This window comes from Lonchura striata, chromosome Z (assembly GCF_050655825.1).
Source record: "Lonchura striata isolate lonStrDom1 chromosome Z, ASM5065582v1, whole genome shotgun sequence".
Classification (NCBI taxonomy): Eukaryota; Metazoa; Chordata; class Aves; order Passeriformes; family Estrildidae; genus Lonchura; species Lonchura striata.
Window position 1 is genome coordinate 23,206,142 of NC_140740.1, and position 71,516 is coordinate 23,277,657.

Consider the following 71,516-nt stretch of genomic DNA (forward strand, 5'->3'; position numbering starts at 1 on the left):
ACTTGCTTACACCTTAGGAAAACTGCATCTTGAATTTTAGCAGTGGTCAGTGATGTTTAAGCTGCTGTTTTGCAGCTGAAAATCTGACTGATGAGATCAAACCCAAAGGTATCTTCTCCCATACCAGCACCTGTGACAGTGATGACAGCATGCAGGGCATGTTTTTTAGCAAGGAAAATGGCTCCTTTCCCCACATGCACCAGGGAAATTAAAGTTGGGGTTAAATGTCTCTAAAATCCTTGGCTTCAACAGAGGTTTCATCCCCAAAAGCAACAGAGAATAATAGGGTTATTAAGTAAGAGTTTTGCTCTCAGCAGCAGGATTTAAGGCCAAAACCTCTCTAGCATTTTCTGCTTGGTGTAACAACCCTTAAATCTCCAACCTCTCTGTCCCAATTCTCCTCCTGTCTCTCATTTTGCACTGCCCATGCTTCAGGAGCTGATGAATGGAGAGTAAACTGCTGAGTGTTTCAAACCCAGCTTCCTAGGATCAGTCCTAATTTGTCCAATTTATAACTACCATGCTTTCACGAGGACTTCTCTTCCCACCAGCTAAGTGTCTCAGAGCAAAACAAAACAAACCATCATTATTCCTGCAGAATTCAGAGTGGCCTCTGGAAGAAAATGATTTTTTTTCTGACATGTTTTCTTTCTGAAGGATATCCATGATAGGGCACGTGATTGCTGAGCTCCAGACTAGTGGTGAGCTGCCACAAACAGATCTGCTGACTTCCAAATCCTCAGTAGCTGGGTCTTGCTGTGGAAACAAAATCTCACATATTTTGTGTGCAACAGTGGCCGTACAGTTGCTCTTTATTTTATTCTTCCTTATTTGTATATTTGCTTAATGGTGGCATTTTGTATTTATCTCCATGTATAGAAAACTTCCATAAGCTTCTAATTCTTCTTACTTGTGAACCTGGGGCAATCTCCAGGACATTAGCAGGCAAATTAACAAAGGATTTAGAAAATGCAAGGAATAGGAGCAGGCAAAAAGGAGCGTGGTATGGCTGTGTCCTCTCTATGGCCAGCTGTGTGCTTATTCTTCCTAAAGAGACTCTCTCCAGGAGCAGGTCAACATCCACAAATTAGTGAAACAGAAAATCAGGAGCCTAATTAATGCACTCCCTGCGGCTGAGGAAAACAATCAAGATGAAGCAAGGCTGAGGAAAAGATGAACCAAAGGCCTGGTGTGTGTGTTCTGAGGAGCTGTGATTGCAGTTTTGGTGGCTAAAAGGCTTAAAGCTTCAGCCCAGTCTTCTTGTTCCCTTTTCATCTGGATGAAAGGGTTTAAAAGCAGGAACTGGATTTCGAGTGTGTGTAGGAGAATCCGAATTCAGGCATAATCTGCCAGTTTGTGAAAAGGAAGAAACTGATAGCTTTAAAGCACTCAGTTGGTTTCCTAGTTAATTTCCATGCCGCAATAATCAGTTCCATGACCGAACAGCAGAATGTTGTTAACTAGCTGAAGTCAGGGCTTTGTGGACATTTAAAAACAGGTGCAGCCAGAAACTCCTTCTCAGAAATTATGGACAAGCTGAATGTAATAATGGAGACAGTTTCACTAGGCCACAGCAAGTGCACCGCTGATCTGGAGAAAGAATCCTTGTCTGGAGGATCGTGTGGCAGACTGCCCAGTATGAAAAACAAAGCATCCTTGCAGAAAGCAATATTTGAATTTACAGGAAGCTTCATGCAGCACAAATGGAATACTAGTCGCTAAACCTACAACTTGTAGAATTCAAATGGAATTTCAGTAAGATGAAAAGAAGAAGCTGAGAAAGCCCAGAGCCTGCAAGAGCAATAAAATATGCTTCAGCAAGAAATCATCACACTGTGAGAGGTTTGAGTGTAGGAGAATTAAACAATGCATTACATTGGAAGCATCAGGCATGATTGCTTTGGAATGAACAGGAGCAACAACTACAGGAATAAGACAAAAAACTAGACTTGCACTCCAGTGAAGAAGAAGATAAAAGCTAAGTCTTATATGAAACTTTAAAAGAAGACACAGAGAGTATGGCCATGGACTGGACTTAACAACTTCTCTTTACAAAAGGAAAGAGAAGACAACTGTGAGAAAGTCTGCATTTTGTAACTCAATCTTTATTTCAGATATCCAAATTTAAACTTAATTTTTCTGTGACACTGATTTCTCCGTGGAGTTAATTTGTTGTCTTACTGTCTACTTTATTTTATTTGTTTTACAAGCACAATCTTGTGCACTAAAATCTCTTGGAAATAATAATGAAGAAATGAAGCAACACACAACACACCCTCCATCCCCCCTTATTTTGTTTGGCTCAATATATTTAATAACTACATGATACAGAATTAACAAAACCGCAGCTGAAAGCCATTTACAGAGATCAGGTCACAAAGGAGAAATGAAAATTTGAGACTTATCCCAGAGAGTGTGGAATGTTGTGGAGTTTTTTTCTCTGGCAATTAAAACCTCCAGTCTTGAATGATATATCCCAGGTATCCTGATGGATGTGTGCTTCAAGACAAAACCTGAAAGAAGCTCAGGAGACCGTGGTGGTGCCAGCAAAGAGTTAAATCATCTGCATGCTAAGTGAGAGAGAGAATTTAACAATAACTTTAACAACGGAGCCACAGAAAGCACAGCAGCGCTTGAGAAGGAGAGAGCTTTCCCAGGGTACTGTAGGTGGGTTTTATTCAGTTGTTGTTTGACACAAATGCTTACACTTGGGGCTCGAAATCCCTCGGCTTGAGAGGTTTCACGAGAACCTTTTCCTAGCCCTAACTCCCTCCTCGTGGACGCAGATGCGCTGCTGTGGTCCCTGCTTTGAATTCTGCCCACAGACATCCAAAACTTTCTGGCTGTTTGTTCCTCTCCGCAGCCTGGGCGCTGCCCTGAGGACACGCGCGTCTCAGCCTGGCTCTGCTGTCAGTCGGTCTTTAATTTCCTGCAGTTGTATTTTGCCGTCGGGAGCCCTTGAGCCTTTCGAGATGTCTCGGAAGCCGGAGAGAGCGGCGGAGCCCCGGCGGAGCGCCGCGCTCGGTTCGGGAGCTGTGACATCGCCGCGCGCATCCCTGGCAGCCGCGGAATTCCCGGCTGGGCTCCCGGCCGCTCCCAGCGCTGCAGCTCCTGCGGCGGTGCCACCTCGTCATGCTGGAGGACGAGCATCGTCGGGACAGCTCCAGAAATCCGCTGCAGACTTCCCGGTGAGTTTTTGCAGCTTCACTGCGGATTTATACTCGCTCCGGGCTTTGCCTGGTTTAAGTTAGTGCCCCTTAAGATCACGGTTAGATTTATTCTTGAGTGGTCTCTATCACCTTCAAATGTCTTGGGACCCTCAAATGACGTCTTGTTCCACCTCTTGCCATGGGCGGGGACACCTTCCACTGTCCCAGGTTGCTGCTCCAAACCCTGTCCAGCCTAATCTTGGACACTCCCAGGGACGGAGCAACCACAGCTTCTCTGGGCATCCTGTGCCAGGGTCTCACCATCCTCACTGTGGTGAATTTCTTCCTCATATCTAAATCAGTGGCCTGTTCTGAAGTGTTCGGCATGTATTCAGAAGTTTGCAAGAAGAAACTGACACAAGCTTTTAATGGCACATCAAACATAATTCCCCAAGCAAAAACTTCCTCTTCTGTTTCGTTTACTTCTGGAGCTCCCACAAGCTGCTCCATGGCACTGGATTTTTTTTCCCCCTAAGTGAAATACCATGCTTTTTGAATTTATCCCTTTTGTGCTAGTAAGCTATTGATAGGTATTTTAACAGAGGAATAGTGCATATTTAAAATCTTTAGCATTCCCAGGTGACACTCTTCAGAATTAGTTTTTTCTTTTCCGCTATGCGACTTGAGAGTAATTTAAAGAAGTTTTAAAACTTCAGAATGATGTGGATGTGACAGAAAACATTTTGATGTTTAGATTGTGTTTGATTGATTTGTTTCTTGATTGTTTTGATCTTAACTCTTGATAAGCATTATGAAACTACAATTTTTTAAGCATTATGAGATTTAGGTGTAAGTTGCAATAATAAAAATAATGATGTTATGAAAAACTAATTTCTTAGTTCTCGGGGCTACATCTTAATGCAAAAATTCTGTGCAATTTGTGAAAGACCTAGCAGTCTTTAACATAGCAAGTGTTTTGTTAGGCAGGTAACCTTGGATATTTGATCTACTTCAAAAATTATAGTGCCTTTGTATATCTCCATTAGAATTGTTTGGAAGAGAAGCAGAGTTTGTAATCTTCTTAGGAGATTGTAACTCCATCTACGCAAACATAACATTTTTTAATTGGTGTTCTGAAAACTGACAGTGGATATTCTGCTATATATATATTTATTTATTTCTCTACAATATTCAGGCTTAGAGGACTAGCAGTACAATTCTGTTTTCTAAAGCTGGTGTCAGATTGCAATTGTGGTAATTGTTCACGTGACATGATAGTATGAGTGGTTAAAAAAAATCAGTATTTTAGTGGGTTTACAAATAAAGTAAAGCATGTCTCTGCTAGTGGTCTTGATGGTTTTATGATCTAGAAGAGGCTAATCTTTGAAGCTTATCTAGTGCAAGGATGTATGGCTAACTATGTTCTTAATTCTCCACAGTTTATAGACTTAAAAAACTGCAGTTTGGACACCATGCGTTCACCACCTGCAGACAACATCACTTCCAGGGAAACTGATCAGTGAGGTCCAGTTCTGGATTTTTAAGTGTAGCAGTTTAATTCCTGCTTTTGTGGCTCATTTATTTTCCAGATGCCTGAAATGAAGCAGTTAGGGCTGAGGAGGAAGCAGATATGGTGTGATACATGCAATCTGCCATAGAGTCATCAGGAGGTAGAGGTGGTTTCTGCCAAGCGTGCAGGAACACTGCCCAGGAGGCACAGGAGGGTTTTCCACATTAATTGAAGTGGTAGAGATTGGCTGTAAGTCTTGCCACAACCCCTGTGTTTTATAACTTGATAAGAGTTTGCTCTTCGGTGCACAAACTATTTCTCTCTCAATCTGTACAAAACTGCCAGTTATATGGGAACCGCAGAATTCCACAAATACAGACTTTGGTGAGAATATCAGACTGCAGTCTGCTCCCTGAACTGCAGAAGTTTAGCAAAATTACACTGCTAGGTAGTAAGTAAAAGAACATTTCTCTCAATTGCAAAATTACTCTGCATTTTTTGCCAGCTGTGGAATTGAAGCTAGTGAAAATCTGCTTTTCTGCAATGGTCAGTGCTGACTGTAACCAACAGACTTGTGAAGACTGAAAATTTAGGTTTTGAGCTGCAAAATACCTTCTTGCAATGTAAAACTCAAGAGCTATTTCACCTGCTCACATGCTTTATTGAAGACTCTTAAATTCCTGCTAAAAATGGTGTCTTAATAAAAATGGTGTCTTATTAAAAGCTGTAGTTGGTGAAACACATATTTTAGCTCAAAACCAAGGGTTGATGAACTACTAAGATATGAAAATGGATGTAAAAACCATTTTCTTAATTTTGTTAGACTGCAAATTGTGCATACTTTGAAACATTCCAGGGAGTTTGTGTGGTTTTGTCTTTGAATCTTCTGAGAGTCTTATGGTTGTAGCACTTCTAGCTGATATATGAAGGTGGAAGGAAAAATCTCCTAGAAGTGGTAGTAGGAAGTTTTCATAAAGTCCTGCATTTGCTGGCCATGCTGTGACAGTTAAATAAAGTATCACAGAAGCAAAATTTCTTCAGGCTAGTTTCTGTGCTATTTGAAAATGTGTAAATAGACAAACAAAATGAAGGGGGTGACATAAGTAATCATTCAACATTTCTGACACAGGTTGGCTGGGGTTTTTTTCATTAATTTGTTTGTCTCTGTTGGTTTGGGGTTTTTTTTAGTTCTATACTAAGAAAAAAAAATAGGGCTTTCTGATATATATTTTTAAGTTTCCATCAATTGCATTGTGACTCCAGAAGCTGTGCATATGCCACTTCAAAAGGTGTCTAATGCTTTTTTTTGCCAGTACTTAGTATTATGTTCACTGTTTTAACACTCTAATACACATTTTTCATTTCCATAGCATCCTTAATTTGCTAATTGTGGTGTCATATAATTTGTGCATGGTATGGTTTTGGTTTTTTTTATTCTTCCCCACAGCCCCCCACAGATTCAGTTAAGCAGAATAGTTAATTGCATAGTTAATTTATCGTATGAGTAAGTTTTAATGTGTCTTTCCATTATGATTTTTTGTTGGTGGGTATTTCATAGGACAGCTGAAAGAAACAGATTTCTTTAATTCTGACTGCCATGAAAACCAATGTAATTTAAATAAAGCCTTAAAGGTTTTTTACAAAAAGTGGTTATTCTCTTGCTTTCATTCTGTGTGGTCTCCATGAAAGTAATGCTGAATCTCACCAAGTTTAAAGAAGGCAAATGACTTCCCCGCTGCCTACAGACCAAATAAATGGTCCCTTTCCATAACCCTTGTTTCTTGGGCCAAGTCTTCCCCAGTTTTCACTTTGGGTTTCATTTTTCCCCCTTGGTGCTGTCTGGCTTTTATCTATTTTCAGCTGAGATTGATACTTCATTTATCATCTCCAAATAAAATTACTTGCCCTTATTTCTTCTGTGTTTTCCCCAGAAAGAGAGAAAAAAGGGTCACTCAACACTATTACATGATGTCCACAAACAATATTTTATTCAGCTTACAGATACTCTGGCTGCTTAGGTTCTTCTTCTTGCAGTAGCTGAATTGCATTTAAAAAAGTGATTTTAATTGTTTCTCGTCTCTTGCTCTTTGAGTCATGTTGCTTGCTCTGAGTATGGCTCTGGTAGTAAGTACTGAAAACCAATAATGAGCTTGTGATTTTCTTGCCATGCATACAGGTTTCAAAGATTATTATCTCCTACATTTATTAAATACATAAAATATGTTAGGAACACGGCACCTTGTGGAACAATTTCTGATCACATATAGCTGTTCTGATCTGACAGCTGAAGTCTGTCTCCTTTTTAAATGGGAATACACTTAGTATTTATTCAATTATAAAATATTTATGGTCTGCAGCTTAAAAATTGAAACTTCATTCCTTAATAGTAGTAATGTCTTCAAAGACAAGATTTAATCTAAGTTACCGATCACCGATCTCCTTGGTGATGATATTTGTGTCTCTTTGGCCAATCAAAAAAAAAAAAAAAAAAAAAAAAAAATCATTGGGTAAATTTTTGGTCATGAAAAATGCTAATTGTACCTATACACAAATCTAGGGTAAAGTGGTCACTTTTTATTTAAAAAGAGCTATTAATTAAATGTCATTAAAGTGTTATTTCTGTAAAAAATACTCCATATAGACAAAGTTATAGTATTTTAGTATTTCTATTTCTGTATTATAGGATACCAGGTTAGTGCTTAATTTGGTCGTTTTTCTTTTATCAGTGTATTTCACATTTATTGCCCATAAGCTCTTGCACTTTTATCTAGAGAAAATAATTATTGCAGTCTTGCATACCTAAAATAATGTGAAAAGAAACATAACAAATAATGTGAACACTGATTTTCAAGAACTGAAATAACTTAAAAGTTTTCCAGTTTGAAATTATAATAATTGCACTTAAAATTACTTAACTGGTTAATACATACTTTTAAAAATATACCTATTTGTATGTATATGTATATATACATATTTATGTGTGAGTGTATCTATATAAATTTATATATTCTTTGTATAAATTTTTCACTTTATATATATAAAATTGATTTTTACTCTTTTGTTATTGTTTGTGGTGCTTGAGGGCTGATTCAGCTAATTACCAAGTAGATTTTAACTGCAACAGGAGTGGAAATTATGGAGGACTAAACCTTCAATTTGTGTTGTGTTTGTGATCAGTTGCATGTCTATGGTTTCAATGTATGTATCTCTGAAGACAAAGTGTGTAAAAGAGAGGCTTTTTCCCCCACATCTGTGCTTTTGTTTCATGACAGACATGGTTTTGAGACAGTAACTAATAATAAAAAGGAGATTTATTGTGGAGAAAAAAAGCTTGCCAGTTGTTTTAACTTGCATATTTGGAATTATGTTTTTAATCCTTCTGGAAGTTAATTATCAAAACTGATGGAAGTTCATTATCGGAAACAAAGATACTGAACAATAATAATGAATGTGTTATGCTTAAATCAATTTTGTTAATCATCAAAACTGATGGAAGTTCATTATCGGAAACAAAGATACTGAACAATAATAATGAATGTGTTATGCTTAAATCAACTTTGTTAATCCAAAGTGAATCTCTCTTTTAAGTTCCTGCTGCCACATCTCTCATATCTTGCAAAATAAGCAATTCTATATAATCCTTTCTGTAAAGAGCAATATTAAAGTGAAAACTGCACAAAATAATTTTACTTATGTGAAGGCTTAAAACTCTGGACCCATGACTGGGTAATTGAAGTAAAGAAGCATTACAACTTCAAATGAATGCTCAAGCTTTTTTCAAAACACATTTTTCAGCTCAGATAGTAATATAGAAGAGTTCCCGTTGCCTCAGGATAGAAATCAAATAGAAATGGACACTGTTGAAGATCTGAGAAGAAAACTCCATAGGCTGGAGAAAAGAAAATTGGAATTACACAATCAACACAATCAAGAGGTAAGGATTTGTTTGTTTGTTTGCTTGCTTTATTTTACCGTTGGAATAAATATAATTTTTTCTTTAAGTGCAATTTGTTTCTTTAAAATAATGCTCTCATCAAGTGACTCAAAATCACATTCAGTAGTTGAAAATACCAAAATAGCACTGTACAGACATCTCATGCCTACCCACAGGAGCTGATATCACTTTTAGTGTCATTGCTAATAGTTGAAGGTGTGTGTCAGAAACTGGAGCAGTACACAACAGCAAAGTCATGCAGAAGAACATTTTGTGCCCCCAGTTTTGGAATTCTCAATGCAAGATGTGTTTTTAGTCCCAGTAATTCCAGGGATCCATTTTACAGAATAACCCCACCACTGATGGAGCAGTGGAAGCACGACAAGAGCAAGTCACTGTCTAATCTCTAAATAAAAGGATAGGGAACAACAAACTGGTTTATTGGCTGTATTTAGTAGAAAACAGATGAATAAGCACCCACATCAGTTGCCCCTAACAAACTCCTAAGAGCAGAATTGTTACTTAGAGCAGTAATAAAATTCAAACTAAAGAAAATTTTAATGAAGTATTTTTTTCCGTGCCACTTCATTTAGGTACTAGTTTGCCACAAGAACATCAGGGAAAACCTTTGCAATGGGGTTCAGTTATTTCCCATGAATGGAGCTCCTTTTAATAAGGACGCTGCTGCTTTGTAGAGATTCTGAAGTGCATTTTTTACTTTCCACCTTCTTGCATTCAAATGGCTTGAACGTGGTTTCCTGGGTCCAGTTTTTGGCAGCAGTGACTGAACTATCTTTCTGACACCAGATAAGAGCCATTTTGAAGCCTTTTCTTTGTTCTCTTTGTTGTGTTTAATAGCATTCTGCTATCAACTGCTATTATGACTGCTGAACATCATTGAACTGAAGTTGTGTGTACATAGTGAGTTACTGGGTGTCTGATAATCTAGTATCCCAACACAATTGCTTCTCTAGGCATTAAATGCAGTTACCAGAAAATTGTCTGTGGAGTATAATCGTAGTGTTTATTTTCTTAAGGCTGAGTATGTTTGGAAAAACAGGGAGGTATGTTTAAGGTGCATTAAAGTGATCTAGGAACAGGTCCAGTTTGCATAAAAAAAAATAAATGTATCTACAATGTGCAGTTTCAAGACTGTATTTCAAATTCAGATGGAATAAGATGTGAATGCAATTTCTGAAATATTTATTTTCTAGTTGTCTCACTATGAAAAAGAAATAATGAAATTAAGGTTGGAACTTGAGAGAGGAGAAGCTCTTCATCAGCATCTGGAGAGTGAAATGTTATTTGCTAGACAAGAGGCTTATATACAGATGTCTTTTGCAGAGGATGAGCTGTGGGATGTAAAAAACAAAGTTTTGAAACTTCAAGGTAATTAAAAAAAAAAAAAAAAAAGTAGACCAGAGGCTACATCAGTCCCAAGTCATGAAAACAAGCAGTGATTTCACAAGTTTTTACAGTTACAGCCTTTTTAAAAAATCGCTTATTTTCCCATGTCTTACACATTGGCTTCTGTAAGCTCATAAGAGTTTACAAAGCACTTTGCTGTCTCATATGAATTAAATATAACCTGCTAAACCTATCAATCCCTTCTTTTTCCTCTTGCTCCTTACCTTCTGTTATTCCTTTCCTCCGTATGTGCAGAATTGTAATTAAGGTGTCCCTCTCCACTTCCTGCTTACCACTATGCCAGCAGTTCTTCCTTCTATATTTCAGGGGGAAAAAAAATCTAATCCTTTTTGTATGTTTACACTCTTTCCACAAACTTTTTCCTTCCCCCCCAGGAGTTCTCATTCTGCTGCTTTTCTCTTTCACCTTTTCAGATATTTCTAGCTTTTCATTGCTCATATCTGGCCTCTTCATGTCATCTTTGGTTTTGTTTTTATACAAGTAATGTGTTATGACAGTAGTATGTGGAAAGGAGGGGTTTTACGTACATATTTTTCCCCCTATTAGTTTTGCATTCAGAAACTCAAATTTTCTTGTTCTTTCTCAAACAGAGAGATATTTCTCACACTTAAAACTGGGGAGATGCATTTGTTTGTTACCTAAGTAAGTATAGTACTCCTTAAATTTAGTACAGTATTTGTGAACCTTTGGTGTTCACTGAAAAGACTGGAGTACTCCTGGAGTTTGTAACTTCGCAAGGATGGAAGGAGACTCTGAAACTTGCAAGTGCACTTATACTGCCCAAGTTTTTAAAGATAATAAGAAATCTGTGTTTTCATTCATCTGGAGAACACACAAATTAAAAAATCTTGGTTAGTTTAAATTTCTCAAACGTTTTTTTGTTTGGTTGGAGTTTTTGTTTTGTTCTTTGTTGGGTTTTTTCCTCTGGTTTTTTTTTTTTTTTTTATCATGACAAATGTCAAGGAAGCCAAATAGTGGTGTTGCTTCTCATTTATTTTTCAGTTTTTAAGTTATGCTTCTTCTTCCTTGTCTCTTGGAGCCTTGCTCACCTCGTGTGTTGTTTTTCATATAGTCTTAACTTAAATTCTTGGACAGAGCACCTGACTTGTGCCCTGTCTTTAGTATTTTCTCCAAACTGTTTTTCTGCTCTTCTTCTTGAGGCTTGACTTCCTGACATCTGACAGGTGTTCCCCATCATTGTGTCCACTAATTCTCTGTGTTTTCCCACCATGTGTCTTCTGCTTGTTTCACCCTTCTCCAGCTAGGAAGAAATTTCAGGAGAATGGGATGAATTTGAAATAAAAATCTATTAGAAAGTGGTGATCACATAAATGCCAACATAGCTAGTTGTACTCAGTGACATAAAAAGCTAATACAAAATATTTTGACTGAGATTGTGAAATGAAGCAAAGTTCCTAGTAAAACTGCTTTTAGGAAAAGAACTTTTCCTTGGCATTGAAGCTTTCACAGAGAAGTAGATCCAGTATTTTCCTGTCTTGGGGCAGTTGCTACGCTGAGGATTTAAATCTCTTGAGTAGCAGTAAATTTCCCCAGAAAAGCCAAGCCTTTGCTCATTAGCCCAACCTGCCTTAGCTTTTCCTAGAGACTTTTTCGTGTGGCAGCTATCTGTCTTTACTGTTACTTAAACTGAGCTTGAAATTAATTGGTACAGACTAAAGTTTCACATAGATTTTTGGAAATAAGCTAGCCAAGTGTTGCAGAAAAAATGCAATTAAGTTCCCCATGCTATAGAGGCCTCTCTTGAAAGGGTAGAATTTTTATTCCTTTCCAAAGGGAGAAAAGCTTTAATTTGTAGAAATCTCCAAAGGATTTCCATGTCCTTATGTGAAAGATGCTACAGGAACACAAAATGTGGTTGTTGCTCTGTAGTGAAACTGAAAGTGTTAATGTTCCAGTGTGTCACAGGATATCACAATACACAGACAAACTTAGCTCCATTATACCTTTTTTTTCTGAACATGCTTGTCTGCAGTGCTATTTTTCGTTTTCTCTTTCTTTCTTTCTTTTTTTTTTTTTTTTTTGTAAACATCAGTACTCAATGACAAATACCAACAGAAAGCAGCAGAGGCTGAGAAAATGGTTCAAAGTGCTCAGAGGCAGTGGGAAGAGGAGCAACAAAGATTGGCAGTGGAGAGAGATAACATCCACAGAGTACACCTTGCTGAACTGGAATTCCTTTTCAAAGAAAAAACTGAAGCAGAAAAGGCTTGTCAGGTGCGATATATTAATAGATGGAAAGTTCCATGAGATGCTGGCTGAAAATGTTTTGGTGCAAAGTGTGTGGTGGGTTGGAGTTTTTCCGGTTTAAGGGGGAAAAAAAATCCCAGAATAGTTCTGAAGGTTACAGCCTTATGAAGCTACACTTAGTGTGTAACGCTGGTCTGGGCTTTGATGGAATGTGTTGTGGCTGTTGGTCATGGTAAACCAACCCAAGTTATCAGTGCACAGCGCTAGCGAGAAACAGAGGAGCTTGTGGACAGGACCGAAGCTCCTTCTCAAAACAAGCAGAATCACAGGTCAGCTTTTATTCAAAGCTGATTCCTATAAAGGTAGGGCAGGGTACAAGCTGTGAAGAATCCTACTTTTAGATGGAGTTTTCTTTTTTAAGTTGCCAGGTGCAGCAGGGTAAGCTCTGAGTTCTGGCTAGCAGTAGGTGGCTGAGTTGGTTTGAGGAGGCTCTGGAAGGGTATTGCCTTCTGTTGTGTACAGTGCTTTTTAGAAGCTGCCTTCAGAGAGTTGAGTGCTGCAGCAAAAGATCAATGTTGAAAAAGTATGCTCTGCTCTGTCAAATGATGTTTGTCCTTGAAAAAGGACAAAATGAGCAGTGTATGCTCAGGGCACTTTGTTCTCCATCAGCTCCCTGGCAGTCTTCTCTGCCAGTGGTTGTGAGAGGAAGGGGCTTTCTTGGTAGATGTAGTTAAGCTACGAAATTGTAGGAAATGTAATTAACATGAGTAGACTAAGATTGCCACAAATATATCTAGCTCGTTAAACAGGTCAGCGTGAGCTGTAGACATTCAGAGTCTTGACGTCTCTGAACTCAGAAGACTTTCAGGACTTTCAAAACTCTCTGAAAAGAAAATGTGATTCACTAATAGGAGCCAGACCCTAACCTGCCTTCAGCAGTAAAAATGTTCAGTTTTTCCCCTTTGCTTTTGTAGCTGTTCCTCTGCCCATCACCCTACAGTTATGTCATGTATAGTTATAAAATTCTGGGAAATAAAAAAAATCTTACATCTGGACTTGACTGCATTGAAAGCTTAATTCATTTAAACTTGTCAGATAAACATCAGAAATATGTGGGTTTATAAATTATGACTTTGAATGAGTTGCAGTCTTTTGTGTTGTGTATGTACAGGCCCGGTTGAAATCTCCTTTAGTTATTCTGAGCTATAAAAGGAAAGCTAAGGAGATTTAATTGTGGTCTTCATACATGCAGAGAAGTGGGATTCTGAGCATGTCAGCAAACCCTGGCTGGAAAAACTGCACTTCACAACTGGTAGGCGTGGGAGTGGAGTCACAGAGTATTGAAATGTGTCTCTGGGACACGCAGGAAAAGTTACTCTCTGCTTTGTGACAGATCCACGATGAGCTCTGTTGGGAGTATCCTGGCCTGGAATAGGAGGGGCTGGAGCTCCATGGGAAGGGCAATAGCATCAGCTCCTGGTTAGACAGGAGACCTCATCCCTTCATGTTTTTTTCCTCAAAATACTTGGGAGATTGCGTGGTTTACACACGGTTAAAAAAACCAAACAAACAAAAAACCCAAAACAAAACAAATAAAAACCAATACAAAACAAGAAAAAAACAAACAAAAATCCAAAACAACCAGCCTGTTTTGAACTCTCTGTATCAATACATTTTTACGTGTTCAATGCTTTCTAATTCCAAATAGAATTAATAGACTATATTCACCTGTGAAAAGCAGAACAGAACAGTGAACAGCACTAAAGACCATGCTAGTCTTTCCTAACTTCTTTTAATTGCTTTCCTATCACTTGGTAGTTGAGAATTCAAGAACTTGAAGATGCTTTAAGTGAAGAGCATCAAGGCATGAGAGTTTTTTCAAGGATAGCAAAGAAAGATTTCAGAGAGTCAGAAAACGCACATGAGAGAGGAAAAAAAGTGTAAGTTCCCTTTTAAAGGTGTTGCATAATGGCAGCAGACAACTTGAGTATAACTCGTAGTTTACATGCCCTGCAATTTTCAGTCAGCAGAAAATCCAGCACAATGTGCCAAACCAAATGAAAGGTTCAGAACCTGGCAGTCCATTAATAACAGGCCCATATCAATAACCAAATGTATAGTAAATGGGTAGAGATAATAACTGGCCTGTTACAGACTATTTGCCAAACCAAAACTTCTGAAAATCGTAGTTATGGTAGGCTCTAGCCTCCAGTTGTGCTTGGGGTGAGTGTAGGAAAACATAGCCAGCAGGTCTAGAAAAGATAGCTTTTCTATCTACATTCTAACTACATTCTAGATATATTCTTATTGAAGACATTATTCTCCACTTTGGTGACTCTCTTGAATCTCCAAGATTCCTGTCAAGAAGTTGTGTATCATTTATAGTGGATAATCTTTGTTTTCAACTTTTGAAAGCCTGTAGAAAGCTTTAAATGGTTAAAAAATACTGAAATGTGTGAGAGCAGAGGAAATCTCTTGGGATGTTTCCTGTCCAGCACAGTCTGCTGTGTCTGTGGTAACAGAGCTTGGGTGACCCGTCTGTCCGCCTAGAACTGTATGGGTCTGTATACACAGGTGTTTGTGTTGACTTACTCACGCAAGGAGTAGTGGAGAATGAAAGAAAGTGGTTTCCTACAAAAAAGCAAGTTTCCTGCGCAATTCATTCAAGATTCATGGCTATGGATACGTTTTTTAGTAAGATACTTAAAACTTGAGCTGGAAAAGCCTTTGCAAACATAAATTTTAAGCAAGCTTTTTGGCTTTTCTGACACCGTGCCTAAATACTCAGGCAATCTTTTTAAATTCTTCCTTAGATTCCTGTCCCTGATTCTGTCTTCTCTGCACTGTTTTTTGACCTTGTAGTTTCCTCATCAGCTGCCTGTTTGGTCATGCCAGGGTCTTGTTTTCCTGACTGATACAGTAAAAGAACAGATTAACATTCTGGGTAGTCTGCTTTAAAAGTCACGCCAGAGTAGAGTCGGGCATGAGGAAATCTTAGGAGCGAGAACTGTACATTCAATCAGGGTTGATGATGCAAGATGTGATGTAGTCTCTCTGAGAGAGAGACCATGAGAGCTGTTGTGTCAATTTAAATATGAAGAATTCTGTTTGTTATGTGTAATTTTGAGGCCATATCCAAATGTGAATCTATTGAATTGTGTGATACAAGGCTTGGTAACTGAAAACATAACCACTTGAAAAGTCTTTCTTAGAAGGAATATAAATTTCTTCCTTCAATTAAGAAAGGCAAGCAGCTTCAGAAGCCATGTGATGTGCTAATGTGGTATCTGCCATAAAGAACATACTGCATTTGACAAAAGCAATTTTGGTTAAAGTATCTTATTGCGGAAACTTTCCAGTTCACAGAGACAGCATTCATCCTTAAATGTGCAATGGAGAGACAAGGCTGAGGAAAGGAAGGAAACTGAAGAATCCTTTGGGACATTAGTGGATGCTACAGCCAGCTTCACCCAGGACGAAGGCTCAATAGTAAGGAAAAAACCTGTGGCACACATTGTTTAGGTTTTTAAACATACTGTCAAAATATTTACTGTGCTGAGGATTTGCTGCATTTGTGCTGAGCTGTGGAAGAACTCTGCCATTCTCTTACCCTGTTTGTTATTATGCTACCTTTTTAGGAATTTAATACATGAATAAATATAACCAGGGCCTTTGAGAAGATAATTTGTTAAGTCTGGGTATGATGTACTGGAGTTCCTAATTAAGAAGGCATTTTGTAGATATGTTTACGATTTCATGTGAAGAATGTTCTGCCTTTCTACCCAAATTTTTTGTCACGTTTTATTAGCTACCATTGTAGAAATGTTTTCTTCTACTTCATACACCATTTTAGTTTTAGTGCAAGTATTTGACTGTAAAAATTGCTTAAAAATTGTTTCAAACTTTCAGGTGGAAAAGCAGAGGGGATTTTTGTTGTTGCTTTGTTTTTTGTTTGTTTTGCTGTGGATTTGGCACATTGGATGTATATTACTGGATTATTTTCTGAAAACTTTCTCCTTTTATATGACCACTTTGGGCCTTTCTACTCTCTTTATCCAGCTACACCTTGAATAACAATTGTGCCATCTTTTCACACAGCAGCAGGGATGAAGGAAAGTTCTCAGCATGTCTAGAAAATCTCTCCTTTCATTGTGTGGTAACATTTGCTCTGTTTCTACTCTTAGCAATATTAACTTTTGGTGGTGGTGGCTTGGAAACTTCTCCTCTTCCTCTCTCAGAACTTGGAGCATGAAAGGTACATGAGGTCTGTTCCCTGTTGACAGGAGCAGAGACCTGTATAAGAGAGTCTTCAGATTTGTGGGTGTCTTTTGTTCAGTGGATGGAGTTGTTCTACACATTGTCTTAGTGTTGTCCACTGTGCAGGCAGATCTGTAATTCATAAACTGAAGAAAAATAAAACCAGAACCTTCTTTTTCCTTTCTCTCTGGAAGAACAGCTTCTTCCATGCAAGTATTAATGTATTAAATGACATTTGCTGGACTAGTTAGCCTGAAAAAGTAATTTCATCAAGCACAAAAGGAATGCATAGAGAGAAAAGCAACTGTCTGGCCTAACTACAGGCATTGATGATTGCTATTTATAACTATGAAACACAACTAGAAACTGAAAATGTTCTACTAGAAACCTTAAGTGCTCGCTAGCTGTTGCTGTATTAAGGGTTTTCCTTTTTATCTGTATTCCTCAGTAAAATATATGTTATACATGACCAGAATTCAGTACAAGATTTCATTAATGATCAAGATTTCTGGTAATGGAAACAGTGTATTATGGTGTACTCAAAATTAATGTTATGTTACTGAAAGGTTAAAAAGAAAAGGATTGTCTCACTGTCATATTTATAGAGCCGGTTATTTTAATTGTTTTATTCAAAAGATTTCAAACCACAGGACTGTCCTGAGCAGATGATAAAAATACACATTTTTGGAAGAGTTGTATTAGTGGTTCCCTTATGGGATTAAATATTTATTGCCTTGGTTGGCTTTGTATTTTTCCCAAAGCTGTTTGGATTTGTTTGGGAAGCAGAAGTGACTGTATGTGATCCTATTTACTTCATTAAGACAGCTTTGATTTTGTTTCCCAAAATGAAAAAGTGGAAGTCTGTAGCAGAAACTAAGTATGGATAACATTTAATATATTGCTGTTTGTCTTCGCTATACCCATGCCAAAACTGTGTGACAATGTCAGTGTGTTCTCTTCCCTTCATTTTCCCTTCCTGCTTTCCTGACCTATACAGTATTTTTTCATATTTTATACTGCTTTTTTGCTCCCTGAATATGTTCTTTCCACTCTAGTCTGAGAATCTTTTCTTGAGCTCTGACTGTACTGATACAGTGGTTTACATACTTTGTGTCATGGCATTTGAGAAACAGCTTTCTATTAGCCTAATCAAAGTTTCTAAGTCACTTGCATGTATTACAAGTATGAAGAATTGAATTTCTACTGCATGCTGTTGTTGCTAAAATTTATTTATAACCTGAATCAATTTATTATACCACTGATTCAAATCACTGTAAAAAATGAGGCATGCTTTTGGAGTTTGACTGATGGAGCCGTAAGCCTATTTTGGCCATTGATTTAATTTTATATAACCCATGCAAAACAAATTTTTAAATGAATTTAGAGTGTGTTGTGCTGCCAAGCCAACTGGACTGTTTTCCATGTGCTGTGCAGTTGTGTGGGGGCACAGTTTGAATGCACCTCAAAGTATTAACATGGGAGAATGAATTGCAGCCACTAAGAGCACGGAAATTTTTATCTGTGCCAGGTCACTATTGTGGCCCCAACAGGAATGGAATTTATACACATACTTTATAGACATACTGTGGGTAATTAGATAAATTTTGTGAAATTTGTTTCCTTACTCTGCTGTAAGATTATGCACTATTATGGCTGCAATTATAAGAAATTAACTGAGGAATTTTGTAAAGCTGTGAGAATCAACTTTGAGGGCTTGTTTTCAGCTGCATGCAGCACTGCTACTGCACATATGATGCCTCTCTTTTGATTTTAACATTGCCCAGCTACAGCAATTAAGTTTTCTTCGTGTTCCAGAGGGAGCTGTCCATCCTGCAAAACTTATACCAGAGCATGGCAAACGCCCATGTGCTTTCCAAATATTCAGACATCCCCCTGGAAGAGTTACCGTGGACAGAGCTTTGTGCACTCTTGTGTGAGAATGTTGAAGCCCTGATCTTGAACTTCCACAAGGCTAAGGAGAGGGTGAGTGTCCCCAGGCATCAGCTGCCTCTGCTGAGCTCCATGACATTTGTGCACGCTGCAGTCTCGTTAAAAAGGAGTGATAGTCATCCCCCCAAGAGGATTTGGACATTAACAAATGAACACCTTTAATTATGGCTGGTCCACTGCTCAGTTTGATGCTGCTGCTGTGAGCGTTTAGATGTGACCAGAGTGTGCATCAAGTCTCTCAGCTCCACCTTCTGTGCAGGACACTCTGAAAGGACTATCTGATAGTAGCCACAGGGACCTAATTAAAAGATAATAAATTCATCTTATTGATGAAGAAATTCACAGAATGTAGTCATTTACAGTCTTAAAGCAAGTCTTTATTTCACCATAATACATAGGCAAAATACACTTTCTCCAGGAACAGCATCTTTAAATTATGTGTTTATGATTTAGATGTACTATCTGAAAGAATTCCAGTGTAGGGTTTTTTGTTTAATTGTAACTTTTGAATTATGACATTTTTATTCAGAAACACAATAGAAATACCTTTTCTAAAACATGTCAGTATTTGTGTGAAGGATGAGCTGTACTTTTCTGAGTGATATTAATGCAAGTGAGTTTATGTGGCCTTTCTTCCCAGAAAATCTTGTGTTTTTAGGAAAAAAAAAAAATTTTTAATAGGTCAGCTGGCTCCAGAGACTAAGCTAAGAGTGGCTAAGCCACTCTTCAGGGTTTCACTTTGTTTTCTGGTTTATTTCTCTTTTGAAGTCGAAGAAGAAAGGGAGAAGGAAAGAGATGGGAAGAGAAGGGGGTGAATATTGTTGGCAGTGTTTGTTGGGCTTGTGTCTTATTGTGCATGCTTTTTAATTAAGCCTTGTTACTGAGACTGGTTGTGAGGCCTCTAGGACTCTTCTCATGGTCTTAGCAGCTTTTCTGGGATTTTACACTGTGTTGTACAAAGCTTTTTTTCCTACAACTCAGTGTGATCTGTCTGGAAGTGTCTTGCTGATATTCCCTAGTAAAAAAGTTAAGGTGTATGCATTTGGGGATCATTGTTGGCTTGGTTCATTCCTCCATTTAATTTGCATGGGAGGTGCAGTGTTAAACCACAAGGGTGAATTATATTTTCCCTGAAATTGTTTAAAAACTTAATAATAACCCGGAATGTCTTGGCTTTTTAACAACAACAACAACAACAAAAAAAAAAAAAAAAAACTAAAACAAAACAAAACAAAAACCAAAACAAAAACACCAAAAAAAAACCAAACCCAAAAACCAAAAAATCCCAAACCCAAAAAAAAAAAAAAATCAAACAAAAAGAAGAACATAACAAAAAACCAGACAAACAAAAAATTAAATGCTGTTTTTAATAATTGTTTGCAATCATCACAAATTTCTAAAGTATGTACTTGGATTACTAATTTATTAATATACTAAAATTTAATACAATTGTTTAAAAAAAAAAGTTTGAAATGTCTGGCTCAGGTTTCCTACAATGAAGGAGACAAATATCTGCAAGATGGTAAAAGGATGGCAGAACCAAAACCAAATAAAATACTTTGTTTCAAAATATATTTCAGTTTTGTTTTGAGAACCAAGTAATTAATCTGCTATGAAAGTATTTTACTTAGTTTTAATGAAAATTTTGAAGAAATTACAGTTTAGATTTTATGCTGGAATAGTTTGTGTTTGACTCAAAGTGAAAAGGTAAATAATAATTTCTTCTTAAATGCTTGTCACACAGATATCTCACCTAGAATATATTTGCAAGCACAAGACTGATAATATGAATGACCTTCAGCAGAAGCAGGAGGATGCTTTTGAGAAAATGTCTGAACAGTTAAAAGCACAGGAACATTGCTGGCAGAAAGAAAAGCAATATCTTGAAGAGCAGTACTCAAATATGCTTGCAGAGGTTCATGCAAGAGCACAGGTATGCTGCTGGGAACTGCTAATATTTTTTCTTGTAGCATTTAATGGATTCTTTCAATAGTTTAAGGCCCTAAGCAGTTTAAGGTAGTTTGGGGAATGTTCGTTTATTTTTAAAGTTAAAAAATCCAAACAACAAACCAACTCATCATTGTAATAATATTGACATCACTTAAGAAATAAATTTTCTGAAGCATTTGTTGAAGAGAATTTGGTCTTCAGCCTCAGCTGAAAAGCCTGATTTCATCTCTAGTGGATAGTATTTTTTTTTCTGAGAGTGCTAAAGCTGTAAGATCTAAGATCTAATTTCCTTTTTTTAAGAATTCCTGAAGGTAGCAGCTACGTTTTCAGCATAATCATTTGCAGAGATGGTATAGAGTAACAATAATGTGGTGTTACCTGTGAGTAAATTTAATTACATGTGCACTGACCCTAAGAACAGTGGTAGATTTCAAGTGTTAAGTGACTCCGCTTTACTAATACTCCAGTGAGAAGTGGTTTTAAAGTGTTTAACTGCCACTGCTTGTTAGATGAGTTATTTGCAATCCAAAATGTTACCCACTATTCCACAACCACCATTTACATTCCTTCACACCTCTTTGAATTAAAAGCATTGTGAATAAGGAAGTAGATGTCCCTTCTTATTTGTGAGTTGCTGCAACTTAACTTCAAAGAACAATGCTGTAATTGATGCAGATTTCAGGACTGGAAGTCTTTGCACGGTGAAAAATTTAATCGGTCTCATTTCATGTTCCAGCCTTCCTTACCTTTTCCCTCTCACTTACACTGGCTTTCTGTTTGGTAGAGCAGTTCTCTCTCTGAAATTGGAGGATGTTATTGCTATTGTTAAGTCAACTCACAGAACTGTATTGTGGGCAGACAAGTGGTGTTGGACCTTCTGTGAGCTGTCACCATATTGGTGGATTGTTGTTAGAAATCAGGAGTTAAATTTGCAGTTGATGATCATGTAAATTTCCCTTCTACCATTGCTTTGGTTTCATATCTCTGATTCTGGAATTGTTTACTAGAAGAGATACTTTCATCACCATCATTACTAAGAATTTTTGACTCCTTTCGTGCATAATTTGAATGGCAGAGATATGAATTTCCTTTTTGCTCTTGTCTAGGTAAAAACCATCTAGTTAATATTTCTTCCGTTTTTGTTTGGTTTGCTTCTGTCACAGGAAGGTGAAGAAACAGTGCAGAAAACCAGGCAAAAACTGTATGGCCTTGAACAAATCCACGAGAAGGTGGCCCACAGGAACAATTCCATGACAAATACATTATCAAATGGTCACAAGGCACGCCCATCCCTGCTGGCAGCCTGTGCACTGCTGTCAGGGGCCCTGTGTCCTCTCTACGGCAGACTGGGCGCTGTGTCTTGCCAAAGAGACATTCTCCAGGAACAGCTGAAGCACCACGAAGTATTGAGCCAGAAGATCATCAGCCTCCTCTGTGCTCTCCCTGCTAACGTGGGAAGCAGCCAAGGCAAAGGCAGGCTGGGGCAGAGAAGAGCCAAGCGCCTGGTTTACGTCTTCCGAAGAGCCGTGATTGCAGTTCTGGCCGCTCACAGGCTGAGGGCTCTGGCCCGATGCTCTTGCACCTTTTTCGTCTGGACAGATGGCTCCAGAGGATGCACTGGAATTCAAGTTTGTGTGGGAGAATCCAGAGGCAGGCACGTGTCACGTAAGTGAAATGTTCTTGTGTCAAATCACATAGTCAGGGAATAAAAAAGAGCAAGATTATTATTATTGCGGGGGCATAGAGACATATTTAATGACATTTGGACAAATATTATCTATCTTTTTTATGTTGTTTGACAAATGTATTTCACTCTAGGAGGAAATGCCTAGTCTTATATTAAGCATTGCAGGTAAAATTGTGATTATGCACATGAACTGAACACTATCTGATATTTTTGATATTTGTGTTATGGATTTCAGAACCAGGTGCTACAGCATCCTCTCTATGGTAAATATCTTGCAATGTTCCTAAATTATTAACTGTCACCATTTTTTAAATTTTTCTTTTTACAAAAGGTATTTCCTCTTCAATTTTTAATAATTTTTAATATTTATTTCCTAATAAAACCCACAAAATACCACAAAAATTGCTTTCTGATTCAGGTAAAATATTAGCATAGGATTTTGAAATTTTCTTTAGAGATTATGTCTACTTGCCCCTTTCTGTTGCCAGACCAGTTTATACTTCCCTCTGCAAGGATAAATGGTATAAAAAATGTTTTCCAATTTAGAAGATTCATCTGCTTTTTTTTTTGGTTTTTAGTAATTCTGGCAGCATGCTTAAAATGGTCTAAATTGTCCTGGCTATTTTGTTGTTTATATGCTTATTTTTGGTTAATTTCTGAAAGAGCTGGACGTAGCAGTGTGCCATATCTTAGTGGTTCACTTATCCTGCTAGCTGGAATTCTGTTTGCCAGGTTTTGAAGAGGAAGGAGTTGACTGCATTGAAGCACTTGACTGGTTGACTAGCTCTAACCTCTATACTGCAATAGTCAGTTCCATCTCTGAACTGGAGGTTGTTCTCTGCAAACAAGGTAATTTTACCAGTATATTGTTGAAGCAGAAATATATTACAAAAAAATAAGTCAGGGTGGTCATATAATTTCTATTTTTGTGATTTTATCTAAACTATTCTGGATCATAACTCTGAAGAGATATTTCTGAATATTATGATAGACACCTTTGATGTGAGGTTATATCCTGAGCTAGTCAATTCAAATTTTAGTGGGGCTGTTTCCCTGAAGAAGCAATTTTATTGCAGGGTAAAATGATAACCCTCTTCTACATTCTCCGAATGATCACATCTCTGTACTGTTGGAACAGGTTAATTTTCTTTAACAGCTGATAGGATATTTTATCCTTTCAGTGTGTATAGCCACAGAAGCAGAAGGCTGGAGAGTGTTTCTAGAGTTATTTACAGTGAGAACTGAAAAAGCCTCCCTTGGTTCATCTGCATTGCTGCAATCCCTTGTTCTTTATTAATCTCTACTTTCAGAATCCCCACAATTTTGTCACAAAAAAAGGATATTAGAAGAGGGATAATTTATGTGAATAAAGGGAAATAGCAGGAGAAAGACAAGGTGATGTATTTTCCAGAAGGCTAAACGCTAAATTGGAATAAAAGTTGTCATTGAATCAAATGTGCTTATATTCAGTTTCAGGCACTTTCTTCTTTGATCATGCTGTTTTCAATAATTTTAATTCATATCCTTTAAAAGCAAAGTTTGAATAGTGTTTCAGATTTAGTATTCTGTGTTTCAGAATATTTACGGGTTCCATCCTGTATAAATGAAAAAGAACAGGCTATTACAAGAAATGGAAAGTAATAACCTGCTTGATGTTTCCTTTTTGTTGTTGTTTCTTAAAGATGTGCACTCCTGGCTTTCTGAACACTCACTTATCAGTGCAGCCAGGAACTGCTTTGCAAAACTGATGGACAACCTGAGCATACTGATGGAGACAGTTCAGGGGAAACCTTGTGGGTGCAGAGCTTACCTGGAGAGGGACTCCCTGGTACAGAGGCTGGCTCGTGGGCTCCACAGAGTAAATGCCCAGGCCCTGGAAGCTGGATTGTATGACAGACTGCCCAGCACAGTAAGCAGAATTACAGTCCTCCTTCATGGAAACAGAAGGTTTACAGCAACAGTGAAGCTCCCTTGATAGCACCATTTATTTGGTTGGAGGCTGGTGATGAGTCCAGGACAATGAGATACCACTATATGGACACTCAGAAGTTGATTTGTCACACATTAGGGTGTGATTAGATCTTTTATTTTAGTGACAAAGAATTTTTGGAGGAGGTTTAGTGTATCCAAGAAAAAATTTTTTTTTTCAACTTCTATCAGATCTGTAACAGATTATAAGAACAAATTTGCTTTTGTCTTGATGTAAATGTTAAGGATGCTTTTTATTATGGTTTTCTACTTTCTCATGTTTATCATCCTTTCTTTCAGTAAAGATAACCTTCTTCCCTTTAATCAAAATGAAAGGATAAACTTTCTCCAATAATCTTTTATTGTAGACTTTAGGTGTAAATAGTACTTCTTTGTAAACAGAATTTGCAGCAGCCCTTGCTAGGGTTGGTAGGTGACAGGTTCAAACTTTTGCCCTTGAGTATGTCTTTTAGAAGTGGAGGAAAAAATTATAGTTTTGTCTTGATTTTCTTGGGTCTTAAATATGATTTCTTTTATTTCTAAAATAGCAGTTTTTATAGCCCATCAACTTGTTTTTGTTTGCTGACAGAGAAACATAGCAATCTTGCAGCAAGAAATATTTGAACTTTCACAAAGGCTTCATGCAGCAGAGATAGAGTCCCGCTCCCTGCACCTGCAGCTGGCAGAATGCAGATGGGCTTTCAATGAGATGCGAAAAGATGCTGAAAAAGCCCACAGACTGCAAGAGCAATTAAATGAACTTCAGCATGTAAGTGCATTTGATTTGGAGGCTCTCTTGCTTCAAAGAGATTCTCCTTTCTACACATTTTTGATTTGTGTCCTTTTAGAAAACAAACATAAAAATTATTTACTCCCAACAGAATTTTCCAGAAATCTTGCCTTGTAAATATCACTAAACTAGAAGACAGATATATTCAGAAAGCCCCATTTTCCACTGGAGTTTCCTTTTGATTTGTAGAAGAGGTATCCTGTATAAATTGCAGCTTGGTCTTCAGCAGTTCAGGTTCTCCCATTTGTTGGAAATGTTGATGTGATGATTTATGTATCCTAAAAGAAGATTTTACTTCAACAGAGTAAAGCAGCTGGAATGAGGGTATTCAGTAAGAATGTTTATGAGAAATTAATGAAATATAAAGATAGTAGTTTAAACTCTGTATAGATGTTGATGAATGTTATAATAAATACAATACAAATTTTAGTGGGTCTGTTTCCCTGAAGAAGTAACTTTATGGCAGAAGGAAAAAAGGCTTTTCCTACATTCTCAGTAGCACAAATGCAGAAAATTCCCCTGAGTTTTTACTGTTGATGATTGACTTACTGAAACACTGTGGGTCCCCTAACCTGAAGCCTAGTTGGTAGCACCTGGTAGTTTGTCCCAATCCAAACACTTCCAAGCAGAGAATATCTGCTAGATGTCTCACCCATTGTCCTTCCTGTTCCTAGCTAGTAAAATGGATTTTTATTTTTTTACTCAAAAATATCTAATCATCTTCAGTACTGTTCTCGACAGGTTTTATTCCCTTAATATTTTGGGACAGTTAGATAAAAATTATCACATTTGAGATTGTAGTTGAAATGCAGATAACAACTTTCCTTGAAAAATTATTTCTTCTTTCTGTAACAGTTTTTGGAGGAGAAGAACAGTCCACAAAGGTGTTTGCAAGGGTTAATAAGTTATCACTAAAATTTTGAACATTGATCTGCATATTTTTCCTTCTAAATATTGAGGTTTTTCATCCTAGGGTACTAATTTGAATAGAATAATGAGTGCCAAGACTTTACATGAACGCTCTTTCATAAAAAACACAGTGATTAACTGGCCTGCTGTCTTACTGTTCAGTGATCTGACTTCATGTTGAAAAAACTTCAACACTAATCCTAAGCATGTATTTGTTTTAGAATTTGATATATTTGCAAGTGGAACTCACTCAGTGGTAGGGAAACCACTGAATATAATTACAGAATCAGGCACAACTTGTTTCTCTTTCCAGAAAATCAGCCAAGATAATATACATGAGGAGTTAGAAAATGCTTTGCAGCGTGAGCAGGAGGTAAGATTGCTTTTGCAAGAATACCAGCGACGGCTTCAGGAGCTGAGTAATAAACTGGAATCGTGCTCACTTATTGACACAGATAGAAGCCAAGTCTCCAATGTATCTCTGGTGGTAAGATTATTCTTCTGGAACAGTCAACAGAATTTTACCTTTTGTTAAATAAGCCAAATAGTGCAGTCCTTGTGTAAATAAAGTAACAGAAATAAATACACACACATACTGCTCACTCTGGAATTTTAGGCTACTGAGAAAACACTTCAAAGACATAGTTTTTAAAAATTTTAAAGCTATTTATATTTCAATTTTAACAATTTAAGAAAAAGTCTTAAATGGGGTTTGTTCTGGGTTTTTTTTCCTACAATAATTTTGTTTTCTAAAACACATTTATACATAGCAAATATACTAAAAACTAGGAGGGTTCTGAGTCAGTAATGCTTTTGCTAGGAAATTCATAAAACCTTAGCATGCAGTGGTCCAAATCTACTTTGCAATCAATTTGTCTTCCACGTTGGTCTGTAGCCAATGGCATAAAGTGAAGTTGATTTGGGCTAAAGAGTAACTCTGCTCTCTGTCTGCTGGCAGAGCTTCTCTAACTCAACGGAGGAGCTGAGGAGCAGAGACCAAGTTCTGGATCACCAGAAGAGATTCCTGAAAGACACAGAGCAGGACCAGCAGCGGCTGCGGGAGACTCTCGAGCAGGCAGAACCTGCCCTCAAACTGGGAGTAAAGTGAGCCCTTGGGGCCTGGGGCATGTCACTTAAAATGAGTAAAAATTTCAATTCCTACTTCCACGGGCAGTGTAAGGTTAGAAGAGAAAAGTACCTCTGTCTCTTTTATTTTTAAATTCAGGGATAGTCTTCTGAAAACAAAAGTGCTAGTTCAAAATACTTGGTCATACATTTTATGCAGTTATCCCATAATAGTGCTCCAAATTCTGGGTGCTGAAATAACTGGCAAACAAAATACCTGTGCTATCTTACTGCTCTGACAACATCTCTTTGGCAGATCCTTAAAGTTTTGTTTATTTAAGAAATGGCTGCTTGTTCTCTGTGTTTCCACACCATCTTTTTGTAGACAGATACAATTTATTTATAGTAAATACAGAAGCATCGGGACAGGTCTTTGCCACCAAAGGGACTGAAACCCATTTTGGACCTCACTTTCCCTGTGGTACAAGATAGATCTTCGTGCTGATTTCAGGGAGTTTTGGATTTAGCCCTAATCCCCACACCACAACACAACAACCTAGAGTGAAAGGAAAGGCTCAGGCACTGGTCCTGAAAAGATTGGTAGTCAAAAGGAGCCCCCTTGATTTGAAGCAGGTTATTACTAAGCTATTTTTGTGCCATATGAAAAGATAAATCTTTGCAGATTTTGTTTTCTAATACTTATAAAGCATTAAATATGTATTATGAATATTGTTTCATGGCTAGGTTCTAAAAAAATTTTAGTTCATTGAAATTTCTCATTATACCTGGGATCATTCAACCTCTGAAGAACAACGTCTGAGAAGCTTTAAGGGTTTTATGCACCAGGGAAATAATGGAATTCGTAGAGTCCTCAATAAGGTGTTTAACAAGCTAATTAGAATTATCAAATCATACCAAATGATTTGGTGTCACCTGCAGAAGGATTTGTTCTAAAAAGCTTTCTGTTTTCATCCTGCTGCAATCTCTTTTGGGCATTTCAGTAAAGAGCATTCCTTGTGGCCATACATATATCCAGTAAAGGTTATTTTAATGTGAAGTGACTTTAAAACTGGAATTGTTTCCCTGTATAGGGCAGCTGAAGATCAATAAAGAAAGCTACCCTTTCCTTTATTATCATAGCAACTCTCCACAACAAATAGGGTTTTTTTCTCCTTTTGGAACGTATAATCAAAGCAGATGAAATAAACAGAATCTGTCTGTGTTTTCCAATACAAGAATATAATACCATCCTACTAGAGACTTTTTATGACCTCTGTATCCCAGCCATGATAGTTGTTCATTGATAGGCCTATAACTGCATCTATTTGAATTGCTTATCCTCAACAGAAGCATCCTTCATATGGAAATGCACCAAATAGTGGTACATTAAATATTTTTAGGGTTTGCATTGGAGATATGAAAAAGAGAGAAAATCCTAACAGTTTGAGTTATCAACAATTATTTTACAAGACATGACAGCCATAAAGTAGCAGGAGATTAATTTCTACATTGGTAGATTTTCAGTTCCATAAAGTTACTCCATTATTTTGCTTTGTTTTGTTTTGTTTTGTTTTTTCTTTTACAATAGGGACAAAGAGTTGACCATTAATCATATGAAAGCTGTGGAGGCCGCCCTGAATAAGGTAAGAATTTGAACTGTTCCTTTTGATTTGTGTTTCCAAACATGCCAAAGCCTTAGAACTGCTTCTTCTTGGGGGAAGAGAGAAGTTCTTGCAAAGCAAATTCCTTTCCTTAGTGTTGAAGTTTCCCCCTCAACTTCTTCCATCTTAACAAACCACAGTGAAATAACATGCAAGTTTGTAGTACACACACAACTTGTTCTAAATCTAGAAGTTATGCCAAAATTCACTTTCCTTCCCTCAGTGAGCATTATTTCTGGTTGACAAGTGAAGACTAATGCAACGCACAAAAAATTGACAAGTATTGTGGTTAATCCTCTGTTGAATGAGAGGTCAAATACTTGGTGGCCATTAAAACATTTGGCTTTATGTATGCTCCTTTAACCTATGAAATATCATAAATAGGAAAAGAAAAGGCAGGAAATCATAATGTGTGGTCAGCAACTTCTGTGGTATTTTTTACAATCATATTTTAAACTTAATAGTAATCTCAAGTTTTCCCTCTGACTCATACAATTGTGCCCTGGTATAGGATTATTTGAAGGTCCAATAAAGATGTACATATTAATTATTTAGGAGAAAGGACTGTTTCCAACTCTAGCTCTAATGGCAGATGGTTTCATAACTGTTTTAAATCTAGAGAAGAATAGAGCAAAAGAAGTGTTTTCATTACCTTGGAGTGTTGATTTCCCTTACTACATCTTTAATTCCTAGCAACATTCTCTATTTTAGTTTCTGCTTTCACCAAAACTGTTGCTAATTATATTTTCAGATATCTTTTTCAAGTCTCTTTCCTTTAATGTTCATGGAAAGTGACAGAACCCAAACTGCATGTTTCACCTACAGCAAACTGTGCTGATAGAAAATTTCCTTTGTGCCACCACTATCTTCAAACTGGCTTCTTTCAAACTTTGGAAGTGAATGTCATGCAGCAACCGCCGTGTTTTTACAGTAGTACATATGTGCCATGTCCTTGGCCTTTCTCTTTTCTGACCAAGGCAAGGTGCTTTTTAAATTTTTTTTTTTTTTTTTTTGTAGCATTCTCTCCCAGCACTGTGAATTAGAGATTTATTTGCAATGATAATTCAATCAGCTGTATTTTATTCATGGATGTTAGGTCCAGTGACCAATGCAAATCCACTCAAGGGGCTCAAGGGGACCCAGTTCATCCCAGCTGGTGTGTCTGAAGGAGAATTACCACTGATGCTGGGTTTTTCCCTTTAGGCCAGAGAGGAGGTCCTGGCATCAGGAGCTGCAGCAGCCACGCCGCTCCCCAGCCTGCAGCTGGAGATCCTGTCAGGGGAAGCAGTGAGGGACAGGCCAGAGGCTGTGTCATTCCAGGTTAGAGTCTAAAATCAATCCTGCTTCATTTTTTCATGTTTTAATTTTCTTTCAGTTTTGGCATCTGAGACACGACAGGCAGATAGAATAGACTGCTCTGAGCATGTGGAGAGCAAAAACTTCAGAACTGTTGCAGTCAACAGTTGAAAGAATTTCCACGTGTACTCTTGCAAATGGTATTTCATAGATGATGGTAACTTTTAATTTTCCAGTTACAGCATTAAATAACTGATGGGAATACAAACATGGGCAGAAGTATATGTACCTGAAAAATAATATCCCTCTATCTCCCTCTCTTTTTTCCCATTAATATATACAAGACTAATTAAAAAAAAAAAATACAAGCAAAACTAAAACCAAGTAAGATCATCACAAACAAAAAAAACCAACCAAACAAAAAAGACAAGATTTTCATACTCCTTCTTGGTCAGTATCAGATGTTTTTCAACCCATAGTTCTAGAATCAATTGTGGGGTTTTGAGCATTCCTCATTTAAAAGAAACTGCTCTTTAGAATGTTTAAATATAGAAGCTATTTTGCTCATGTAGGTTTAAAAACTTGCATACTTCAAAATACTAATTTTGTTAGGACAAAACAATGAGTGAGAAAAAAGAGAGATTAACAGAAAATGTGCCATATTTTCAGCTCTGAACATAGATTCAGTGCAATGCCTCCTCATTGTTTTTAAGTTTGAGGTCTTCTCCAGAAACTATCCATTAGTCTTTATAGCTGTGCAGAATATATAAGTGCCAAGACAGATTTTTTTATCCAATGAGAGAACAAAAGGCAGAGTAAGAACATATATTTTTAATTGTACTTCTCTGTCTGAATTAGACAGAGAGCAGGTAATCAAGTAAATTGCAATGATCTTAGGCAAAGTAAGTATTGCCTAGAGTGTTTAAGTTTCTGCAGTAATGCCTTCCAATTTGTTGTAGATTTTCTGTTCTAATGCAGCATATAATTGCATGATCAGGGTCACAAAATCAAACATTCAAGAAAGGCAGATTCTAAGCAGGAAAATTCTCACTGTTGTTCTCTTGCATGCATTCATGCCTGATAAAGATATAAAATTACATGTGCCTTTTTGTGTTTCCACACTAAAAGATGGAGATATGTAATATGTAATGCTTTGAGATTCCCATGAAGCTTAATTAGCACAGATGAACTTTTCTGTCAAAGGGTGGAATTACAAATGTTTCCCCAGTACAGTGATGATCTATTTTAGAGCCACACAAAAGGTTCCATGGGTGGCATCTTTTCATAGGAGGCATTGTGGCAATCACCAGCCTTTAAATCTTGCTTTTCTAATTTGGTAGTGGGTGCTGCGTCTTTTTTTCTTTTTATCCCACCCCAGCTCTCATCCTTTTTGACCTCACAATGATTGCAGAAGCATCTGCAGCCTGTTCCCTCTTTCTCTCTGGAAGAGAATCAGAAACACAAAAAGTTGCATTTCATATTTGCACAAAGTGCTTGTGGTATAACTAACAAAGTAGAATACGTGCTGGGGAGCTTGCTGCTGGAGCAGAATTGTAAAGTTCTTGTTCACCTGGCAGCCTCAGGTGCACTTGGTAACTCAGGACATATACAAACAGCACCAATGGCTCACAGTCTGTGTCACTGTGAATTTCCTTTTCTCCATCCCCTTTCCTCTTTCTCCCCTTCCCCATCTCTCTTCCCCTTTTTCCCTCTCTCTCTCCTCTTCCTCATCTCTAGTTCCTGTTTGATTCCTTTCCAAGCTCATTATTGAGGTTTTATTACAAAATTTGCCTTTTATAGACAGAGGTCACCTAATGGATTTTAGTTTTACTCTATGCCAATAGGGTGATAAGGACAATCCTGCAATCTGGAGTGAGGTAAAGAGTTAGGAATCACTTTAGGAACACCACAGCACCAGGACATTTTGGAGATTCTTTCTGATGACAAAAGATGTGATATGGGTTAGTTTGCCACTGCTGTTTCCTAGAAACCACAATGAAATAACCTGATTGATTTTAGCTGTGTTAATATCTATTCTGAAAATCAGCAATGTGAAACCAAGGAAAGAAAAAAACTACAAAAATCTTTGTAAATCCCTGTTTGTGGTACTAAGCTGCTTTTTGTCTGTATCACATGTTTACATTCAAAAGATCAGTGTCATAGTATCTGAAGGGAAAAATTATAACAAATAAAATGTGATTAACTATTGTAAAGAAGACCAATAATTTCAACACTTAGTTGAGATTACTTGGGATAGATATAAAGTTACCAGAACTGCCAAATCATCTGTACTTTCTTGTTCTGCTAATTTTATCATCAACCCAATCAATATAACAAAATTGGGACATTCTTCCACTTCATACATGGAAATAGTTACATTTTTCCAGTTATAGTGCAATCAGATAGTTTTCAGAGGTCTGTAGGTTTGCAATGTTTCTTTTGTTACTGCCAAGTTACTTTTTTTGCTGTGGAGTGGAAGGATTAGTAAATTGACTCATCTTGGAATTGTGAACATGAGCCTGAAACTGTGTGGTAGCTTTTGGTGAACAGAAATTGAACCTGCACTAAGTCTTGTATTGAAATAAAATGAAAAAATTGTATCTAGAGCTCAATGCTGTACTGCATGCTTGAAAACATCTCATCAAAGCATCTTCTAACCTGGGTGTGGACTCATTCCCTATTCCTCAATGATATCAATATTCAATGTTCTAGAAAAAGTACAAAATCCACTGTTAGATGTTTTTGATGCTTAAGTCCTGGGACTGACATTCTACCTGGCTTACAAATTGTATTTGATCTCTTTGCTCAAAAAAATGTTCTGTCTTTTGTAAAAAATTTGGATGTGTGCTATCTGGCATTTAAGTGTAGCTTGCCTAGTGCTAATGATTCCTTCTACTTTTATTTAAAGCACATGCATAGACATTTTATGGATCTCTACTCACTGGCAGCTTCCAAAGTTGACACATTAACATCAGGAAGAGAATCTTCAGAGATTCACTTTGAACCCCTAACTGCTGAGCCTCTTACTCCTGATGCTGATGGTAAGTCTGCTTTTCAAGCAATTACAGTCACTTAAATGTGGGTTCCCAGCCAGCATCTCCCTTCATGCTGCACAGGTTCTGTAGGTAAATACTGCAAGACTTAATTGTAATGATAATGGAGAGCAATAAAATAAGCGCAAAGAGAAATGTTCTGAGACATTTTTCAGAAGAGAAAGAGGATGGTGAAAGCTAACACAGGGGTTGAAATTACTATGGTAAGTTTTTTTCCTATTGGTCACTGTTTATTTGTGGTGGTTTTTTTTTTGTTTTGTTTTAGTTTGGATTTGTTGCTTGATTAGTTGGATTGTTTGTTTTTTTGGGGGGGAGTGGTGGTGGTGGGTGGGTGTTAGTTTTGGGATTTTTTTTTAATATTACCTTTCTTTCTCTTTTTCTCTCTTTCTCTCTTTTTCTCTTTCCTTCTATTTCTTTATTTTTCTTTTTCTTTCTTTCTCTTTCTTTATCTTTCTTTCCCTTTTTTTTAACAAAGGATTTTCCTTTCTTTCTGTTATAAATTATTAACATTTCTGTAATAGCCTTTCCTTGCAACCATAAACCCCTTCAGTTCTGTCCATTTCCTTGCTTTTTAACATTTACTTTCTCTGAACAGAATCCTTGCAAGTTCACTTTGCACCTGAAGCAGCTGGTTCACCTCCTCCTGCTGTTGCTTCTGTTCCTGATGGTAAGTCTGCTTTTCAAGAAATTATAGTTTCTTATATGTGCGTTTCCAGGCAGCATCTCCATTCATGCTGCTAAGCTTTCATAGGGAAATACAACATTACTTGATTTTAAACATAATGGACAAATAAAGCTAGTGCTAACAGAAATGATCTCTGACTTTTCAGAAGAGAAAGGGGATGGTGAAAGATAACACAGTGATTAAAATTACTAGGGTCACTTTTTTTTCTATTGGTCCTGATTTGCTTAGATATTTTTGGTTTTAGTTTGGGTTTGGTTGGTTGAATCTTTTGTTATTGAGTAATAGTGGTGGTGGTTGGGTGGGTGTTTTCTTTTGCAGTTTTTGATTTTTGTTATTATTGTTTTTCATTTCCATCTTTTTTTTATTATTATTATTGAAGTCTTTTTTCCTTTTTTTAAAAAAAAAAAATACCATTTTTTTAATGGCCCTTCTTTGCAAGTTCACTTTGAACCTGAAGCAACTGGATCACCACCTCCTCCTCCTCCTCCTCCTCCTGGTGCTGCTGCTCCCACTCCTGAGGGCAAGTCTCCTTTCCAAGCAATTACTGTCACTCCTAGCCAGCATCTCCCTTCATGCTGTACAGCTTCTGTAGGAAAATGCAACAATAATTTTAAGTGTAAACATAATGGAGCAATAAAAGTAGTGCTAATGGAAACGTTCTGTAGCTTTTCCGAAGAGAAAGGGAATGGTGGAAGATAGCAGAGGGATTAAAATTACTACAGTAATTTATTTTTTCTATTGGAGCCCCTTTGCTTAGGGTTTGTTTATTTTCTTTTGTTTTTGTTGCTTGGTGAGTTGGATTTTTTTGGTCATGAGGAGTGTTTGCTGTGGGGTGGGTGGCTGGTTTTGGGGTTTTTTTTTTGGCATTACTATCCTTCCTTCCTTTCTTTCTTTCTTTCTTTCTTTCTTTCTTTCTTTCTTTCTTTCTTTCTTTCTTTTTCTTTCTTTCTTTCTTTCTTTCTTTCTTTCTTTCTTTCTTTTTCTTTCTTTTTCTTTCTCTCTTTCTCTCTTTCTTTCTCTCTTTCTCTTTCTTTCTCTCTTTCTCTCTTTCTCTCTCTCTTTCTTTTTCTTTCTTTCTTTTTCTTTCTTCCCTTTTCTTTTGACAAAGGATTTTCCCATTGCTTCTACTAGAAAGAATTAACCATTAACATTTTGTAATAGCCTTTCCTTGCAACCATAACCATTCCAGTATTCTGCATTTCCTTGCTTTATAAAATTTACTTTCTCCAAACAGAATCTTTGCAAGTTCACTTTAAACCCGAAAATGGTGGTACACCTCCTGCTGCAGCTCCTGCACATGCTCTTGATGGTAAGTCTGCTTTTCAAGCAATGGCAGTCACTTGGATGTGGGTTCCTAGCCAGCATCTCCCTTCATGCTGCACAGCTTCTGTAGGCAAACAATACTTAAATATAAACATAAGGGAACATTAAAACTAGTGCTAAGAGAAACGTTTTCTGGGACTTTTTTCGGAAGAAAAAGGGGATGGTGAAAGCTAACACAGGGATTAAAATTACTACTGTAATTTTTTTTTTCTATTGAACCCTATTTCTTTGGATATATTTGTTTTTGGTTTAGGTTTGGTAGCTTGGTTGGTTGAATTATTTTTGTTTTGGGGAGTGATGGAGGTGTAGGGGGGGTGCATGTTTGGTATATGGTTGGGGTTTTTTTATTATTTTACTATTTCATATTTTGTTCGTTTGTTTATTTTTTTAACCAAAAATTTTTCCTTCCTTTATGTAATAAACCAATATTTGTAACAGCCTTTCCTTGCAACCAAAACCAGTGCTGTGCATTTCCTTGTTTTCTAAAATGAAAACATTTTTTAGATTTAAAATTACTTTCTCTGCATAGAATCTTTCTGGGGTCGAATTGGTCACCAACTAGTCAGAACACCTCCTGCACACGCTCGTGACAGTGATGGTAAGTCTCCTTTTCAAGCAATTGCAGTCACTGGGATGTAGGTTCCCAGCCAGCATCTCCCTTCATGCTGCACAGCTTCTGTAGGCAAATACAGCAATACCTATATGTCAGCATAATGAAGCAATACAACCAGTGCAAACAGAAACATTTGGAGCCATCTTTCAGAAGAGAAAGCTAACACAGGGATTAAAATGAATGCTGTTATGGTTTTTACTATTGGTCCCTATTTGCTTAGATAGTCTAGATTTTAATTTGGTTTTGGTTGCTTGGTAGGTTGAATTTTTCTTGTTTTGGGGAGTGTTGATGGTGGGTATGTCTGTCTTTCATTTTTGATTTTTTTATTGCCATTTTTAATTTCCTCACTTCCTCCCATCCTCTCTTCATCCCTTCTTCCCTTCCTCCCTTCCTCTCGTCGCAGAACTTCCCTTCCTGTTACTTCCTGGAACTTCCCTTTCTTTCCCTTTTTTTTTTTTTTACCAAGGGCTTTTTCCTTTCTTTCTGTTATGCACCACTAACATTTCTGTAATGGCCTTTCCTTGCAACCATAACCACTTAAGTTCTGTGCATTTCCATGCTTTTTTTTCAAATTTGTATTCACTAAGGTTAATTTACTTTCCCTAAACAGACTCTTTTGGACCTTGCTTTGTGTCCAAAGGAGCTGCTGCACCTCCTGGTCCTCCTCCTGGTGGTAAGTCTGCTTTTTAGGCAATTACTGTCACACGGATGTGGGTTCCTAGCCAGCATCTCCCTTCATGCTGCACAGCTTCTGTAGGGAAATACAACAACAATTAATTGAAAACATAATGGAGCATTAAAGTAGTGCAAACAGAATGTTTTGATAACTTTTTAAAGAAGAGGAGGGGTGGGGAAAGCTTACACAGGGTTTAAAATTATTACTAGAATATTTTTTATATGTCCCATGTCTTTGTGGGTTTGGATGTCATTGTGGTTTTAGTTTGTGTTTGGATTCTTGGTTGCTTGGACTCTTTTGGTTTTGGGGAATGATTGAGATAGGTGGGTGGGTGTTTGATTTTTGAATTTTTTATTTTATTACTTCTTTTAATTGCATTCTTTCTCTCTTTCTTTCTTTTTTTAATAACCAAAGGCTTTTCCCTTTCTTTCTGTTATTAACAATTAACATTTTGTAATAGCCATTCCTTTCAACCATAACTATTTCCATTCTGTGCATTTCTTGGTTTTTAAAACTTGCTTTTACTCAACAGATATTTTTCAGCCTTACATTTCACCACAAGCAGCTGGTGGACCTCCAGTTCCTATTCCTGTGCCTGATGGTAAGTCTGTTTTTTGAGCATTTATCATCCCTTGGATTTGGATTCCTAGCCAGCATTTCCCTTCATACTGTACAACTTCTGTAGGCAAATAAAACAACACTTAATTGTAGACATACGGGATCATTAAATCTAGTGCACACAGAGAGGTTTTGAGACATTTTTCAGAAGAAAAAGGGGTGTGGTAACTAACAGAGGCATTAACATCTTTTCAGAATTTTGTTATAATTTTGTCAGACTAAGTTTGTTTCCTTGATTAAAAAACACAGCTTTGGAATTAATAGGAGAGGTAAAAAATGTAAGTAAGTACTTGTAGCACTTCAAATGAAGTGCTAAACCAACACTTCCTAGGGAAGGATACTGTGCTAATGTCCTTTGTCTATTAAAGATTTATGCATAATATTCAGGTGCGGTGTGTTTCAAATAAGCACTTAAGGAGCAAACATTTAGAAGTACTTCACATACATACCCTTGTTAGAGGTATTTAACAGGAAACATAGGTTCTCTCTTGATTTGTTTTTTATTCTTTTGTTTATTCCAGCATGCTGGAGAGTGCCTAGCCACAGAGCCTCTACCGTACCTGGAGCCAACATAGCCTCCGTTGTGGTAGCAGGCAGAAGCTACAGTGTCCCTGGCACCAACATACCCTCCAGTGTGACACCAGACAGAGTCTACAGTGTCCCTGGCACCAACATACCCTCCAGTGTGACACCAGACAGAACAGGGTTTGGGTCATCAATGGACAGAGTCATCAACCTGATACCAACCAGAACCAGTACTGGGTCATCAATGGATGCATCCTCCCATATGAGAGGAAACAGAGCTCTTACCGTGCCTTCAAGCAACGTGTCCTCCAGTCTGACGTGGAGTAGAGCTGGTACTGGGTCTTCAGTCAACACATCCTTCAGTTCCAGACCACACAGAGCCAGTTCTTTGCCTTCAGTCAGACCTTCCAGCCAGGATGTCTTACCCAGCACCAGAAGAAATCAGGAAATTTAATTACCAGATATGACAGATTTCTTCATCAAAATACTAGCTTCTCTTAAGAAGGAAAATACTTCAGCAATGCAAAAAGGTCTAAATAAAGTAGTCTTACCTTTGTAATTTGTATTCGTATGAAAATGTGCATCCATATCTTCACATTTATGTGTTTCTAATTATTTGTATACCAAAGCACTTATTTATTTAATTCTATTTAATTGCAGTTTTTAATTTTTATGTAGTATATTTTAAAATGTTATAAAACAACACCTTTTTGGGTAGTTTTCCCCATTCTTAAACAAAAATCCACAAGCCATTTTAATCTCTGTCTCTCAAAGTTGTTGCATACCTGTCTATTTTAAACCAGGACTACAGTACTTTAATAGGATTGAGAGAGGTCCATGAAATGTACACCAGTGATTCCTCTTGTGGAATGTCATGGCCCTATGTCTTGGTTTGAAAAGATAGGTGTCTGCTAAGGAAGGCAGGAGCTTCCCTTGAAATGGAAAATGCAAACTCCCTCTCTCTGAATTATTATAATTTTGAAATTAAGGGGCTCTCAGGCAAAGATATGGGAGTAGGAATAGTAGTTCTTTATTAGGAAAATCAAAATACAAATGCAATAGTACAAAAAAACTCTACTTACAGAGTCAGAACATGACCTGACACGCTGTTGGTCGTGGAGTTGGTAGCAGACTGATTACAGGGTGGCTGTAGTCGTCTTGGTGTGACAGCTGTGGTTCTGTTGAAGCAGTGATCCTGTAGGAGGATGTAGTCTTCCTCTGAAGGTCCAGTGGTGGTGTAGATGGTCTTGGTCATCTTCTGGCAATCCAGTGGAAAAGAAAGCTGCTCTTCTGGGAATCTATTTGGAAAAGGCTGCTATGGTGTTGCAAATCTCAGATTATAGTTAGATAGTAATGCTTGGCTCTTCCCCCTGGGTAGAGCATCTCACAATGGAATGATGCAATTTTATCAGTCATGCAGTGAGATTCAATGGCCCACTAAGAGAAGATATTTGCCAGAGGGAGGATCGGTTGTGGAAGAGATAAAGAGAACTGCCCTACCTGGTTTTAACAGGTGGCCCAATTAGCAGAAGGTAATTGCCCTACCTCTAACAGATGGTGTTAGAGGGATGCCGCAGGAGAGAAGACTCATGATATCATGATCATCAAGTCTCAGTTTATTGTGACAGATTACACAGTTTATATATGTTTGTTAATTAGCTCATACATATTGCAAAAGCCAAGCTCATGATTGGTTGCTATGTGACTTGTACTATTATCTTAAAAGTATCTTTATGATCGATACATGCCTGTCCAGCTGGCCTTGCAGTTAGAACAGCTTAGTACCCCTTTGTTCTTCTCTATCTATTTCTACATACCAAGCAGTTTCAATATCCTGCTTTCTGCACACCATCTACTCTTCAGGGCCATGCGAACTTTGCAGCAGTCACGTAGCCCTCCCTATTTGGATTAATTTTACAGTATCATGTCCCTTGTCGTTCAACCATTCCTCTGTCAGGCTCTCTTCATCTCCCCCGTTTTCCTTTTGTACAAGAAGGTGTGCATTCAGCATTTTCTGCAAAAGCTGCTGCATCAAGCCTTGCAAGCAATTAAACACACAGGGCAAAACAAGCAAAAGTATCACAATTATGCTTAGAACTATTATGCTGTATTTGATAATGTCTCTTAACTATGGTCTGATCCCCAATCCTTTTAGCTATCTTTTTAAATCTAATCTATCTTCTACCTTTAACTGTTGAGTTAGCTTGGTCAATTTTTGTATTTGCTTATGGATAGATGTAGAATGATCAGGTAAGTTCATACAGCACATTCCTTAAAATTCTTCACAACCATGACCTTGGGCTAGAAGAAGTAAATTAGTGGTAGCTGCTCTGTTTTGCAGAACTGCATGACAGATACTACTTATATTTGTGGCAAGCTCACTCAACATTTTAGATGGAATACTAATTTACTTTTTTGTCCAGTAGGCTAGGATTTTCAATTGTGTGAGAGCTTGCACTGAAGTAACTCGTGGGGTGAAAAATGAGGTTATATTACAGAAGTGCACCCCACTTCATATTTCTCATGTTTTTGATTGTTCTGTTTAACATGAAAGGAACAAACTTAATTCTAAATACAAACTATATTTATGATAAACTTAATGTTATGCTTTTGATTATCTAATTGATTGTCCCTCTTTTTCTTTTGCCATTGAAAAGCAATGGCAAAATGAACAAAAAAATCACAGGCATTACTAAAACTCATTAAAACTTAGCAAAAAAGTCTATAATATAATTAAAAACACACTTATGAAAAAACTTAAAAGCCTACAATCTTCTGTGGGTGAAACACAAATCTTTGTACAATTCACTTTTGCTGTGCATCCTCTGATTTACTTGTGGAGAGATTAGTGTTCTCTTGAAATTGATAAGTTTATCATTCTTCACTGAAATCTATCTAGATTTTGCACCTGCTAAAACACAAACAAACTCAACACCCCCCACAGGGACTGGAGGGCCCTCTCTCAATTCTGTTTCCTAAAATTTGCATGAAGAAATGGAAATATCAACATCTGTGTTATAAACATGAAAAAACATCAAGAACAAAACAATGCATACACAATTAATATTACATATAAAATCACAGTTACCAAGTGCTACACTATCAAATTGTCATCCCAGAGTCTGCAGCAGCTGATAAACCTTAAAACAACAGAGATTTGGATAAAACATGTCCGGATCATGTCTCTCCAAAACTCCCTTTGAGGCTTAGCTGCCCTATATGGTCAAATTGTTAAGCCAAAAGGACTTGAATACTTTTTGATGCAGAAAACACTTGGGTCAATCACACCATCCACGTAGAGCCAGAGCTTGGCCAGAGCTCAAACTCTAATTGGAGGATATGTTTTAACACATTATAAAACAAAAGTCCTAGAAATAACAGTTATCAGTAAAAAACCTTATTATTAAACCTTATTATTAAAAATTTATCAAACTATCAAATAATTGAATCTGTCCAAAATCTCTTTCAAGATAAAAATTCTCTAAATATAACAAACTCTTTCTTCAGAAATCTGAAAATTTGAAGTCTGAAATCTTGAACTAAAATTTGGACAATGAATTTTTAAAGGAAGATGAATTGCAGCTGCATAAAAGATTGGATAAAGAAAACACATGAGTAGTTAAAAAATCAAAAACACAGGATCCTGAAAAAACATCTTGTAATCAATCACCTAAAGAGACAATAAAACATATGAAAACTGACTGTAAATACTATAACAACACCTTAATACCTTAATACCTTAATAATAATTCTTATCACAAAAATCAGACAAATCACATTTTATGATCAAACTATTAACAAGAAATGTTTAAAATAGTTTAAGACAATCCTTTTAAAGCACTCATATAACATTAGTAACAATCACTACTTATCATTACTTACAAAAACTTAACAATCACTATCATATTATCTATAAAACTTAAAAATCACTATTACTTATATTATTATCTATAAAAACCCAAAGACAGAGATTACAAACTCAATACTAAAATTCCATCAGATGACATTTTCTCAACTCTTTGTTTGCAGAGACATTTTTGGTAATTAAATCATTACTAACATTTCTATATTTATACAGTGATTTTTATCCATACCATATTTGAAATAACGTTGATTCACATAATGTTCATCCTTCTTGGTATCTTGGAAAACACTCGGTACTGCTGTACTTTTTCATTACGTCTTCTGACTCTTGTAAGAAATTGGAAAGATGCTGTTGAAATTTTTGCTGTAGTGTTGCGATCCCGCCACCGGTGGCGCTGCTGCTCTCAGCGTTGTCGCTGCCATGGCAACCAGGACTGTGCCGCCATCTCCGCCGCCATTGCTGGGCGCTGCGGGGCGATGAGGGGCGGCGCCGCCTCGCTCCCGTCCTTGTTGTGTCACCTTGTGGATGGGAGAAAAGACACCCCCGCCACGGCCGCGCCCTGCCTGCTCCGGCTCCAGTGCGGCTGAGCCCCAGGAACGCCCCTCTCCCCCCTTGCGCTGCTGCTCGGCAGCAAGGAGCCTTCCGTCTCTCGGCTGATGTCCGCTCCGCCCCGGGCTCGCCTCCGGCTCGGTGCTGGCCGGCCCCGCTCTGTCTGGCCCCGCGCCCGCTCCGTTCTACCTGATCCCCGTTCACACAAAGTGAATTTGGGATCCCAGTCCCGTTGCATAAAGCAATTTGGATCTCAATTTCCAGCACCTCAATGCTACTAGTGTCTATGGGAGGTACAGGCATTTCAGAAGCAGAGATGGGAATGGGAAAATTTGTGAGAACCGGAGGGTTTGGCTCACTGGAGAGAAGCGAGGGTTTACATTCCTTATTTTTCTCCAGAGCTGTCCGTATCACTTCTACCGCCCTCTTTTCTGCCTGACACATTAACAATTCGTTATCAACCACTCTCCAAAGTTTACTCATTTTCTTGCCCGGTTTATCCTCATCTAACACTAATTCCCACAACTTATCCCTATATCTTCTCCATTCTGAAAGTTTATGAACACTATGGCGGTTAACGAAAAAGCCGTAAGACTCAGCATGATGCAATAGTGAGGGGAGATCCTTATCTAAATCAATCTTCCTAATCTGCCTTTTTCTAAGAGAAGTACTAAACAAATCATATGCTGCTTGCCTTTCCATGATTACGTCGGTACCGTTGCTGGCTCCTTCAGGCTTCGGCAGCACGTATCGGCTGAGCCCGCCTCTACGGTCACTCAGGGCGCGGAGCAGAGTGTTTCGCCTCTTCTCTTTATTTCGCCGTCCCTCCAGCTGCAGGACCCGCACTCCAACGCAGCACATCTCTCGCCTTTGGCTCGGATCAGGTCCCTGCTTTCGGGCACCAGTTGTTAGAGAGATGCCGCGGGAGACAAGACTTATGATATCATGATCATCAAGTCTCAGTTTATTGTGACAGATTACACAGTTTATATATGTTTGTTAATTAGCTCATACATATTGCAAAAGCCGAGCTCATGATTGGTTGCTATGTGACTTGTACTATTATCTTAAAAGTATCTTTATGATCGATACATGCCTGTCCAGCTGGCCGTGCAGTTAGAACAGCTTAGTACCCCTTTGTTCTTCTCTATCTACTTCTACATACCAAGCAGTTTCAATATCCTGCTTTCTGCACACCATCTACTCTTCAGGGCCATGCGAACTTTGCAGCAGTCACGTAGCCCTCCCTATTTGGATTAATTTTACAGTATCATGTCCCTTGTCGTTCAACCATTCCTCTGTCAGGCTCTCTTCAAGATGGCAATAGAATACATATTCCCAGACACATTTTGCAACCTAAGACATTATCTACCCATTATCTATTAGTATTTGCATTATGCTCAAATCAATGAACTGACACCATGAAACCTTACACACAGCTTTTACTTAAGACTAGGTTTCCCTGTGGTACACTATCGCCGTTGAATTAGGAACAGCTGAAGAAAAGTGACATTGATTCCTATGATCAGAAAGCATGAAGTGAGATTTATTAGGAATTTCATAAATTTATAGGCAGGATGGTTCACCCGGAACCTGATTGGTTCTTAAATAACACCCCTCACACCATTGGTTAATTAGGAATGACATCTGGTAAAATATCTTTCCATAAACATCATGTACAAACATTCTGTACATTCACAAACACCAGGTGCAGCAATTAAGATAAGAATAGTTTGAATTCTTCCTCTGAGCATTCTCACAACTTCCCTAGGATGATGCCTAGGAAAGTTATCTGTTTCTCTCCCTGTCAACGTCCACAGATGACAAGAGGCTAGTGTCTTAGAATCATTGACAGAGAGGGAAGACCAGGTTGCAGATGCCTCATGTCCTCTATGATCTCATTGATCTTCCTCAGGTCGTGGAGCAATCTCCAGGAATTGGAAGTTTTCTTATGAATGACAAAAACTGGGGAATTCCAGGGACTGTTTGTAGGTTAGATGTGGTCTTTTTGTAGTTGTTGACTTACTAATTTTTTTGAGGCTATTCAATATTTTTGTGTAAGAGGCCATTGATTAATCCAAATTGGCTGCTTGGTTTTCCATTATAACTTCAGAGTGGCAAGCGTTGCTGTGGTTTTTATCAAAAAGCCACTTCTATCTTCACTCCCCCCTCAGACAACACATCTCTCCCCCATACTGTGATGGGCTTCTGCACCACAAGGGGACGGATGGTTGATGTCCTTCCCTCGGGACCTGTAACAGTAATCATGAATTCACTTTGCAGACACAAGGTAGGTCCTTCAATTCTTGTGAGAGCACCCTTAGGTGTTACCAAATTCCAATTGCACCACCAGGGTGCATGAGAAATCACAGTGACATCTGCCCCTGAGCCCAGCATACCTGTACTATGAACTGTTTTACCAAGGTGTGTTAGACTGCACATCAGCTCTGGTCGTTCATTGCCGACACGTCTTATCCAAAGGACATTAGGCACTGGACCAGAACTCTCAAAAGGCATTTCTTGGCATACAACTTGCTTATTTATATTCATTGGTAATGTAATAGTGATAGCTAATGTTGTTTCTGGTTCAATTACCACTGGAGCATTTAAAGTAAGAGCTGAAATCATCGGCTCTGCATTATAATTTGCTGAGATGACAGTTGGAAAAATTGACAGTCAAATAATTTATTACTGTCCTTGCCTATAATTAAAAAGTCTTGTTTTTGTTGTGAATACATTTCCTGTGGGAATGTATTCATGCTAAAAGGTTTTTTTTAAAGTATATATTCATTTGGAATTTGTTACTTCACATTGTGCCCCTGGGGGTAATAAGTTGGGATAGCTTGGGAGATGATTTTATCTTGTATGACTTTACGTCTTATCTTAGCCTAATCAGTCAGTCTTTTTGAATTATTTCCTGAATAAAAAGAAGGTAAAGTAGGTTTTCTTTCTGTTTTTGCAGGACTAGTATGTAATAGGTTAACTTTTTCTTCAGGATCACTAGAGTTCTCACTCACAGCCTTGTAAATCCAAGATTGCCTCTGAGGAATTTCACAGCGACTAGAAGCTATTGGTTTTGTATTGTTTGTATTGTTAACAGAGAAATCCTCTTTTGCTAGCAGAGACCCTTGTGTTGAGAACTTTCCCCCTCTTTCTCTCCCCCGCCTTTTCCTCGGGGCAAAGAGTTCTCATTCTGGGGGGACAGAGGAAGGACCCAGACATGGCTCGGAAAATGGCAAAAGTCAGGGGGCACGCCGCGGTGGCAGGGGCCAAAGCGCCACAGCCCCAGTCTGAATTTCAGGATCTTGAGTCATGGCCAAAGCAGAGAGGGGGGCTGGGGACTCAGCCCAAGTGTCGGGGTGGACACAGCCAAGGAATTAGAGGGTTTAGTAGAATGTTTAAACATATCAATCATTGTACAACATGCCGGTCGCTGTTTGATCTCTGTTTATGGTAAAAGTCTTGTATAGTCCTAAAAATTCCCAGAGAGGGAGTGAAAACACAGAATTTTCAACTGTAGCTGGAAACTGCTTCTGAATGCATAATAGTAAGTGTTTTAACTCGGTTTTTGAAACGTAACAGGAATTAGATTTGACCAGATCTTCAAGGTTTTTATAAACATCTCTCTGCAAATTGGACATCTTGTGTCCTAACATGTTCCCTGAGGCTTACCTGATATTGAACAACAGGCAAGTCCTTGTCAGAGCTCCATCCTGATTCAGCCAGCAATGAGGGTAGAAATACAACTTTTCTCTTTTTGTAAGAGTTATGATCCCAGAATTTGTGTGTCTCTCAGCAACACTTTACAAAAATGATCTCAGGGCTTTCCGAGGCTGGACAGTTTAGTCGAGTTACTTGCTCCTGACAAGGGAACACCAATTTATTGGACAATACTCTTTTACTGATCCAGAGATGGGGCAACTGAGAGGCATTTTAAAAACTTTTATTCCATTTTCAGTCTCATGAGAAGGGTGAGACAACACAGATGTTAGAATTCATGCCATCACAATCAGAAGCTATTTCCTAATTACAATACACTAGAAGCATTTCTTGGGCTATCAGCTTTTTGCCATGCCATGCTGTAGATTCCTTGAAGACAATAATCTGAAGCTACACCTCATGGGTCCTACTACAATTCATAGTTCTGTTTCTCCAAAGTATCTAGTTTTATTTACAAGACAATCCTTTGAAACTTTCTCCTACCTCCATTTCTCTCTCAACAATATATATCCTACTCCATTGCATTTCTAAATCAGCATTTCTTATGTCAAAGTTTGCATACAGATACCCTGTGTGGGTCTTCTGTCAGGCCCTGAAAACCCTCTACACACTCATTTCCCACATTGGTCAATACCAGTGTAGCTGCTTCTGGTAATACAAAAACCTCTTGCATGACTCTTCTGAAGAGAAATGTCTTTTTCCTTTTCGTTCTTAAAAGCAAAGCCTCCTCCGGGATGCACAGCAAACAGGTTATCTATATTGTCTTTCCACAATAGCAGAAAACTCCCATTTAATTAGCCTGAATTGTACAATTGCAACATCTGTATTAAGGAATTTAATTTAGTCTCTGCTGTAAAATGTGATTTCTATGCAACAGGATTGATAAAGGACAGGCTCAAATTAACAACAGGGATATTTGTTAGAGCTACCATTACTCATTACACACTTTAAACAGCCCATACCATCAAGCCCAAAGCTAATATGGCTCCATATTCCTAATGGATTATACATCCTTGTGTGAAGATGGAATTAGGATTTAAAGCCAGTATTTATGCATATACAAACATTGTGCAAGGACATTGCATATTCAAAATGGAAACCAAGTATCACCTGTACAGGGTAAACACTGCAATAACATGAGTACACTTCTCCCATCAGGTTCACAGGCAGCTCAACCAATCCTTTGCTTTCAAATAATCTCTTCTGGCATCTTCTGGGGCCCTGAACCAGGAAAGTCACACCTAAATACTGTGGGACCATGAAAAGGTCTCCAGATACATTTTGGAGACAAACCAGTCTCCGGGTGACACAGGTGACTAAGGCAGCCTCCAATAATGTAGCGGGACCCAGGTTTGCTGTGTTCTCTTTGTCATCGTGGGTTTGGAATTTAGACTCACAGAGGAGTTTGAGTTGGAAGGGACCCTAAAGACCCTCTAGATCCAACCCCTCTGCCATGGGCAGGGACACCTTCCACTGAAACAGGTGACTCAGAGCCCCTCCAAGCTGTGGCAAATACCCAAGGAGCCCTTTTTCTCTGTTTTGCAAGGTCAGATTTCCATGCTCACATACACAGATGGCCCAGTCTCACACAGAGCATTGGTGGCTGGCCACTTAGCTCCACAACCCAGCAGAGACCCTTTTTCTCTGTTTTGCAAGGTCAGATACATCCATGCTCACATACACAGACGTCCCCAGTCTCACACAGAGCATTGGTGGCTGGCCACTTAGCTCCACAACCCAGCAGAGATCCTATTTTGGATGGCTCTCACTGCTCCCATGGCCTCCAGGGACCAGCCACTGCCTCTCCTCCTGCTTGTCCAGGATCAATGATTTCCTGCTGCTTCTTGCAAGTCAGAGACAACTGGAAGAGATAAGGGGCTGAGGATGCAGCTTCTGGCAGAGAGTGGATAACACTCAGCTGAGTGTTTTATTCTCCTGCCACTAAGCTGTCAGGCTGCTTCCACAAATTCCTCCTGCTTGGAAAGCGGCTGGTGTGAGCAGCAGGAATTGTTGCTGGCTGGAACATTTCAAAGAGCTGGACAAAAGAAGCTTTTTGTGGAAGGCCAGCAGCTGTCCTTTGTCAGCAGCTCAAGGTGTGAGGTCCCCTTGCAGGCCATCCCTGCACAAGGACAGCCTGGCCTTCTCCAGTACCCAGAACACCTTTCAGGCTTTCGGGCTGGCCTCGTCCCTCCCTCTGGAGAAGCAGGTTGCTGTTGGAACTCTCATATCCACCGTTTCTGGCTGGATTGCCGTGTCTTACCACAGACAGCCCTGGAGACAACAGTACAGACGGGCTCCAGCTGCAATAAAAGGGGACTCGGTTCCAGCTTTTCCCTTGGACCAGCGTGCAGCAAGCACACCTGAGCCTCGTTCACGTCTGTGTGGGCTGGTAGTCAGCCTCTGCTGGGAATTTAAAGCTTTTACCCTACTTTCCACTGCAAATAATGGAGCAAACCCAGCTGCACCAAACCCCAAATTTCACATTTACAATTATAATTTTCATTTTCCTCTATTCAAGCCTTGAAGAAAACAAACGTTACTTGAGCTGGAGACACAGTGTCCTCCAAGATCATCCTTGAGTAGCACAATATTCCAGGGGAAGACTGGCAAAGCCAGAGTTTACTGATGCTCAGGAAGCTTTGCAAAACCTTCCACCTGCAGAGCTCTTGCACCCTCCTGAGCTCCTGGAGCCCTCACTCACCTCAGGCACAGTTTGGACAGGAAGGGGAAGGTTCCCTTTGTGAGATGTGGGGACAGGAGGAGGGAAGACTTTGCAAACACTGTCACGAGGGCAGGGCTGCTTTCATTTATGGTGCCACGTGGTAGCACATAACCTTTGATTTCATGTCAGATGCTGAAGGGCAAACATTCTCAGTGAAAAGGAGAGTGTCTCCACTCACAGAGCAAGGTAAGTAAAGGGGAAAGTGAAATCTGTATTTCATGGGAGGTGCTCAGTTGTGGAGTGCTACTCTCAGTGGAGTCCTGGAGTTTCCTCAGCAGGCCTTTGCAGCGAGTTCTGAGCCAACGTGTGGCTCTGCTGCCAGCCAAAATCTGCGCCTCCCTTGCCCAGCCTGAGTGCAAGTCCTGGGCACGGCCAGAGATTTTCATGGACAAAATCCTCGAGCATTTCCATCTGCTCATGGCTTTGGGTAGCACAAATCACAAAACACCCAGTGCAGCTGACAAATGGCATTTCCTGCAGATTGCTACAGCCACACTGCTGATCGACAAACGCACGAGAATCAATTTCAGTTGGAAAACGTAATTTATTACAAATTGCTACATCCACACTGACAATACAGAACTATACAAATCTCAATTAAGGCTAAAGTCAGGAATTTATTAGATTATTACAAACAATCTAGGTAAAAATATACAAATACCAATTTCAGTTAATTTATTTCCAACCTCTACAACAATTCACTATATGCAAAGCTTAAGTAGTTGTCTCGCAACTTAATTTATTACATATTTCTACAAGAGTAAAGCTCATCTAGGAATACAAAAATATCAATAACTCTCCCTAAATAGCCCTGTACTAAAACTCAATGGATAGAATTATACAACTATACAACTGCATCCATGGTTAAATAGAAAGTAATACATATATAACCACCACCACATACAGGTGTAAATAGAGATTAAATATTGCATATTACATACAATATATATAAATAGATGCATGAAAAAAACAATCTGTAAATAGACAACTGTACCATTATAAATATACATCAAACCACATCAACAGAAATAAACAGCTATACATCTCTAGGTATTTAAACAGAATTACACCTGGAAACAGAAAATATATATAGAAAAATAGACATAGAAATAGCAATATACATATTTTAAAAGCCAACTACAACTACATCAAAAGAGATACCTACACAACTGTATACCCAGGAAAAAGAATTTATATATGTATAGATACATATATACACATATATTTAATAGCAAACATATATATATATATATATATATCATACCAACGGAGCACTATTAGTATACATAAATATAATAACATATACTAATGGAAATAAACCCATACAAATAGTAAGACACATATGGAAATATCCACATAATTATCACTGTCTATGTGCAGGTCCGTGTATCTCTAAACAGAATTCCAGGCAGAGGGATCCCAGCTGCCCCATCCCCAAAGCCTCTCCTTCGGTCTCTTCCTCCTGTGCAGAGCAGCTCTGCTGGACAGGGACGGCAGAAGGCACAGCTGGCAAGCAAAGGGAACACTGAGTCAGTACAGGGACCTTTCCCTTGGCAGCAGCTGCACTTCCATCGGGGAGGAGAAGATCTCAGAGCCTCCCCAGGAGGGCCAGAAGGAAAAAGCAGCCGAGCGGGCCAGGCCGTGGTGAGCGCAGCCGCGGCGGGCCTGTCCCGCAGCCCCGGCAGCCCGGCACAGCCGGCACAGCTCCCGGGCCCTGCCGGCACAGCTGCCTTGCCCCAGGACAGCCCCTGTGCCGGCCGGGGCAGCTGCGCTGAGCAGCCCCAGAGCGGGCAGGGCCCGCTCCTGCCCCGCCGGGCAGTGCCCGCGGCCTCAGCCCCGCCGCCCGCAGCCCCACCCTGCCTCCCCGGGCTGTGGCCTCACCCGGGCTCTCTCCAGGCTGGCAGCAGCAGCTCCCCGGTCCTGCTCCTGCTGCTGGCTGGCAGCTTCTCCCTGCTGGCTCCCGTCCGCCTCCGGCTGTCCTCGAGCTCTTCAGTGCGGCTGTGCCAAAAGCGGAGGCTCTGGAATTGCTTCCAAGGCCCGGCAGAGCTGCAGTCCCGGAGCCCTCTGTGCTCCCTGCCGGCCCCTCCATCCCCTCAGCCCCGCCATGCTCCGGGCAAAGCCCCAGCCCCCTTCAGTTTCTTCAGCCCTCACAGTCCTCTCGCCCCCTCAGGCCCTTCTGACCCTTCCCGTCCCCCTCGACCCGCCACGCCCTCGGCCTGTGCCACTTCCCTGTCCCCTCAGTGCCACCATGGCCCCCGGCTGCCCCACACCCTCAGCCCCAGCAGCACCTCAGGGTCACCGTCCCTTCAGCGCCACCGGCCCTCGGCCCCTCGCTCTCACCGTCCTTCAGCAGCTCCTCAGGGGACAGTGCCTGGGGCCAGCGGCAGCTCCCAGCGCTCCAGGGACACCCGGGCTGGAACTGCTGCTCCGCCCGGCCCGGCCCCAGCTCGGACCAGCACAGGGAGAGGGGACACGGGGGGCACAGGGGAAAAGCAAGAGGTTAGGGAGGAAGCAGAGCAGGGGAGGAAGTTACAAAGACGCCTATACCTATACAGATACCAATCTATGTAACTAAACTCCCATATATCAAAATAAAGATGCCTTTCTATACATGTAATTATATTGCATCTATAAATGCAATTATACACATGTATAAATGAAACTATGGACATCTATACCTATAACTGCACATCAAAAAATATAAATATATACACCTAAAATTAAAAATAAATTAACTATACAGACCTCTAACCATCTACCTGGATAAATATAACTATATAAACCTATACATACAACTACATAACTATACACATCTATTAATATTACGAGAGACAGAGGAATTCTACCTGCCCGATGGTCACAGGCTCTCCCTCTGTCTCTTCCAGCCACACAGGGCAAACCTCCTGGGGAAGTCAATCACACTGGATCTGGGAAGCAAAGGAAACACGGAGTCAATATTGGCCTTTGCACAAGTATCCCCTGAGCACCAATTGTCCGTCCATGAAAGACTTTAAAAGATGGCCTGAAAGGCAGACTCTCACTTGGCAATTTGAAGCCTGCTCTTTAAAAAACAGGGATCCTTCCAAGTGTTCAAAACTGCACAGCATAAAGTATTTAAGTATCCCGATGAAGTCTCAGCACTCACAGTGCAAATGGCACCCACGAGAGCTTGAAACAGAGACAGTGCCAGTGACAGAGACACCACAGCCCTCACTGAAATGGCTGAAGGCTGCTGGGGGCTGAGTTATGAACCAAACTGGGACACCCAGCTTGGTGACACAACTCCCACAAGGTCAGGTTTATTCCCTGCTCCCCTGCCACAGCAGAGGACTCTGTCAGAGCCTCTGCAGAAGCGTGGAGGGCAGGGCTCAGGCACGTTGTGCCTGTGCAGGATTTGAACTAAAGGCACCGGGAAGCACCAACCCTGCAGACAAGAACTCAACTCTTCTCATCTCACCTTCCTGCCAGAGGCAGGCTCAGAGGAGCCGTCTCACACCTCTCTAAACCAATGGGGGCTCTGTCCTTACCAGGCTCCTCGGGCTCTGGAGAACTGTTCCCGCAGCTCTCGGTGCCAGATGGAGTTTCCTCTGCTGCAGCTCTGTCCACAGGCTCCCCTCCTGAAGACTCAGGAGCAACATTAATACTCCCCTTGAAAGAACAGTGGAAAAAAAGAAAATTAGAGATCATTCAGTATTTTGTTGGAATCACATCAAGGTACAATTACTCCACTTCTCCATGTAACAATGTTCAAAATCTGTCAGCCCAGCGTCTTCCATTCCTCTCCAATGGGATTACCTGAGCAGAGGGAGGCCTTTCAGACACGGACCTCCTGATCTCCCGAATCATTTGCTCTATGGCAAAGCCCAGATCCACTGGTGGCAATTGTTCTTCCCCAGGTGCCTTCTGTGCTGAGCTGGAGGCTGTTGATGCTGCAGCACTGCCAGGTGGAGCACTGGGGGCTGAAGTGCCCGAGGCAGCTGCAAGAATCCAAACACATTGGTCAAGCTCCGCCATGTGGCTCTGGGACACAGATCTTTGTTGCTGCCTTGGATTAAACATCGCAGGAAACACGCAGGAAAACCAGGCAGAGAATCTTTTGGCTGTGTGGGTGTCCCTTTTCGATAGGCTTGACGATTTTGGGGCAAGAATGACAGAGCCTTGTGGAAAAATAGTTCAGTCACTTTTCATGATCTTTTGGGAAAGCAAAGAGCTACAGCTCTTTTCCTACCTCGTGGGACGGAGGCTGGGGGCTGCTGCTCCCTGTGGAGAGGCTGGAAGCTGCCCGGCTGCATCCTGAGCAGCTCCCGGTCGACCGGAGGCAGCTGCTCTCCGTACAGGTCCTGGAAGCGGCTGCGGGGCCGCGCCTCCCCGGGCGGCAGCAGCGGCTCCCCGCAGAAACCGAGCAAGTCGCAGGGCGCGATCCGGAGCACCTCCTGCTCGGCGGGCGGCGGCCGCTGCCCATAGAGCTCCTGGAAGCGGCTCGGCCCCTCCCGCCGGGCCGGCACCGGCCGGTCCCGGTGCAGCAGGTGGAAGCCGCAGGGCGGGCGCCGGGCGAGCAGCGGCCGCTCCCCGGGCGGCTGCTGGAAGCGGCCGGGCCGGGGGCTGCGCAGCTCCCGCCCGTCCGGCAGCGTCCGCTCCCGGTGCAGCAGGAGGAAGCCGCTGGGCGGGCGCCCGGGCGGCAGCGGCGGCCGCTCCGTGGGCAGCGGCTGGAAGCGAGCGCGCCCGCCCCGCCCGTCCGGCAGCGGCCGCGCCCCGGGGAGCTGCTGGGAGCCGCAGGGCGGGCGCCGGCGGCCCTCCCGCCCCGCCGCCGGCCGCTGCCTGGTGGCCGCGCTCCGGCGCCGGATGCGGAGCAGGAGGTCGGGGCGGTCGCGGCGGAAGCAGGGGTTGCTGTAGTGGAGCCAGGCGCCGGCATCGCCCGGCGCGGCTGAGCCAGCCCGGCCCGGCACGCTGCGGAAGCCGTAGCGGTGGAGCTGGCGCACGAAGCTGCGGAACCGCGTGGCTCTGAAGGTGCCCGGGGCCGGCCCCTGGGCGTCGCCCGGGCTGAGCAGCTCCCGCTCGAAGAGGGAGCGGTCGATGAGCAGCCCCTGGGCCCGGCTGTCCCAGCGCACGGAGCGGACGCGGGGGCTGTTCGCCAGGCGCCACAGCTTGGCGGGGAAGGTGCTGGCGCAGAGCCCGGCGGGCAGCGGCAGCTCCGCCATGGCACCGATCGCCGAGTGCCGCCGCAACGGCCGCAGCGCAACGGCCGCGGCTGCGCCGGCGGCGCGCGGCCTGAGGGGGGCGCTGCGCTCGGGCCCCCGGCGCGGGCCGGGCTCGGCGGGGACGAGCGCGGCAGAGCCGGGGCCGCGGGCACAGCGCGGGCGGGGCGGCTCCGGGGCTGGCCGGGCTCGGCTGGGCACGGCACGGCACGGCTGGGCAGGGCAGGGGAAGCCCCTGGCGAGGGCGCTGGGAGCGGCGGCGGGCTCTGTCCCCACGCTGCATCCCGCGCCTGGGTCACCATCGGCTACAAAGAGAGAGGACATTGCTCTGTCTTGGCTGGGGAAAGGATGAAAAGGGGGGATTGGAAAACATTCCTTTGGCCTCCTTTTCAGCAGACTAGCTGGTTTTGTCTCACCGCGTCTGCCTGTCTTTGGCAGAATTGGCATATCACTGGTGGAGTCAGCAACAGCAGCAAGAAGGGCCAGAAATTTTGTCTGCATTGTCTTCAAAGCTGTAGTGCTGCCCCATGGATGGATGTTGCTTTATGCAAGGGATTTTTGGCCTAGAGTTGTAGCAAACTCGTGCTTGTGTCTTCCCAAACCACATTGCAGTTTTCTTTCCTCAGGAATCACCTCTTCTTTTTCTTCCCCCCATCGGGGGAGAGTTCCAATGCAAATGCCTCCTGCAGCCAATTCTTGTCGCTGTAGACTGACAAAGGAGGTCGCTCAATGGAGAGAGACTCCCTAGAGCTGCTTGTGGAGAGCTGGAGGGGGAAGCTTTGTCCTTTAGTCAAGTCTTGTTGGGGAGCTGCTTGTGCTCTGGGGGACGCACACCAACGATGCCTATCCAAGCCTTGCAGGTTCATTCCCGAGCTTCCTGACACACCACAGAGACTTTGTGGTTGTCGTGTTGGGGCACAAATTTTAGTCTGTGTACTTTTTGAAATGCTTAATTTTAGTTTTTTTTTAATTTTCTGCAGAAATGTTGTCATAATTTGTTGCTTCCAGAGAATCTTTTCCTACTTTTTGGGGAACTTCCCTTTGCTGTCGTCCCAGATCAGGCCAATTCCTAGGGTTCCTTCCCAAACTGAGGAACAGCCCATGGCCTGCACTCTCCAGCTGGAACAGAAGGAAGCACAGAGAGTTTGCTGTTGTGGGAGAGGAGCTTCTCCTTCCTGCCTGCTTTCCCTTTGGGACAGGTTGGTGTGTGTTCATTTGATAAAGGGGGGTTTAAACTCTGAAGGAGTTGTGTTTCAAACTGCTCCATCCTCAAGCACTTCTGTGGCTGTCCTTGGACAAAGACCTCTTGGTGGGAGCTCCCAGTGGCAGGTTAAAGAAGGAGGTTGACGTTTCAGGGTTGTGATTGCTGAAAGTAGTTGGTTTCTGGAGGTGTCCAGAGGTGGGAGTGGCTCCTTTTCTCACCTGCCTGCAGAAAAGAAAGTTGCACAGTGGGAATTCCATTTGTTGAGGTGGCCATCAGGGGCCATGCAGGTATTTTCCAAGAGATAGGCTGGCAGGGAGGCCAGTCTTGTGCTAAACTGGCTGTGTGTTTGTTTTGATGGTGGGGAGGATCAGAGATGCAGACACAGACACCAGCTGAAGGAATAGTGTCATTTACTGTAATGCAAAAGTGCAAAAAGGAATAAAAGGATAAGCTAAGCAATGCACCTCAGCATTATTACAAAGGGTTGCCTCTAGTGATTAAGAAAGATACATCACCAGATACCCCAATCCTTTCCCCTTCATCCAGAGCTGCACATCAGCTGGGGGAAGCTGTTCCAGCCAAGCCCTGGAAAGCCACGGCTGGGAACTGGGAAATCCCACAGTGCCTCCACCTTTGCCGGCCAAGAGGCTTCCGACTGCACTGTGAGAGTAGCCCAGCTTTGAAAGTGCTGGACAAGCAGTGTGACAGAGCTCCTGCTGAGGGGACATCTGGTTTCATTCACTTTTAGTTTTCTCCCCAAGCCTGTCCAGGGCTCAAGGAGGAACCAAGGCCAGATTGGCCTTATTTGGTTTCCTAATGCCAGAAGGTGAAGCCGTGTTTCACCAATGAATGGATGCATCGATCCTTTTCATAGCAACACTTGCTTAAGGAGCAGATACATAGAACGCTTGGCTGGAAAGATCAGATGATCAGATTTGGCTCAGGTCCTGTTGTTGAGGCTTCAGTCAGGGCCTGTTGTTCAGCCCTCAGTCCTTCAGTATTTTGTGGTGCAATCAGTGCTGTGCAGAGCTGGAAACAAACAAGTCTGTCTTTGGGACATTTGAGACAGGGAAGAGGATTAGCCCTGCAAGGCCGGGCTAGGGCCAAGAGCAGAAGGCCAGCACCCTGCATTTGCCCACAGGGAGCTGTCCAGAGCAAGAAGCCACTCCTGCCCAGGGGCTGAGGTGCCCGAAGCTGCCTCCCCGCTGTGCAGCTCTGCAGAGCCCACGGAGCGCAGGGCCCTGGGCAGCCAGGGCAGCCCGGCTGCCTTGGGGCACAAGGAGTGTCCCAGAGAGAAGCTGCTGCCCTTTGCTTTGGAAATGTTGCTCAGAGTCTTGTCATTAATCCACAGGCTCTGACATGTTTTCCTTTCCTCTCACAAATTCAACACAGCTTTTTGAGAAAATTGACTGATGTAGCTTCTGCTGGTGATGGTGCTTTTGTCTGCAGGTGAGAGCTGGTGATTTGAACCAAGGACAGAGTCCACTGTTAACACCCCAGTATTGCCAAGTCAAGAAAATCATTCCCAATTGGGCTATTGCTGCTGAGCAATTTTCCTTGGTTTTGGATATCTACGACCTTAAGAAACCCAACAGAGGATACCAGCAGTAGCATGATGCCAAGTTTTTCCACCTCTTTTCTGTGTCTTTGGTGCTTTTAGGAGTTCCTCAGTGCCCAGCAGGAATGAAAGGACCTGTGATAATGTGATTTGAGAGCTCTGATTTGTGCCCTCCAGTAGGATTCCAGCAGTAGCATGATGCCAAGTTTTTCCACCTCTTTTCTGTATCTTTGGTGCTTTTAGGAGTTCCTCAGTGCCCAGCGGGAATGAAAGGACCTGTGATAATGTGATTTGAGAGCTCTGAGTTGTGCCCTGCCACATGAGTGTTCATGGCAAGCTGGACACCCCACTTGTGGGTCTGTCGAGTTAAATTCATCCCAATTCTGTGCAAACAGCAGCCCCGAGATGCTGAGAAGAGCAAGGACAGTGGGTGGGTGTGCATGCACAGATACAGGGCTGACTGCTGTGTGGGCAGAAGGCTTTGGACAGCAGAACATCTTCACTCTTCCAAGCTGGAGCAATATATCAAATCTATATGAAATGAAAATATTTATCAAAATATATTAAAATATATTTATAATGTTATGTGATATGTGATACATATATCATATTATGTGATACACAATATTTATATATATTATGTATCACACAATACATATGAATTTACATATGAATTTATCATATATGTCATAGATGTAATTTCTCATCTATATACTACATATTTTATATTTTAGTATAGATACTATAATAAATAGAATATATAAAATAGCCTCTTGATCTTTTTCTAAGCTGCTGCCTGTGGGTCATATCGACCATCTCCTAGTGTTACTGCATTTGTGTATTCTGGTACTACTTATTATAGTATTCATTTCCCTGGGAGTTCCTTCGCTTCCATCATTTCAGTGCTTGTCAGAACTCGTTGCTTCCCAGTTCTCCAGCCTCCTGGATTTTGGGGCTGTTGCTCGTTTTCCACACGGGCCCCGGGCCCCCAGGCGCCGGCTGGCAGCCGCCCGTGGGTGGCCGGTGGCGAGCAGCGCACGCCGCTGCCCCTGGGTCTCTGCCGAGATTTCCAGGTAGCAGTGAGTTCGCTGTGACGCGGGCAGTGCTGCTCTGAGAGCGCTACTAGGACCCGAGACAAAGAGACAAAGAGAGGACACCTGTATGCAGTTCGCAGAAAGTTGTATTGCTTGAACCCCGAAGGGACAAGTGACACCGGGCAGGTTTCTGGTTACAGTTTTCATAGGGGGTGTAGGTAAAAAGGTGAAGCCAATAGGGACAGTCTCCAGCCTGAATACATTACGGGTCAAATCCAATGGGAATAACTCAAGGAGGGGTGAAGGCTCCAGGGATTACAGAAAGAAAACTTTCTAACTTCAGACTCACAAAGCCTTTCACCTTTTTCGCAGCTGCGCGCTACCGCATGGGGCATTCAGCACTTGAGTCCGTGGCCCTTCCTTCATCCCCAGCCTGCAGCAGTCACAGTCACTGTCGCCTCCCCCTTGCTGCAGCTCATTTGCCAAAGTGCTGCCAAAGGCAGCAGAGCTGGCTCAGGATCCCTGTTGGCTCCTGGTCTCCAGGACGAGCTTCAGAGGGGCACTTGGCACGCTGCCTAAAGAGCTGTCCCTGGGATGGGGGTGGATTTGTCCTTCCCGGGTGGCTCCTGCTTGGAGTTCTACTCTCAGTGGATTCCCAAAGTGTTCTCAGCAGGCCTTTGCAGCGAGTTCTGAGCCAGCACGTTGCTCTGTTGCCATCCCAAATCTGTACTTCCCTTGCCCAGCCTGAGTGCAAGTGAGGCATGTGCTGGACATGGCTGGAGATTTTCATGGACAAAATCCTCCAGCATTTGCATCTGCTCATGGCTTTGGGTAGCACAAACCTATACTTCTTTCAGCTGAACCATTGCATTTATTGCAGATAGTTACACCCACACTAGTAATGTACAAATACGCAAAAACCCCTTAAGTTTAAAAATGAAATTTGTTTTAAATTGCTACACTTGTGCCGCTGATGTATAAACATGCAAATATAAATTTAAGTTAAAAATCTAATCTATTTTGAGAATCATGCTTTGTAAATATACACAAATATCAGCTTCAGTTAAAAAATGAATTTATTGCAACTCCCTACAACTCAATATACACAAATATGAATTGAAGTTGGACAATTTAATTTTTTACATATTACTACAAGTATATGGCCCATGTACGAATACAGAAATATCAATGTCCCTCTCAAAAGACTCTCAGATGCAGAACTAAATTAACAGAGTTTTAGAACTTTGCAACTCCATATATTTTTCAATAGAAGTAAATACATAAGAATATACAGATGTAAATATGTACTATGGATTTCATTACATGTATGACATATATAATACACACATAAGAAACCTATCTATAAATATACAAATATCAATGGGCCAATAAAACAATCCATACAACCCCAGCAATAGAACTACACAGCTACACAATTGTACAAGTATGTAAATATAACTACAGATGTAAACAGATCAAAATACATACAATATAACAATATACATACATAGACACCCATACAAATATCAGTCTACGTATGTCAATATCCCTATACTTGTAACTATCAAAGTCTAACTCTACAAATCCATAAAGAGAACTAGATCAGGAGGGACTGCAGCTGCCGATGCTCCCAGGCTCTCCTTCGGTCTCTTCCTCCCGTGCAGAGCAGCTCTCCTGGACAGGGACGGCAGAAGGCACAGCTGGCAAGAAAAGGGAACCATGAGTCAGTACGGGGACCTTTCCCTTGGCAGCAGCTGCACTTCCATCAGGGAAGAGAAGATCTCAGAGCCTCCCCAGGAGGGTGAGAAGGAAAAAGCAGCTGAGCAGGCCAAGCTGTGGTGAGCTGTTCACTCCTTTCAGGCATCCCAGTTACTCTGAGGGTACTCCAACATGTCACGTTATTGAACCACCTCTGCACTACCAAGACTGTGGCCCCCAAATCAATCAGTATTTATATCTCCAGCTGCTTGCACCAATGGCAGGGAGCATTCTCTAACGGTGCTGGGGCACAAAGTTACCTTCCACAGGTCATCTGACAGAGCCTGTTTCTTCCTCTGTTTCTGGTCTTTCTCCTTATCTTTCACTTGGAATTTTTACAGGATTTATTTTTATTTTGTCTTGATCAGTGCTAAAATGCATGTTTCTCTTCCCAGTTTCAGTTTGTTTAGTGATCCTGTCAAGCGTTTTCTCAGAAGATTTTGTAATGGAATTGAGTGTTAATTTCAGCAATTTTGGTGATTTTCTGTGTGATTTACCCAAATCTCCTGTTAGTTAGGGCACCACTTAGGAAGGTACAAAGAGAAAAAGGTTGTCTCTGTAAGTCTGTTCAGTAGTGATTCCACTATTCATGAATAAAAGAGAGTGATTAGCTGAATTTTAGATGTACTCCTAACCTGAAAGTGCAACAGGCAACTTGGGGAGAAATTAAAGCCAGCCTCTTCTCCTACCAGCCTGTATTCAAATGTAAAGTCAATAGAGCAGGGTGAGAATGTTAGTGATCAGCTCCTAAAGTGCCTTATTAAGGTGTTCTTAGCATAATGGAGATAAAATCTGGGTTTCCATTCCTAATCTCCAGACACTCATTGTCAGTTTCATTGACTCTGAAAACAGCAGAGATGTGCACATCATGCCTTATCAATGTATCTGGGAATGTTTTAGGTTCAGGTTCTCTGAGGCTTTAGATTTTTAGTTCTCTAGACAATACTTCCAGGAGTCTAAAGAACTTTCAGAAATTAAACTTTTCTCCTTTTTTCCTCATTCTTTGCACTTGTGCACCAGAGATCTTCAGTGAATATATTCCACTCTAATAAACCTCCAAGCTGAATCTCTCAGATGTATTTACAGTGGTTGCCCATGTATCTCTTCTGCCCAGTGCAATTTAAAAATCTTCATTCCTCATTATTTCTGCTGTTCTTTTTCTGTTTTAGCTTATAAATACATGCCCATGCATCGGAAATGTTGGTTTTTTTTCATACATCACTTCCTGTCAAGTAGTTTATTTTTATCCTGTCCTGATGTTTCCCTAGTTTCATATGTTTTATTCTAACTACACTCGTGTACTTTTGAATGTGAAGTTTTATAATGCAATGCTCTCATTCACCTGCTTTCATGAAATCCTTCATTAGCAAAGGTACCTGTCTGGTTCCCTTCTGCTTTGTAGAAGATTTGGGAAACTCAAGTCATGCTGAAGATACCTTGATGAACAGATTAGTGGGATTATGGGCCATACTGGCCTGCGACAGCAAGGTCCTGTACATGAAGGCAGAAGTGCAGAAGGTCCTGTCAGTCCTGTTTCTGTGTATTTCTGGAAACCAGGGAATCTCTCTTGGTCCTGTGAGGCACTGAGTTTGCAAAGCAATGGTTCTGTTGCTGTTGTTGCTTTCCCTTTGGGCTGTATCAGTATTTGAAGGCAGTCAAGCCTCTCTCCAGATGGGCAACTCTGATCATTGCAGTGAAGCAATGGAGGAGTTCAGGAGGTGGTGATGACCATTTCAGGATGGCTCGCTCCAGTTCAAGCCCTGAGTGGGACTCAGAATAAAAACTCTTTCAAACCTCAACTCCATTGGAAGGTTCCCTTCCTTGTCACCCTGTGAATAAGCTCAACATTAACTTTTGGAATTATCTATTGTTTTTACAAGATGGAAAGTCCCATTTGTGGTGGTTTTGGCATGGTTAGGAATTGGGGAAGGGTCTCCTTCTGATGCCAAAATTATTTTTGCTTTTATATTTTCTTCATAGATATTCATGGCTCTCTAGACTATTGTTGTATAGCTATCTAGTTCCTAGGTAACTTCAGTACTTTTCCTCCCCTGATAGGCAGAAAGACAAAACACCTTCCATTGGCTCCTATCCTATCTTGCCTCCTTGGGGAACCAGAGTTCAAACAGGTTTTCAAGACATTGAGAACTGCACTTCACTACACTTTCCCATAAACTACCTGTAGCCAGAACAGCTAGTACAGCTAGTCACAAAGAAAGAGGGGCCCCAGAAGAGGTGGAAACAAAGTGGGGGAATTTCCCCTTTACTTGGCTTCTAATTGGGAATTCTTGTCAAGTATGCTAACTTCCCAAACTTGTAAAACCACATTGACTGGCCCTATGGGGGGTGGGCATTTTTCTGTATCTGTTCCTGGAGGCTTCCAGTTAAAGACCAGATTTGATCTTACCTGCTATACTTAAATTGCCTGGAAAGTGTGTTATTTCATTTCTCAGTCTTTAAGGCATCACTCCCTCCACACTGCAGTGCCTTTGGAATACAGCCACTGGCTGTTGTTTGCACAGCTGTGGTACTTCTACCTGAGGCAGAAAGTGCAATTGCATTTCCAGCCAAAATCCATGAGGAATGCGGCAGCCAGAGCATCCTGTGCAGATACAGACCTGCAGCTGTGACTCAAGGGGGTTTTGGCTGCTGCCCAGCCCAGTGGGTGCAGTGTCTCCTGTGTGACTGCCCCCTTCCCTGCTGCCCATGGATAGTCGTGCAGGGCTCTGCAAGGGGTATGGAACAGGGAGGGAATGTGTGCCGGAACGAGTGAGTGGAAAATGTTGGGAAAATGTTTGAAAGTAAGCAATTGAGAATTCCTTATGCTTTAACAGACAGCTCTGGGTCCTGTATTTCCTCATACAAATGATTGATGTGTGCAAGTGGGTATCTTAGTCTTGAGATTTAGAGTGGGCCTGCTGAGAAGATAGCTGCAATGTCGTTAAGGGGAAGAAATTGGTTTTAGGGGGCTCTTGACCATCAAAGGATAATCTGAAGCATGGGATGTTCCCAAAATTACTTTGAAAGAGACCTCTATTCTAATGCAAATAATTTTGTGGGAATGATTTAAATGTGTAAAACTATTTTAGGAATGCTTAGCCTATGCCTTTGAGCAAAGTAGTGAACATGGATACAAAACTAGTAGGTGCCAAAATAAAGTAATTCCCCCTTTCTGTCCTTGTTAAAAAGGAACCTGGAAACAAGAATCAACCACTGTCTTTTCCAAACAGCAACGTAGTATTGCACATTCATCTCCATGCCCTTACTGCCTCCTTTCAGCCACCTTGTGGGCAAGGAGTTCTGGCTGCTGATGGAGTACATGGACAGAGGCACTCGGAGAGCTGTGACTAATGAAACTCACAGATCTGAAGATGACATTGCAGCTGCCAGTCTGGACCTTAGGGATCCCATCTGTGCTTCCGAGGACTTGGGTAGGATTGTCTGGGAAACAGGGCTTCAGAACAGGAGCGATTCCATGTGCTGGACTTTGTTTCTGTATTGCTGGAATGCTATGAGGAAGCAAGAGCATTTCAAGTGAATTGCGTGGCAGGGTGCCTGCACTCACTGTGCTCTGTTCTTGTACTCTTACTTCCTGCTGTTGTATCCTGGCTCTGTTTCTTGCATTTGTATTTACTGTTCCCCACCTTGCTTCTCGAAGCGTTTGCCTGGAGGCTGCCTGCACCCCATTCCTTGCCTGTAAAGCAATCCTGCTGGTGGCAGGATTTGAAACTAACAGCAAAGGAATAAGAGACTCATTTCTGACAGTCCTCAACTGAAAAGGACAATAGGGCAAATGCAAAATAGTGTTTGCTCCAGAAGAGTAATGTGACACCCTCCTGTTAGTGTTTTCTCTCTCAGTTCCTGTGAGGACTGGATATCCTTCACTCAAGCTAAGTAATCCACAGGGATGTCAAAAGCTGGCACATCCTTCTCATAACCAACACCTCTTTGAAGCTGGGTCAGTATATTCTCAATCTGGCCCAGCATTCCAGGCATGTGGTCCATGGGGCTGCTTTTGAGTAACTGCCAGTTCCTGCAAAGTGGTGCTGGTGGCAGTGCAGGGACCCCTACTTGTTACGGTGTGGTTTGATTTAGTCAGTTGGTTTTATTAATGTTAGTTATCATTTATGTTCCCCGGTTTGTCCCCTCATGGTTGGTTTGATCCAAGTTGTTTGGCCCAAAAGTTCCCACCACTTGGGTCCCCAGTTATCTGTCAATCTTCTCACCTCTCCCTGCTTTCTCCTTTTTTGGTTGCATCAATCAGAGTTTGTTCATACTCTTTTGGTTGTGAATCCTGCAACCATCCTGAGTTTCTTCAAGAAAGTTCTGTATCAATCACCCCAGGTCAGTTTTTCTATTTGTCCCCTGACTTGGTGCCTAACCGTGCTATGTTATCATAGGTTGCTGTAATTGGTTTCATCCCTCTCTGGTTTACCTCCATTGGGCGAGACAGATTTGCACCCATGTCCACCCAGCCCCTATTTGAGTTGCTGTAATCTTTGATTTCTTTGGCATTTGTTCCTGCACCCACTCAGAGAGCACCTTTGTTCTTGCCCCGCCTGGGGAAAATAAAGACTCTTTGGGCTGGCATACAAGTGTCCTTCTCTCATCCCTTCACCTCCTCTCAGCGTGTGGAACTACCAAAGCTGCGTAACCCACGCCGCAGCACTCAGCACCACCAGGCTGGCAGATGCCGTTCCCCTGGGGTGCCTCTCTCGTGGTGGCCACCCGGCCTCACACGGGCAGTGCCAGCCGGCTCATCCCACCTGCCCGAGGTCGTGGCAGGGAGCCGCCGCACCTACTGTGAGCTGAGGGCAGAGTTGCAATGCACACAGAGCTGTCACAAGGAACAAGCAGTCCACACGGGCATTATTGTGTGTGTATCCCTTCCAGAGGGAGGGAGCTACAACCTAAAGCTTCCAGGGAATCAAATCCACTGCTGGGGACAGTGTAAAAAACTGGTTTGTTTCATTTAGAATGTGGAATTCTTTTGATTGGTTTCCTAATTGCACAGAATTTTTTTATTCTCCTCAGCTGATTTTGGCCTCTTTGCTCAGCTCACCCCTGAGCAGAGTAGATGGAGCTCAGTGGCCGGCACTTGTGGGTGGATGCCGCCTGAAGTGCTGACAGGTCAACCCTAGGGCCCCAAAGTGGACATGGATCAGGAAGTTCCTTACTGGAATGAAACTCCTGTCTCAGTAAGGTGCAAATACTCCCTGATCCTGCTGTCTTTCTCTCCTGTCCCATGTCCTGTGTGCCATTGGACAAAATCCCATTGCCATTTCCTGGCACCATTTCCACCAAGGTCCCCTTCTAAAAATGTCCCTGCAGCACAGCAGCATCTGCTGTAGCTTTGGTTGCATCAGTAGGGGAACCACAAAAGAGAAGTAGCTTATAGGAAGTAGAAGGAAGTTGAGCAGCAAGTAGCACAATGAAGTGGCATGTAGAAGTAGCAAGTAGCCCATAGTTCAGTAACCTGCCATTTTGGCCTTCAGCCATACTTGACATTTCTCCTGTGCTCTGGAGAGATTTGGCTGTGGGCAGGAGGGGCTGTGAGGGGCTCACTGTGAACCTCTGAGGGGCCCTGGCTTGTGCCCCCCACTCCACCCTTAGAGGTTTCTGGCACACAAACAGGGACAGCTGAGAGGGATTTGTCCCAGCCCCGTCTGCTGCCTGGCACACTCAGGCAGAGGAGAACTGGCCCAGGCTGACTGCCAGGTTGTGTGGCAGAGAGGGAACTGCAGGACCCAGCACCACTCCGCTGGCCCTGCTGGGAAGGAAGGTGCCATGCAGCACAGGAGGGGCAGGGCATGGAAAGGCAGACACTGCTCTGTGTGCCTGTGGAAATTAGCACAAGACAGGGACCTATGGGAGTCATTGGAACTTCTTGAAAGGAAGAAACTCCAGGGACAGAAAGCACCATTTCTAGAGCACTGGCAGGGCAAAAACCCCAGCAAGATGGAGAAACCAGAATAAATGGATAAGTGGGATTCTGGGCTGGGTTTGCCTGTGATGGCAAGGTCCTGCACATGACAATTGAGGAGCAGATGGTCGCATTGTTTTCCTTTCTGGGTCTTTCTAGGAACTAGAGGAATCCTGATGGAGTATGTGAGGCACTGAGCTTGGAAGGTCATGGTTCACTGTTCTTTGTTGTTTTTTTTTCCCTTTGGACAGCATGCATTGGTAACATCAGCCAGGCCAGTGTCCATCCTGGCACCACTCATCACTGTCCTCAAGAGGATGCAGCAGAGAAGAGTGTAACAACCAAGTCAAGATGTCATCACCACAAGGAATTTTGAGGATTGGAGGATTATAGGAGGAGGATTGTTGATAAGGTTTTATAGAATAGGATTGTAGGGGAGGATTGTAGAGTAGGATTGTTGAAGAGTTTTGTGTAATAGGACTGTAGAGTAGGATTGTTGAAGAGTTTTGTAGAATAGGATTGTAGAATATGATTGTGGCGTAGGATTGGTAGAGTAGTATTGTTGAAGAGTTTTGTAGAATAAGATTGTAAACAAGGATTTTCATTAAATAAAGTTTCTGAAAAATAAACTCACTTGGAAGACTGTCCTCTTTCTGACCCCTTCAGAAAAGTCAACATTTCCTTCTGAATTACCAGCTGGTTTTTATGGGTGTTAAGTCACACTTATGGCTTCTTTTGTATGGTTTTTAAGTAGGGGAAGGCTCTTCTTCATTCATCCTTTCCAGACCACACTGTCTTGGGAATATGGCCAACTAGGCAGCTTTTGGCCAGCTGTAGTATTTCTAGTTGAGGCAGAAAGGGCAATGGCATTTGCAGGAAAAAGCAAAGGGCAAGTGGTGCAGCCAAAATATCCTGTGCAGATGCAGGCCTTCAGCTGTGACTCGAGAGCATTTTTGTGCCTGCCACTTGGATTTGTATCGTGAAGGGCAATGTCTTTGGCTGGAGGAGGGCCTCGCTCAGCGGAGAAAGCAGAAAGATCAGAGAGGTGCTCTGAAAGGTCTCCGGCGGTGCAGAGCTGTCAGCGAGTGTGAGCTGAGAGCGGGCCCGGCCCTGCCCGGCGTGGAGCCGCAGCAGAGCCCTGGCAGAGCCCGGAGCAGCCTGAGCCTCGGCAGGGCCAGGCTGCAAGGAGGCCCTGGTAGCTGCAGGAGGCACAGCCCGGCCCTGCGTGCCTCTTGCTGGCAGCGGGCGCATCCTCCGCTCTCAGAGCCCAAGTGCAGCCGGCTGCTCCCGAGGGCAAGCGGAGCCCTGCTGGGCACAGCCCAGCCTGGAGGCATTGGCCCTCTGGAGTCTGCCCGAGGAGAGAAAGGCCAAGGGCAGCCGAGGCCCGCTGGCCTGGCTCAGCATTCCCACTCTTGTGCCGCTGCCCTGCGACTCCTGGCAAAGGTCAGCAGTGTGTGCAGCACCCTGGGCACCGGGGCAGGGAGCCGGGCTGCTCGGCAGGCTGGAGCACAGGGCAGCGTCCTTCGGGCACGGCACTTGTGCCAGGGGACCCGAGGCCAGCGGGAGGCAGGGACAGCTTGTCAGCTCACGGCTGCAGGAGCCAGTGCCTCACACAGCTCTGGGAGGCAGCGCCTGCGATCCTGCAGCTCTGCACTGAGCCACAGCAAAGCTGGGAGCTGCAGAGTGCTCTGCAGAAATATTCAGGGCCGGCAGGCCAGCCTGCTTTGTGCTCTCTGGCACACAGCAAGCGCTGTGCCACATCGCGGCTCGGAGCTGCTGGGAGAGAGGTGTTAGAGATAAACTCTTAGGTACATTTAAATAGAGACAGAGTCATTAAAGTAAAAGAGAACCTTCTTCTTAGCAGAAGGCTCCTCTTGAAGCCAATAGCAGGTTTCTGAATAGAGCAGGAATTGGATTAAACCTAAAAGTCTGCCACTGATATGACTGAAATACCAATTTGCATGTTTTCTTATTTCGGGATCAAAATATGACCATGGCTTTTAATGTTGGGTTTTTTGCAGCTAAGAGTTCAGATGCAATAATCACAGAACTCAGGTCATTTGAGATTACAGAAAGGTTAAAAAGTATGCATGGGAAGGTAATAACAGGAATTTCTAACTAATAACAAATGGATTGTCCTGCAGCCTTGAGATCATATCCTTCTACCCTTCCCAAATGAAAACCTATTCACTGAAGACCCATCATCATCTCAAAACTATGTTTAAATTAATTGGACCTGTTGATTAGCCCATGTAAATTAGATCTTTCCCTTTTATTTTCACTGACAAACTCTGATTCAATGAGGAGAAATTTGGCTCAGGACAGTGCTGCTCCACCCCTGCAGGATCCTCTCTTCTCACCACAGCATTTCTGTCACAGCACTTGGAATGTCTGAGGCAAAACATGCTTAGGCCTGCTCCTGCACATTCACATCACAGCTTTTATACCACCAGCAAGTCTGCTGAAACTTTACACAGAGTACAGAATATTAAAAATGCACAAAATACCTGAGCAGGTCTTGCTGGAGCGTCTGTCTCCGAAGGCCCTGGAGATATTGCTTGGCTGCTGCTGGTGGGGCTCTGAGATGGAGCTGTTTTTCTGTAAGGATGGTCCAATATTTCAAGTTACAAGGCCTAAATAACAACTGTCATAGTCCTTTCCTTGCAGAGCTTCAGTGCCAGGACTCAAGGAAACAGCATGAAGCTGAGTTGAAGGAGCTTTAGGCAGGATATCAGGAAAACATGCGTGCCCCAGAGGGTGCTTGAGCACTGCAGCAGGCTCCCCAGGCCAGTGGTCACTGCAGCAAGGCTTCAGGAAGTGTTTGGACAGCACTCTTGGGCACCTGGTGTGATTCTGTGCAGGGCCAGGATCCTGGCAGGTCCCTGCTACCTCAGCATATTCTAAGAACCTAGGCTTCATTTCCCAGGGCTTTCTTCTAAAAAGGCTCTTTTCCTTCCCCAATAGACTGAACTTACCTAGAAAGTATTAACTTCAACTTCGCTCTATCGTTTTTACTGTAGCCAGGCCAATCAGTCTGAAGGGTTTGAAACAGATGTTCCTTCAGACTGAAGGAATTATCCTTTGCATTCAGGTCAGCAACCTACAAGCACACATTTCAGAAAACAAATGTTCATTACATCCATGTGCAAACTACAGAAATCTAAAAGGGCTACTTCAGTTGGGATGGCAAAACATGGCTCTCATGGTATTGTGAATGTCCTCAGGGTGAAAAATCCCTGCCACTGCCCTGGGCAAACACAGCAACAAACGTCACAGCTTCAGGGAATCAGTTCCTTAAAGTCACTGTAGGATCAACTAAAAGTGTGTCCATGTTGAATTTGAGTCCTTTGACTAGGTTCCAAAATGCTTTTTCCTAGCTAAAGTGGAAATATTCCTATCTGATATAATAATGCTTGCATTATTGAGGAAAATGCTATGCAGATGGGGAATATTTAAAAAGGAAGGAAGGAAGGAAGGATCTCCTGCATCTTTCAATGGGTGTGCATTTTATGAAAGCCTATGAGAAAGAAATCCCAGTGGAACTTTACTCGAAGGACTATTGGCAAAGTCTCTAATTTCAACTGGTGAGGAAGTAGTAAATTATGAATAGTAGAATAGCATGATGGAAGAAGCACTGGCACAAGTTCCACCATCTCACCTCCTGAAGGATTTTTCCAAGGGAATCCTTGTCCTTTTGCCGGACTCCATCTCTCTGCAGCCGAGCAAGTAACTCTGGCTCCTTGTAATCCCTCAGAGCAAGTAAATGAATCACCCTGTCCCCGTAGGGCCGGCCGTAAACAGCAGTGCAACCGCTCCAGTCAATGTCTGCAAGTCTCACAGTCATCATCCTCCTCTTCTCAGGCACAGGAGCTGAATTGCTTTGTTGGGCTCCTCTGACCTCTGCTTTTTCTCCTAAAGTGAGGGAAAACCAGAAACAAATAGTTCAAATGGGAGGTTTGGAGAAGGAAAGGAAGTTGATTCAAAAGGATGTACCAAGACTTTTGAGCCTCTGTTCAGTATTTACAGATCTGCAAGAATCTACACAGTGAAGCATTAAACAGAAACAGTCATTAAAAGCTGGTAAAGGAGTGATACTGAATGGGAAGTTTTTATGAAAAATTAAGCTTATCTTACAACCCAGGACATTATCCACCCCTTATTCTATTTCCATCTGCACACCATGAAATCTTACACCCAGTTCTCACTTAAGACCAAGTTTCCCTGTGGTACACACCGGGTCTCCCCATCTTTCTATACTATGTATAGAAGCCTCTGCCCTGGGTTTTACTCTGCATGGTATATTTTTTCCTTGAAAGATTGATAATTTGACATTGAATCAGAGTTTGTCAGTGAAAATAAAAGGGAAAGATCTAATTTACATGGGCTAATCAACAGGTCCAATTAATTTAAACATGGTTTTGAGATGATGATGGGTCTTCAGTGAATAGGTTTTCATTTGGGAAGGGTAGAAGGATATGACCTCAAGGCTGCAGGACAATCCATTTGTTATTAGTTAGAAATTCCTGTTATTACCTTCCCATGCATAGTTTTTAACCTTTCTGTAATCTCAAATGACCTGAGTTCTGTGATTATTGCATCTGAACTCTTAGCTGCAAAAAACCCAACATTAAAAGCCATGGTCATATTTTGATTCCGAAATAAGAAAACATGCAAATTGGTATTTCAGTCATAGCAGTGGCAGACTTTTGGGTTTAATCCAATTCCTGCTCTATTCAGAAACCTGCCATTGGCTTCAAGAGGAGCCTTCTGCTAAGAAGAAGGTTCTCTTTTGCTTTAATGACTTTGTCTCCATTTAAATGTACCTAAGAGTTTATCTCTAACACCTCTCTCCCAGCACCTCCGAGCCGCGGTGTGGCACAGCGCTTGCTGTGTGCCAGAGAGCACAAAGCAGGCTGGCCTGCCGGCCCTGAATATTTCTGCAGAGCACTCTGCAGCTCCCAGCTTTGCTGTGGCTCAGTGCAGAGCTGCAGGATCGCAGGCGCTGCCTCCCAGAGCTGTGTGAGGCACTGGCTCCTGCAGCCGTGAGCTGACAAGCTGTCGCTGCCTCCCGCTGGCCTCGGGTCCCCTGGCACAAGTGCCGTGCCCGAAGGACGCTGCCCTGTGCTCCAGCCTGCCGAGCAGCCCGGCTCCCTGCCCCGGTGCCCAGGGTGCTGCACACACTGCTGACCTTTGCCAGGAGTCGCAGGGCAGCGGCACAAGAGTGGGAATGCTGAGCCAGGCCAGCGGGCCTCAGCTGCCCTTGGCCTTTCTCTCCTCGGGCAGAGTCCAGAGGGCCAATGCCTCCAGGCTGGGCTGTGCCCAGCAGGGCTCCGCTTGCCCTCGGGAGCAGCCGGCTGCGCTTGGGCTCTGAGAGCGGAGGATGCGCCCGCTGCCAGCAAGAGGCACGCAGGGCCGGGCTGTGCCTCCTGCAGCTACCAGGGCCTCCTTGCAGCCTGGCCCTGCCGAGGCTCAGGCTGCTCCGGGCTCTGCCAGGGCTCTGCTGCGGCTCCACGCCGGGCAGGGCCGGGCCCGCTCTCAGCTCACACTCGCTGACAGCTCTGCACCGCCGGAGACCTTTCAGAGCACCTCTCTGATCTTTCTGCTTTCTCCACTGAGCGAGGCTCTCCTCCAGCCAAAGACATGGCCCTTCACGATACAAATCCAAGTGGCAGGCACCCAAATGCTCTCGAGTCACAGCTGAAGGCCTGCATCTGCACAGGATATTTTGGCTGCACCACTTGCCCTTTGCTTTTTCCTGCAAATGCCATTGCCCTTTCTGCCTCAACTAGAAATACTACAGCTGGCCAAAAGCTGCCTAGTTGGCCATATTCCCAAGACAGTGTGGTCTGGAAAGGATGAATGAAGAAGAGCCTTCCCCTACTTAAAAACCATACAAAAGAAGCCATAAGTGTGACTTAACACCCATAAAAACCAGCTGGTAATTCAGAAGGAAATGTTGACTTTTCTGAAGGGGTCAGAAAGAGGACAGTCTTCCAATTGAGTTTATTTTTCAGAAACTTTATTTAATGAAACTCCTTGTTTACAATCTTATTCTACAAAACTCTTCAACAATCCTACTCTACAATCCTATGTCACAATCATATTCTACAATCCTATTCCACAAAACTCTTCAACAATCCTACTCTACAGTCCTATTCCACAAAACTCTTCAACAATCCTACTCTACAATCCTCCCCTACAATCCTATTCTATAAAACCTTATCAACAATCCTCCTCCTATAATCATCCAATCCTCAAAATTCCTTGTGGTGATGACATCTTGACTTGGTTGTTACACTCTTCTCTGCTGCATCCTCTTCAGGACGGTGATGAGTGGTGCCAGGATGGACACTGGCTTGGCTGATGTTACAAATGGATGCTGTCCAAAGGAAAAAAAAAACAACAAAGAACAGTGAACCATGACCTTCCAAGCTCAGTGCCTCACATACTCCACCAGGATTCCTCTAGTTCCTAGAAAGACCCAGAAAGGAAAACAATGCAACCACCTGCTCCTCAATTGTCATGTGCAGGATCTTGGCATCACAGGCAAACCCGGCCCAGAATCCCACTCATCCATTTATTCTGGTTTCTCCACCTTGCTGGGATTTTTGCCCTGCCAGTGGTCTAGAAATGGTGCTTTCTGTCCCTGGAGTTTCTTCCTTTCAAGAAGCTCCAATGACTCCCATAGGTCCCTGTCTTGTGCTAATTTCCACAGGCACACAGAGCAGTGTCT

General features: G+C 41.8%; 2 protein-coding genes across 2 annotated transcripts; one reads left to right on the forward strand and one right to left on the reverse strand.

Moving 5' to 3' along the window:
* Nucleotides 1-16,735: 16,735 nt before the first annotated feature.
* Nucleotides 16,736-39,009, forward strand: LOC116184748 (coiled-coil domain-containing protein 171-like). The gene is made up of 15 exons (XM_085567998.1): nt 16,736-18,469; nt 20,181-20,369; nt 21,550-22,051; nt 22,806-22,922; nt 23,756-23,982; nt 24,631-24,810; nt 26,054-26,227; nt 26,699-26,844; nt 28,394-28,448; nt 32,671-32,803; nt 34,735-34,914; nt 36,047-36,109; nt 36,185-36,189; nt 36,645-36,713; nt 37,161-39,009. The coding sequence occupies exons 1-15, from the start codon at nt 18,338-18,340 to the stop codon at nt 37,707-37,709; spliced, it is 2,721 nt and encodes a 906-aa protein (XP_085424124.1). The 5' UTR covers nt 16,736-18,337; the 3' UTR covers nt 37,710-39,009.
* A 10,976-nt stretch (nt 39,010-49,985) lies between these two features.
* Nucleotides 49,986-53,309, reverse strand: LOC146763707 (uncharacterized). The gene is made up of 5 exons (XM_085567335.1): nt 52,340-53,309; nt 51,907-52,088; nt 51,639-51,759; nt 50,452-51,038; nt 49,986-50,109 (listed from the first exon to the last, which is right to left on the reverse strand). The coding sequence occupies exons 1-4, from the start codon at nt 53,307-53,309 to the stop codon at nt 51,028-51,030; spliced, it is 1,284 nt and encodes a 427-aa protein (XP_085423461.1). The 3' UTR covers nt 49,986-50,109; nt 50,452-51,027.
* Nucleotides 53,310-71,516: the final 18,207 nt, after the last annotated feature.

Coding starts and splice junctions, on each gene's coding strand:
- LOC116184748 (XM_085567998.1), top strand. CDS start 18,338: ATGGCAAACGCCCATGTGCTTTCCAAATATTCAGACATCCCCCTGGAA. Junction 20,370..21,549: donor AGGTTCATGCAAGAGCACAG/GTATGCTGCTGG, acceptor CTTCTGTCACAG/GAAGGTGAAGAAACAGTGCA. Junction 26,845..28,393: donor GCCCTCAAACTGGGAGTAAA/GTGAGCCCTTGG, acceptor CTTTTACAATAG/GGACAAAGAGTTGACCATTA.
- LOC146763707 (XM_085567335.1), bottom strand. CDS start 53,309: ATGGCGGAGCTGCCGCTGCCCGCCGGGCTCTGCGCCAGCACCTTCCCC. Junction 52,089..52,339: donor CCCAGCCTCCGTCCCACGAG/GTAGGAAAAGAG, acceptor GGATTCTTGCAG/CTGCCTCGGGCACTTCAGCC. Junction 51,760..51,906: donor AAAGGCCTCCCTCTGCTCAG/GTAATCCCATTG, acceptor TGTTCTTTCAAG/GGGAGTATTAATGTTGCTCC.